Below are 71,211 nucleotides of genomic sequence, written 5' to 3' on the forward strand. Positions count from 1 at the left end.
TGTGTGTGTGTATACGCATGTGTATATATGCGTAAGGTTTTTGCCTGTACAAGCATCTGGAAAAAAGCACGTGAAGTCAGAAGCTGGTCTGTGTGTCTGTAGGAGGATATGTTAGCATGTGGAAAAGAGGAATGAGGGGAGGGATGTGTTTTGGAAACAGTACAAATATAAGAATTCATATGCTGCCTGTTGTGAGGCTTTATGTTTCTGTTACTGGCCTCTGATATGCTGAATGTCTCGCTAGACTTGCTTAAACCTTCAGTCTGGTAGCCTGGTGCGTTGAAGAAGGGAGGAAGCGGGCAGCAGTTAGTTGGTCACTAGAGGACAGTGGCTTGTGAGGCAGGGGGTCGTTTCGCATAGGAGCATCCCAGGCATTGATTTAGTTATATCGTTACAACAGGGTTCAAAATCTGGTGCAATGTCAGGAGACGGTTAACCTACTGGTGTGGCATCTAACCTATACAAGCCCCTCTGCCTGCTGTGTGGACCTCGTCTGGTGTCTGTGGATGGCTTGGCTCTAGCCTCCTGATGCCAGAAGGTGTGGGTGTTTTCCAGAGATTCATTCAGCTGTGAGAAGTTTACTAAGCAAAAACTGTGACCCTGCCTATTCTTGGAAAATAGCGCATGACTGACACTTGTCAACCCTCTTCAGTCCAGGTTAGCAGGCACTCTGACAGCCTGTGTAGACACGGCCGACTCGTCCATACTCCATGCCAGCAGTGCCCTACTTTGCTAGAGCTAGATAACGACTGCTCAGGAGACAAGTCAGGTGTGATATAGACTTTGTACACCAATTCTGTTTGAAACCACTCCTTAAATCTGTCTTTGATAGAGCGTGCTTACGCTGTTTATTAATTTACTAGTGGTATGAATAGAACTTGCCATGGCGGGGCCGGGGGGGGGAATCCCTTGCCTGCTGTCTGCACTGGGTATTAACACAAGTGTATTATTGGGGATACATACTAGTCTTCTTGGAAGTGTGTGCTTCCTCTGTCTTTCAGTTTTTGTGTCTCTTGTCCTTGCTTGTGCTTATTGCTTTTTCATTGAAGAAAAAAGGTAATTTTCCTAATTCTTAGTTATTTTTTTTGTATGTAGTCTTTTCCCTTCTTGTTTATCTAGCATGTATTTTCTTTCATGTTTTCCCCTTCTGCTTGATAACCTTGTTAGTCTCTGCTTTCTGTGTCCTTCCCAGGATAATTAACCCATGTGTCCTGCTAAATGTAGGGTCTACAAAACTAGATAACCTGGGATTTTTTCCACTTGAAGAAAATGCCTCCAGTATCGGTTCAGTTCTCGTACTTATTAGCTCCCATCTCCTTATTGCTTGATGATGGGTACAGATATTACCTGAATGTTTTCTTGCTCCTGATGCTTATTGCCAAAGGATTAATCATTGCAGTATAGTTATTTTTGTTTCCTCTGCTTTTTCCTGACTGTGCTTTGTTAAAGGCAAGGACTTGGTGTACAAAAGATGAGGAACTGGAAGGACATGGCTTACAGACACAATTCTCTTAAAAAGCAGGAGTATGGTCTCGCTTCTGAAAATATGTTCCTCCTTCTCAGCTTTTATTTGTTGGTGACTCTCCTGGCGTTTGACCTCTGAAGTCCTTATTGAGCCATGTCCTGCCTTTGTGCTTGTGCTGTGGTTTTCATTCGGGTTTGTGAGCTACCTGCAGCGAATCTGAAAGATCATTGAAAACAGCAAGTCAGTTGCCTGTAAGCTTGTATTTCCTACACAGAAGCCTGTGTTTCAGCAAGGTGCTAGGATAAATGGCCTGTTATAATAGCCTGTCCTTTTGCAGCGCTGCATGGGAGCATGTTGCTGATGCTTCTGAGCTAACAAACCACTTGCATGGTACCTAGGTGTTTGTAATTGCTGTGCAGAGGAAAGTGGGGGTGATAGCATGGAAGTCAGAGAGGGATATTGGTAGCAACGTGCCCAGTGCTGCCTTTTATAGCCAAACCTGTAAAGGGCAATTGGTCCTCTCTGCTTGTTGATATATTTAGCAATGGAGGGTTGAGCACACATTGTGCTATGTAGGTTTTCCATTTGTGGTTGCATTAGCTTCCCTGAAATTTTGTTGGAAGATATATTTTTCTTACAAAATGCACATTTAGCGTATCACAACTGTCACTTCAAGATAAATCCTTCAGCTCTTTTTGGGTGAAAGGAGGATATGGTTTTAGTATCATTGGTTAGAAAGAATCCACGTTAAAAGTGGATGTGTTTGTGTGTGTTGTCCAAGTGTACACTGATCTATATTGCATTATCTTTTGTTGCCCTTGGGAGGGAGGCTATGAACTTTTCGCATTCAGGCTTTCCTGCCCTTCTAATACTACCCACTACAAAGAAGCACTTGCTTCTTAGTAGTGCTTAGCCTTTGAACAGTCTCATTTCAGCTGGGATGGTACTGTGGCATTGGCTGGTTTCTTTGCCTGGCTCTGAATTGCAGGGACTGCCTGCAAATGCTTTGAGTGAGATCCATGTGGAAATTTCCAGTGTGAAGATGGGGGGGGAACCACCTCCTGTTGACAGAGTATATTTCCTTACCTGACAGGCAGCTTTCAAGTTTAAAAGTGCATTATACAATGTTAAAACCAACCCTAATGATTAAACTCTGGAGAGATTCAGGAATAACACATCTTACAGGTCTGGAGCATATGGATAGGTCTTGTAAGGATAACCACAGAATAATGACCTGGATAGGCTTGATTTTTATTTTTACAGCTAACCCATTAAGCCCAGATTTGTTGCAAACACTTGACTGGCCTTCTAACAACCGTACTTAAAGCATGTAACGTATCATACTCACTTCCTGGCTACAGTGGTTGTTCCTGATTTTTGATTACTGATTAACAGTTGTTGAACAAATATTCCAGTAACTGGGTTTACCCTGCGTTGGATAATAGTGTGCTTCTGAAATTCAGTTGTAGTAATCCATGCATCTCCTGTGCAATTGCAGCAAAATTGTGTACTTATCCAGAAATTTAGCAATAGCAGTCCATACTTCTCCTGCATGACTGATACAGCAGACATGTTTGAGACATGTTTGCGTTTCCCAAGAAGGTAACTGGATTCAATTGCATGTGATCTGCAGCAGGGCATAATGCCGTGTGTAGCGTTGACTCAAGATCACTTGTACCACTTCAGTGTATTAATGTTTATAGTTGTAGTGCATATGTGGGTGTTGACAGGTGATCTAAAAATGAATTGGTACCTGTGTACCTACCTAGGAGATAACTTAACTTAAATATGTGGCCTTAGACAAGTGCTTGGTACCTATTGCAGCCAGAACACTTTTTGTCTCCAAATAATTACAGAGAATGCTGTATGGGTAAGGTTGAACCTTAGTCAGCATCTTGTGCCAAATGCATGCCTCTATCTTCTGTGTCAGTAAAGGTGGGAGGATGTGCAATGGAGCCAGCCCTGGAACTGTGACCCTGACTATGCTTTAAAGATGTGGGAGATGAGTGAAATAAGCAGGCAAAAATCTCCCTTGCAAAATGGTTTTGGGACCCCGACCACTCTCGATTTTCTTTTACATGAACCACAGTGATGTAGGAAAGCTGGTGTCCTGAGCCTGAGCTTGGTTCTAGGCTGAGACAAAGTTGTTGGTGGAACAACAACTCCATGTTGAACACTCCATGAGTGTTCTCGGACACACTCTGTCCTGCATCGTACAGTGCCCAGTTTGTATTTGAAGACACTGAAATGGCACAGACTGTTAGGAATCTGAGATGGAGTGCCTCTTGAACAGGAAAGGGGACTGAGTAAAAAATTTAGCCCTGTAGTGCAGTACTTTGCAAATGCTGTGGTAGGTAGGTGTTCTGACAATACTTAAGGTTCCAATTAAAAGTGGCAGAGCGAGCTACAAGTTGAGGACTGGGCAGGCTACCCTTGGAAGGCAGACAAAGCTTACTCATTGGTGTGGGGGTGAATAAATTTGGCTATGTAAAATGAGCAGGCATAGCTCCAGGGCAGGAATGGGATGTGTCAGTTGTCAATGCACTTCATCCGTGTGATCAGGCACTAAGAATATGTTCCAGGGCCTGATAATAATTAAAGGTCAAATGCTAATGCTTTTAATCCTTTTTAAACATCTGGAAGGAATCAAGGCCATCTTTGCAGTGTTACTGACATTTACCTGTCTTTGCTTCCCCTGGTCAATGGTAACTTGAATATTTGTGTGGAGTCCTGGAATGCTGTCCTAACTCCTGAACAGTCATAAGGAGAGTTCTTGCTTTGCCTGGTAAAGTCAGTTAACTAGCTGTCATTCAAGCTGGCCTGTGTGCTATCTGAGCTGCAGACAAGTTCCCATGGTGGCTGGTTGCCAAAGCAGAAAGAGATTGTCTGGGATATGCCACTGGCTCTTAGGTGACTTGAAACTGCTTGCAAACTTGTTCCTTAACCTCTTGCCTCTCCCCCTCCCCCCTTCTTTCTTTTTCATCTTTCAGCACAGAAATCAGTCATGGCGGGTGATGCCATCATGGTCATGAAAGGCTTGACAAAGCTTAGTAAAGCAGTCCTAGAAACCCAAGCAGGACAGCTTCGGCAGGTGCTCCTTGGGAGCGATGCAGTTACCGTTGCAAGGACTCTCCAGGCCACTGCTGAAGAACGGTTCAGTTCTGTCTTGGGAAAAGTGCAGGTAAGCAAAGTTCTCTGTGCACAGTCTAGTCTGATGTTTTTTTTTTCCTCCAGGTACTTTTTGGTTTTGTTGTGAGAGTGGCTAGAACTCGCACTGTGAACTAGAACCTAGCTCTGAAGTGCTGGATTGATAATACAGATGTTGCAATGCTCTGGGAATTCTCCAGGATTTCTGTGGTGTGCAGTAGGTGCTTGGACAGGAATGGGAGGGGAACGTTACTGCAGAATGTTTCCGTTTCCATTACTGAGTGTTTAAGACATGCTGAAAATGAAAAGTGTTCTGTTCACCTCATCTTGTCAAAGATCAAGCTCTTCCTAAGATTGGCCAGCATCTTTGTTATTTAAAGTCTCCTTTAAACTTCAGTCATTGATTACCTCTCCTTTGACCAAGTGAATGAGCTCTTTTAGAGTGAATAAGATTTATCTGAGTGCTGCTTCCTTTCTTGACAGAATTGTTGCACGCGGTATTTTTCAGAATGGCTCAGGGTCAGGTGTTTGTATGTTCATCACTTACAGCCCAGGCTGGATCTTCAGAACTGATTTTCAAGTGAGGAACATATGGAAAGCCAGACTTTTTTTTAAGTAGTAGCTTCTGTCACTAGACGTGGGGATGGATTTGTAAGAGCTTCACATTTGCTGTGTTGCCATCTCTTGAAAACACGGGGCTTGTCTGAGGGAAAGAACTTCTCTTAATCAAAAATTATCATCCTTTATGATCCTCTAGAAAGACAGTGTAGCTCAGATAATCATTTTTGAAGCAGAAACTAATGAGTGAGATTTTGATTTTTTTATGCAATGAGTTTAGCCCATCATTGGCGGTCTGTAGCTTCAGTCCTAGAATCAGGGCTTGTTTCCTTGGTTCTATTTAAGCTTGCAGTAGAAATACCCTAAGTGTGTGTGTTTATGGGTATAGTGCTTTGTCTTGCCTTTGTCCTCCTCTTGCATCCAAGGAGGGAGGGAGAGGGAGATGTTCTCCTGTGTCTGTGCATGTTTCTCTGCATGAGAGGCCCCATAAGCACGCCTGCAGAATGCTTGCCCTGTGTTCTGTAAATGAGTTGTGTGAGAAGCTGCTACCAAAGCAGGGCTCAGTAAGAAATCTGTAGTCTGAAGCTACAACATTTTCTGTTTTGAAGAGAGGAAAGCTTATATGTTAAGTGACTATATTTCACTTCTTTTGATCTGTGGCAGGGTTTTGGCTGTCTGACATGCTTTTTAAAATTTCAGTATGGAAGTAGGCCTTCTTGCTTGAAATCATCAGTCAGTATTGTGGCCACAGTCCCCATCTGTAAACAGATTTCTCCTTTCCCCCCTGCTGTGATGCCGTGGTTCAGAATAGCATGAGACCTGCTGAATAACAGGAAAGACCGTGTTCTGTTTTTTTCTGTAAGGAAGGGAAGTGTAATTAGTGTTTAGGAAAGAGCCTAAAATATGCTACTTGCATGCCTGACCACAGCAGGATTTAAAATCCTGTTGATTGGCTATGATAGTTGTCAGTTCTTCCATGCTATTGCTGCTCCTGAGATGGGTAACTAGAATATGTCAAGTAATGAGTAAATAGGGGATAATGCTCTGCTGCTTTTTTTTTAATTTTTTTTTTTTCTACATTGAAAAGCAGTGGGAAATATCTGGACTTAGCGGGGCAGCTCTTGCACATCAGGACAGAACAGAAAAGACTGTCAGGAGAAGCTTGGCTTGACTGTTGCTATGTCTGATGCTGCTATCCTTGCTTCAAGCACAGAATTCTATTTATTTATTTTGGGATGATGACAAACCCTGCCATAGTTTAGTTGTTGAATAATGAAACGTGTTTTGCAGTTAGTAATGTCATGGCCATGGAAGGCTGAGCTTACTCTGCCTATAAGTAGGTATCTGGTATTGCTTAGGGTAGCTTTGGGCTTAAAAGTGCTGATATTGCATGATTAGGGACAGGATGGGAGAAGGGAGCTTGATGGGGTAAGAACTGAACGTTAGGAGGTTTAGCTTTTTGTTATCCTTCCTAAGTATATCTTATGCGATATTGCAGCTCCCATCACCTGTTGTTTCTGAGCAGTATATTGCTTCTAGTGAACATCTCAGTTAGTGACCCTTCCTGGCAGTGTATGTAGAACAAGGCGTCTCCAGTTAAGGGTATTTGAGAAGCTGTTAAGGAATTTGTCCCATCAGTGGTGTTGAAAGACTGCCAGTGATCCCAGGTGTCCTCAGTATCTCTTTCTTTTTCCTGTCTCTTACTGTGAATGACTGCAGTGCCAGAGTCTCTACAGATCAGTTATTGTGGAGACATGACAGCCTAGATGCGTGCCCATCTCTGAAGACCACGGATGGGTAGGGGACAGGTTTTAAGTTCTTTTCTTAAAGTATTTCTATTGTTGTTTGCAGGAACTAGGCAAACAGCAGGAGAACTTAACTGATCTCAGTGAGGATTTTGGGAAAGACTATGACTTCTCAGCCCGAGAGCCATCAGATGCTGCAACGGACTTCTCCACTGCCCCCGGCAAGCCTCATGAACACAGCGGTGAAGGCCCTGCTTCCTCTTACACTACAAATGGACCTTTTAGAAGTGTTGGTGAGACTGGAGATTCTGGCATGGGTCAGAAGCCTTTCCCTCCCAGAATGGATGCAAGGTTATTTGGAGGCTTTAGGGACCCTGGAAATCCTTTTGCTGCTGCCTTTGGACAAAGTAGGGCTTTTCACCAAGACCATTCCTCTGTTAGTGGATTAACAGCTGAAGATATTGATAAAGCCAGACAGGCCAAAGCAGGTTCAGAGCAGAAACCCTACAAACAGATGGTATGTTTGTTTGTTTAAAGGATTCTAAGTACTATGGTTTCTATACTGGATTGTCCTTACTCACCTTCTCCTGTGTTTCTCTCATTTCTTCCTCTTCTGCTATTCCCTTTTGTAGAGGCAAAAGAGGGAAGTGTCGGTGCTCATTAACTCTGATCTCTGGTATTTATTCTGTCAGTAGCTTTTCAGGCTCTTCTTTCATACCTGCCCCCTCTATGTCAGATATTCTGATGTGAGAGGATGTTTAAAAAAGCATATATAGGGTTAGACTTCAGTTTTATATTAACAGGAGCTCTCCTTCCATTCACTGGACTATGAGGACTCAATGTATTTATTGATGCATTTACAGTAATGAAGGGTCTGTATTTCATCCCAGTTTTGGGGGTGAAATGTTGACTAGGTGGGGACTGCTGTAGCCTTCAAAGGTTTGAAGACTGACCTAATGAATCTACATTCTCCTTGAAGGGCCCAGTTCCCTTTAGCTAGTTGCTTTGCTATGGCTGTGAAGAATGAGTTTGACCTAAGCTCCTCTCAGGAGAGGCTGTGGCTTCCTGTACTGTCTTGTAGTCCTTCTAGAGGTGGAGGGAATGTTGCCCTGAGTATTACTGGATTGGAGAGTAGCACAGCTCCCAATTCTTGCTTTAGTCCCTCATGCCCTTGTGTGAGACAGCGCAGAAAGCCCACAGCACAATTTACAGTGGCGATACTTGCCATCTGCTCTGACCTTCTGCTGCCTTCTCCAAACCCACTATCAGATGCTACTGTGGGTTCACTCAGGATATTGTTTTGATGAAACGGTATGCTTCTGCTGCTCCAGCTGTTGTGTGTGGGGGAATTATCTACACTACTGTGAACCCGATAACCTTCCATGAGTTTTAATTCCATGTCTGGAAGGGAGTTTGGGTTGGCATTGAGGTGCTTCTCCAAGTTCAAACTATAAGGGCTGCTGAGGTGAAAGTAAAAATGGGCTTTCTAAACATGGTTGTCAGCTCTTCTATCTTTCCCACACTCTTGTCCACTCCTTAGTGTATGTTTCAGTTAATGGTGTGTCTGTTCTGCAGGGTGTTCAATTGGAAATCTCTCAACATATATAAGGCTCAGTGTTCAAGAAGAGCTTTCTCTAGCACAGGGTTGTTCAAGTGCTTTCAAAGTTGCACTCTGAATTTGCAGGTATCTGACCATATGACCAGTTCATTTGTGGATTTCTTTTTGTTTTGTTTTCCTTTCCCCCTCTTTCCGCCGCAGCTCAGTGAGCGGGCCCGGGAGAGGAAGGTTCCTGTCACAAGGATCGGACGGCTCGCCAACTTTGGAGGTTAGTTTGCACACCCACATTTGCAAAGTCGCAATCCTTGCATGTACTGATTAATGGCTGGCTATGACAGTGCTCCTGCTGAAGCATTAGTTGGTTCTAATTTCTAGTTAAGCTTGCTAATAGGCAGGTGCTTTCCCACAAACAGCTGGTTAGCTCAGAGCTTTATTTGGGCTTTTTCATTACAATTATGGATCCTGGCCTTTAGTCAGAATGAAGTTATACTTTGAATCCTGTCTTCTGTCACTCTTTCATCATATCTAACTGTTGCTGTGCTATTATGGCAAAGATAAAAGCTCCCCACCTAAACAGACCTTTCAGATGCATTCACCAAGCTACCTGTAAACAAGAACTACAGAGTTGGCATGGGTTTTCATTTGTCTTAAGATGGCAGGCTGATACATTCCTGGAGCTTAGTTTTCATATACCTGTTCTGAAATGGGAAAAAAAAGTCACTCTCTCTTAAGAGTGTAGGGCAGATGATTTGGGATTGCAGAGTAGAACTGCACATCTTCATGGTAACACATTCTAGGCTGTGCTGTTTTAATGCGAGGGAGACAGTGAGGAGCAGGTTGTTCTCCAGTCTGTACAAATACCCTGGCCCTGCATACGTGATTTCACTTTATTGAAGAAACTCTTCTTCTAGTCCTTACAGTATGCTGTTACTGTCAAGCATAGACAGCTGGAACAGCTGTTATTTTAAATAACTTTTTCCCAACCTTATCCATGCTAATTCTCTGAATAGTGGTTAAATATAAAACATATCCTTTTGGTATTGATTTTTGAGGGTAGGGAGATGGTAATAGTCAAGGTTTGATTTACTTAGCCATTGCTTATAAACCATTTTCTCCCAGGAAGGATGTAAAGTCTGAGCTTGTAATATCAAGGTAGCTGAAACCTATGCGAATTTTATTGGCAAAATGGGGCTTACTGTGTTCAAAAGCAGCTAAATAGCTTCAGTAATATTAACAGATGGTGCTTATCTTATGTCTTATATCCAAAGCCATCAAAGGACTTAACATGTTCCTGAGAAAAAGTGAACTATCACAGTATTGCAGGTGGAAAAGATGATCACAGCTAGTCTTACTTAGCTAATCATTAGATGAGTGGTCTCTCTGTGTTTTGGTTTGGGGTTTTTTTATGACCATAGTGTTTTGAGATGATAGTAGCCTGTCTCGGTTGTGAACAGTCTCTCGGAAGTAGCATGTTAGGCCCTTGTAGCTCTTGTGATTCTCTTCCACAAAATTTGATAGAGAAGCACATGTGCAAAGTAGACATCCTTGTGTTACAGATCCTAGAAGAAAGAAAAATAGCCTGTCAGATGTAATTCAGATCAACTATTATATAAAAAAACAGTTATTCTTCCTCTGTGTATCTCTTTTGTCAGAGTAATATACACACTAGGAGGAGTTGGGGGCAGGGATTGATTCTATGCAGTGCAGGAATGAAGAGCAAGTGAGTTTTGTGATAACATAATGTTTTAATCCTGGTCAGGTCTCTTTAAACCCTGTAGTTCATTGCAGGTGCTCTGGCTTCTCAGGGTGCTTAGTACTCTGTAAAGGGAAGCAGGATTCATGATCTGCTTTTTGGAGTAACCAGGCATCACTTTAAAACTCACTTGACCTCTTTGTTTTTAAGCTGTAGTAGCATAGAAGTCTCCATTCTAATCCAGCCTTGATTTTTATGGAAAGTGTCACAGCACTTTTAGCTGTCATCTTCTGAATTTATCTGTGGCTGCCTGCTGACAGCTAGTGGATATGAAGTGGCAGATGACCAAATTTTCTGTGAGCTTTGAGTTCCAGTACTGTTGCTGTATGCTCCAGCTCTTGGCACCCAAGGCTGTTTGGTGAGGAAAGGCTGACTCATGCTTCAAGGGGAAATATAACTACCTGTCTTCCTAACCTCAGGTTAAAAAACAAAAACAAAAACCAAACCAAAACAACCCCACCAAACCAAAACCACAAAGGGAGAGTAAGAAAGAAATAATTGTTTATAAGCAGCATCCCCAGTCGTATCTGTGTGTGTCATCTATTTTTTGGTCTTGGCCTTCTCCAGTTGTCTGTTTTATGTGATTGAAATTGCTGGCAAGATAGAGCTCTTGCCTTCAGACTGCTTTTGGGGGGACATTGTGTTGTACAAATGGTGTTCAGATTCTCAGGCCTCTGCAATCTCTTGTTAGCATTCATTGCTTATCTTTCCCTCTGAATTTTTCCTTGGAACAGCAAGGAGAAATAGTACTGTCAGTACACTGGCTAACAAACAACAGATACGGCCTATAGGTAGGTTTTTTCCAGTTTAAGAAATCCCTTGGTAATATTTTGGTAGGCTGGGTAATACCTGAAGAAGGTTTCTGAGGGTGTGGTGAGTCTGAAGTAGTGTGGGCAGCCCTGCATGGAAAGGACTGCCTGTAAGGAGCACTTCTTAATGGTCAGATCTTGATCCAGACTGATAGAAGCTTTTAAACAGCCTCCAGAACTGCATGGAAAGAGGAGCTCCATTTATAGTGACAAGCAGCTTCTGCTTGCTATTTGCTCCAAGTTTAGAGTGTTTTTTCTGACCTGCATATGGCCTTGAGAGAGCCACTGCAACTGTGAAACCCCATCAGCTAATTCTAGTGTGGCTTTTCCTGACTGGCTCTTACCTGATGAGAAATGTTCTTTTCAAATTGCATCTTTATGAAGCATTTAAAATGCTTAAACCATGAAACATTAGCTGATGGCAAGAGCTGTGGCGTACCGTTCGCTTTTACCCATTTTTGATTCCTCTGAAGTTGTTGATGAGCTTTGGCTTATGGTTGACTGTTTTCCTCTTAGACTGTGAGCAGGGGAAGGTAGTACTTGCATGCCTTTCCTAGCTACTTACTGTCCTCACTGTCAGTCCTTTCTGGGTATTATTCTCAGGAATGATGCAAGATGTAACGGGTACTAGTTCTAAAAATACCTGCAAGCTGAAGAGTGAGGCTGGTTAAGGGAGTCTCATGAGGGCATAGGAGGCAGTTTCCAACCGAGATGAGAATTGATTTGTGCTTTCCTAAGATCCAACCCAACTTAATGTATTCATTTTTTTCTTTTAGAGAAGGCAAGATAAGTTTGAAGTAAACTAAGTGTTTCAAAGCTCAGTGGTAGGTGGGTTGGAAGTTTCCCTGTGCCTGCACAGTGTGTGTTTTCTCTCATGCATTTTCTCTTGTCTTGCCTTTTCAATGGAAGTCAGAAACAAGGTGTAGGATGATTTAATGAGTCTCCAATTATGTTATTGGTTTTCAGGAGCACCTGCTGCTGCGGAGGGATGATGGTTAACAGCAGGGAAGAGCTGCTTTGCAGGGGACATCACTGTTAACCTGTGGAATAGTAGTGACCCAGCTCTGTCCTTGCTTCCTAGGACATTCAAATGATCAGAATTAAATAGGAGATAGTGGGGAGGTGTGTGTGTGATTATTTCCTGCTCTAGCAGCTGCCTCTTTGCATTGTGTTGAAAATAATTAAGGGCAGGATGCTGCTCCATATCTCTGATGGAGTGCAGCTTAAAGCAAGTAAGTTTTTTTTATTTCTGCATGATTTGTTTCTTGTGTGCTTTGGGGTGCCATCTTCATTTGAAGATACCAGGAAATCATTCTGGGAAATAAAATGGTTGAGGTGGATTCTTCCCCTATCACCTCCACACCAAACTAGCATTAGACTCTCACTTTTCTTGGTGGGATAAACCCCACTTTTTTCTTTATTTCCATATTAGAAGAACATCATTTTAGACTTGGAGAAGATGGAAGGATTGAGTAGGTCAAAAGCAGAGTTCATGTAACTATTCCAGGGGTTCGGATAGCTGAATTCCCATGCTATTGGTGTGATCCCATTCACACTTGAATCATTCCTCCTGTGCATGTTTTTTGTTGTCCCCGTGATGTTGTAGGTAACGTTGATCTCTCAGCTGGGGTGTCAGGACACTCTGGTGGGCGATAGACAAATTAGCAACAGGAGGCAGAAATACTTGGACTGCAGAGTTTGCGTGGCTTCTCACCTCTTCTGGGAGCAAAGAATATTTTGCTGGAAAAATTGAAGATCATTTTCTCCAATGCTTGCCTGTAATACTGAGCTAATGTTTCTCTGTAATCAGCACAAGATCCTCTACTGAACTTCTTTGTCCTTTATATGTTTTTTGTATGCTTCTTGCAGCAGCTGGAGTGACTGCTGGTAGCTGTAGTTATAGTACTAAATATCATCCTTGATTTTTATTTGTTTATTTTTTCTTCCTGGGATTAGAATTGGTAAAACAGATTTTTCTGCAGTTTGTTGTTCATGATTGTTTTGTAGCCTGATGGGTCATCAGTTCCACCCACACAGTTCTTGATCTTTTCTTTATTTTCATTCTCCCTTCCTTGCATCATTTGACTCTTCTAAGCAGTTTCTGTCACCCTTAATCATATTCCTGGTTTGTAAGTTTATTATTTTAATGATATAATAAGATCCTTTTGCAATAAAGAAAATTCAGGAAGCTTGTAGTGAAGTCTAGATCTAATGTGATTGTAGCAATTTTGGGGGAAAAAAAAAGCTAGCTTCTTGAGGTATGTTATTAAAGTATATACAGGCCTGACAACTACAGGATTCAGATTGTCATGCAAGTGACAAGTAAGCGTGGCTTGCTTCTGGTGAGCATTTAGTGCTCAGAAAGCTAGTAGAAATTGATGCACAACTGTCTGCAGCTTGCAACGTGTTCTGTGGGGTGCTAGCAGTGTTTGACGTGACCAAAACCAGGGCACAGGCTGCTCCAGGGGAGAGTCTCACCCACCCCTGCGCTTGGCAGGCTGAGTGGAGTGATAACAGCCCATTCAGTCTCCTGTTTATTTTGTTGTGTCAGTTGCTGAGCAAGAGGATTCTTCCTGAACAAAAGTGATTCCAGATCATCTCTTGATGGGCTTGGTTTAAAGTGTAACGGGTGCTGGAGGTGCCTGGAAAATGTCTGAAGAGGCACTCTGCTGGTACAAAAACCAAGTGGCATTTTCCAGGCCTGAAATAATCTGTCCGCATAAAGCGCAAAATGCAGGAGTGTGACTTTCTAGAGGTGCTTGGGGATGTTATTTTCCAAAGTGCTGAACTGTGGCTGTTTAGTTATACTAAAAATTGTCCCAAAATGATTAGTCTTGGAGGAAATACTCACCTTCAGACAAGGAAAATGAAGGATTCAGGAGTGACTTGTGCAAGGACAGTAGATTAGTGGCCTGGAGGAGGAGAGTGCTTCTCCACAGCTGTGTGGGTTCTTTGGAGGGATGACTTGTTTCTGGTAGCAGGTGAAAGGCTGGCAGCGAGTGGTGGGTTCACCTTGGCTGGCAGCTAAGCCCCATGCGGCTGCTCACTCGTTTCCTCCCACAGCAGGATGGAATAGGAAGAGCAAAAGTGAGAAAACTTGGGTCTTGAGATAAAGACAGTTTAATAGGTGAAGCAAAGCTCTACGGGCAAGCAGAGCAGTAAGAGGAATTAATTCACTACTCCCTATTGGTAGGCAGATGTCCGGCTGCTTCCTGGGAAGCAGGGCCTCAGCATCTGTAGCAGTTACTTTGGGAAGGCAAACACCATTAACCCCAAAGGTTTCTCCCCCCCGCTTCATCCTTCTTTCTCCAAGCTTTTACTGCTGAGCATGATATATGGTACAGATATCCCTTTGATTTGGATCAGCTGTGTCCCCTTCCAGCCTCTTGCCCACACCCAGCCTACTCATTGCAGAGGCAGAGTAGGAAAAAGAAAAAGCCTTGGCACTGTGCAGACATTGTCCAGCAACAGCTAAAACATCAGTATGTTATCAACACTTCTAGTCACAAATCCAACACACAGCATGACACAGGCTGCTATGAAGAAAATTAACTCCTGTCTCAGCCAGACCCAGTATACAGCATTATTTGTGTTCAAATAATATGTGCCTAGACCACAGCCTTTCAGGTGGGTGGGTGTATAAAAGAGGCCTGGAAAACAAATCTGGTGGCGTTTCAGGAAATGAGTGTTGTGGCTCTGAACCCTCTGTCTAGTACTTGCTTTCTGAACCCTAGAGTGTTAGTCTGGTTTGTAAGATGAGGAAGGGTGAAGTTTTCCACGCTGTTTTTTGTTGTGTGAGCTGTGTGTGCTCCAAATGCCACAGCGAATGAAATTCAAGTTGGTAAAGGAGAAGGTAATATGTTCCTGAAGTTCATGGTCAGACTGACCACTAGTACTGATGTTAGTGGATGGAGTTACAGCCATGAGAAATTTAGGCCACTACTTAATTCCCTAATTTCATAGTTCTGATAATAACTTGGTAAGAACAAAGGAATAAAGTGAGCAACTGAGACTTCTGAAAAGTGGCAGCTTTTTCTAAGCCCTGGATGTTCATGGAAAAGTCCAAGTTTTGGCATTGCTTCGATGAGAAATACAACTTTGAATTATTACCTGTTTCCTAGTGATAGAAGGTTACATATACAGCTGACTTCATTTTTTGCAGGCTTGACTGCTAAGAAGCAGCAAACACCCAAGATGCACTTGACCCTGCATGGTCCCAAGAGTATTATCTACCCTCCTGCTACCACATTTAGAGCAGGGCTGCGTATGCCCTGAGATGTTTCCAGGTAGTTATTGAAGACTTGAAGTAGGAATGTTGCATTTTCATGTAATGCCCTGAGCTAAATATCCTGCTGTGCACTGTGATTATAGTTTGAAGATGCTTGAAGCCTTTGTTTAAACTGCAGATCTTTAAACCTCAGCAGTAAACTTGTTTATGCCTGGCTTTAGTTTATTTGAAACAGTTGTTGACTGATGATTGGAGTTCATTTTCTAGCAAATTGGACAGAGTGGACCAGTGAGCAAATTCTAAGAGCACCTATTGTAAGAGAAGCTCCTTTTCTAGTGTAGTCTACAATATGGTTTAGTTCAGATGCTCAGCTGTGTACGTCCATGAGAGGGGAGGTGTGACACACACTTGTTTGGAGTCTGATCTTGCCTACCCTGATGTAAACCACAAGCTGCTTTGGAGCATGCTAGAACTTCTCCAGCTTTATGCTGGAAGACAGAGTAGAATCTGGTTCCCAGTCTTTTGTTTGCCTTTGAAGTGGTTTGTGTCTTAATTATGAAGAGAGATTGGAAAACTCAGATATGTTTTATTTTAGGTGCAGGCAGTAAATCTCAACAGTGAACACAGAGCCCTTGGAAGGAGATGCAATGTATTTAATTCGGAACCAATTACTACCAGCCCAGTTCAGTCTAGCTCTGATAATGACCAAGCTGATTTCTGACGGGCAGCATTGCTTTGGAGGTGGTGAAAGTGGGATCAGGGCCAACAGACCATGAGTTGTATTCAGTCTATAAAATCACATTTTGTTGATGAGATCTATCTTCATTGGCTTCCTGTCTGACTCTCGGTACTTCCTGCTCCACGTTACTGTCTTGCATGTGGGATCTAATTGGAGATGACTGTCTATCAGAGTTTTAATAGATAGTGTTTATGCTGTGTTTGGAAAGTCTCTTTGCTTCTTTCCTGTGGAGTCTAGAGATATTTTTCTCACTTTGTTCAGCTAATATCATCACTGGGTTTGTGGTGCAAAAGCCTTGCTCAGTGGTCATGCATGGCTTGGCCCTATTGAAGGGTCTGCGCAAGTTAGCTTCCTTAGGCTTAAATTATAGGAAAACTTGCAAAAAATATGGAAAACTTAAAAAATAAAAAATAAAAAAAACCAAACCAAAACAAACACCACCCGCTCCCCCCTCCCCCCCCCAAAAAAAAAACCCAAACCAATTATCAGGGCTTTTTACTCTAAGTATTATAATGTTAAAATTATGGTATCCTGTAAAAGTTACATTTTTTTCTGAATGTAGATTTCTGTATTATGCCATATGCTCTTAAACATTCACATGCAATGGAGCATGAAAGGTTGCCTGCCAGTTAAATGGCATGGAAGCAGCCCCAGAAGCAGTCCTTGTGAAGGGCTTGTAATGTCACTGATGCCTCCTGTGCTTCACCTTATGCTGGATTCTTTGGCCCAGTGCACGTAGTCTGCAAGACTGCAGATAGAGCTGTTTCTGAAGCAGACGTACCGTGCAAGTTTGAAGTTTTACTGGCAGAGGCAGGGTTGTCATTAACTGGTGGGAGAGAGGAAAAGCTCAATGCAAGACGGGGTTTAACTTGTTTGTGCCCAGGCTTCCTCGCTTGAGAATACAAAACATGTGCATGCGTTTCCTTCCGTGCACATGCGCAAAATGCCATGGGCTGGTCAGCTATGCTGCCTGCATTGTACTGCCTGTGTCCCATGGTTGTTTTACCTGGGAAGCTGTCCAGTAATGCCTCACGGTGGGCTTGGGGTGCTTGGAAAAGATGCACGCTCAGTACTCCTAGTGGTGTGGGAGTAAGGCATGGGGGGGGGATGCACCATTGCTGAGGAGCTTTGAGGGAGCACCAGCTGTTCTGCTTGCCCATGTCGTTTATAATCCAGAAAATATTTCAAAATTGAGAAGGCAATGAGACCCTGGGTAATACGGATTACTGCATGATTAGATCTGTGTCTCATTTAATCTTCGGTGTCTTTGGTCAGGTTAGGGGAGGCAGATGACGCTTCTTTTGTAGTTGTAGCTTAATCTGTGGCTGTGAGACAACGCCCTAGAATTCACTGCTTGCAAGGGTGATAGTGCACGTGGGGTGCTGGTGTTTGGTCTTGTGGTCTTTCTGTTGTGAGGTTACTTCCCAGCACAGCTCCTTGGAATTGCAGGTTACAACACTGCTTGGATTAGGTGGGCCTCAGCAAAAATGTGCTTCTGTTCATCATAGTCAATGAGCATGTAGAAGTCAAAGACAGCTAATGAGCATAAATATACCTGAATGCTTAGACAGTAGGCTCACAGAGCACTAAACTCTACTGGCAGTGGCTTCATCTAAATGCAGTTTTGCTTCCCCCTGCTGTGGTAGCACGGTGGGGGGTGAGGAGGATTCTGTTCTTTACTGAGAATTGTACTTCGAGAACCACGTTTGTGAGCTTTCTTCCTCCTCTCTTCTAAACCCCATGATTTGAGTCTATGGCAGGACCTCAGCCAGAGCACAGAGCTCCGAGTAGCGCTTGTTGATGTGCCTTATTGAGCCAGACATCCCGGACTGGTCTAGCCTCTGAGACCTGGCTGGCATGCTGAGCTGAAGTACAGGAGAAAACAGTTCAGTGTCAAACTTGGAAGATGACTCCATTGCAAAAGCCAGGATGTTCTAATCAAGCTGTTTTGCTGCTGTGCATTTGACTGTGTGGCTTAAGGTAATTACAAAAATGCCTGTGTATGTGGCTCACAAGGTTTTTTAATTCTGACCTGGGTCTTTTTCTTCTTATTTTAAAGGACTAGCTGTTGGTCTTGGCATTGGGGCATTGGCAGAAGTTGCAAAGAAGAGCCTTAGACCTGAGGAACGCAATGGTAAACCCTTTCTACATTCTCATCCTTTTCTTCCCACCTGCCCTCCCCTGCCCCTTTTTTTTAATTTCCCAGACACAGTTTACCTGCATTTACAAGTTTTTATTCTTTTGAAAGTTGGGATGGTGAGGCAGTCTGAATAACAGGGGGATGTGGGCAGTTCTTTTATTTTTAACAAACCTTCTCCACCTCCAGGCTCTTCTTCTAAGTACACCGCAACCTCACTACATAGACAGAAGTCAGAGGTATATGTGAGACAATGAGCTTATGCCAGCACAATTCCTACAGCTTGCTTTCCCACAGCCACCCATGAGTCTGAATACTATACCTGTGCCTGCTGTTGGATTGTCTTGGCCTAACAATCTTTTTTAAACTGTTCAGTGAAACCATGTAGTTCTATCAGTACAGAAACTGTGGATGAACTGTTATGTCTGAAGACTTTGTTAATATTGCAGCAGTGGGGAGAGAAAAGACATCTACCAGCTTCCAGAGAACAGGACAGTATGTCATTCTCAACAGAGACAGGTCTTAATCCAAGCTTATGGTGCTGGCAGCCAGAAAACTTGGACACATTCCCTGTGGTGGAGGGACAGGGGCAAGGGAGGGGTCGTGTGGCACCCAGGGCAGTACTTGTTAATGCTTGCATCTTTGTATTCCCTGTACAACTAGGCAATGCAGAGCAGCTCAGCAGAGAAAAAGGATCCTTGGCAAAGAGTTGTTTCTCTCCATGACCTGAGGTGTTTGAGGCTGGGTGGGTTTCTTTGCTTTGATTTAAAAGCATGCATTCAGGCAAACATGGCCACTCCTGTAGAGAATCCTTGAAGGTGCTTGCTTTCAGTGCTTGTGATGTTTGACAGGTTGTTCATACCTGTTGGAAGTTGATGATTTGCTTTGCGTTTAACAGAGGAGGAATTGCACAACCATTGGTATTTCTCTGCTTGCCAGATTATTTTCTAATTGGGCACACCCCAAAGTAAAAACATGAGCTTGCAGACCTATGAAATTTGAGGGAATAACATGAGCTTTGTTTCTCTTCCTTACAGCTTGAGAAAGGATTCTTTAGAGGGCAACAGACACTTTTTCCTTGCAATAAAGCAATTGCACCTTCCGATTTTTTTCTTCTTGCTAGAAGAATTTTATTTTCCCCTGTAACTGTAACTTGGTGCCAGAAGCCTGCTCTGCAGCCTGAGTCATGCTTTGGGAAGAGTAATTTTCTTGAACAAACCTTGATTAAAGAATAAGGCAATGAGGGCTGCTGACTTCGATGCTAGGCAAGGGAGTTAGAAAATGGCCTGGCTTTTATTTTTGGCTGTCTTGCTTTTGTTCTTGCTTCCTCTCTTGCTGTCAAGTCTGCTTAGATAAGAGCTTGGAGCAGTGGTTACACTGTAAAGGAGAAGGGTAGTGGGACTGAGAAAGGGCTACGAGCAGCAAGTACTGAGGTGAAGCTGAAGTAAAAGACTATTTCAACTGTCAGACTCTCTTGGAGCTTCAAAGGCCAAGGACACAGGAAAGTCTCTGGGTGACTGAGCTACAGCATCTAGCTAGTGTCCTTGGATGTATTTTCCACAGGATTTTACAGTGGTGGGTAAGGCTCCATGATGAGAACTCACTCCATGGGCTCTGCTCCTGCAGAAATGCATGGCAGAGGATATGTACAGGGTTTTGAGTCCAAAATCCCATTTTCTTACTGTTCTGGCAGTAACAGCCTTAGTTGTTTTGGGGGGAAATCCCTTGACATAGGTACCTCTACATTTCTTTAAAAATACCTCTGCACCCCTTTCATGATTTCAGATTGAGGCATTTGTGTCCAAGTTTTCTGGCTGCCAGCACCATAAGCTTGGGTTAAGACCTGTCTCTGTTGAGAATGACATACTGTCCTGTTCTCTGGAAGTTGGTAGAGGATGTCTTTTCTCTCTCCCCATTGCTGCAATATTAATATTAACTTCTTGGCACTTCAAACTTAAACAAGTGGGATGTGTATATGCCCAAAGGCATGCCTGAGAATTTCACGCTCTCACTGGCATCCAGGAAGTGACAGGAAAGAGCCTTCTCTTGGTTACTGTCCTCTTGTCCAGTCAGTACAAATGAAAGTGTCTTCACAGCTTTAAAATGGAGTTAGAAGCACTGATCCTTCAGTCACAAAACTGCAAGACACAAACTCCTGAGATACAAGTGATCCTAGTAGCATGGCATGTACTTCTTTCCATTGCTGTTGTCAAACAGAAGGATGACAAATACTTACTCTCCTGCATGTTCTCTAGCAACTGCGCTAGTGCTGATCTGTCTTTTCCTGCTCAATTTCCCCATCCTTGTTTAGTAGCTGCAGGGCCCTTTTCTCTCTGCCTCGGGTTGTCTCTGTTTCCATAAACAATTCACTTCTTAAGGGATTTATCATAGAACAAAAAGGTCTGGTGCAAGAGTTTGTGAATTTTTCCCTTCTCCATCCAAGCCTGATGTCCTGGACTTAAATTTTTTCCACTGCCAAATTCCTGTGAGTAGGTGCAGGTGGGGTGCTTTTGGCTTTTTTTTTTTTTGTGGTTTTTGTTTTGTGGGTGTGGGGGTTTTTTTGGTTTTTTTTGTTTTTTGGGTTTTTTTTTGAGAGCCTAATGCTGCCCTCTAAGTTCTTTAATAAGTGGTTTGGCTCATCTTATTTTTTTCAAAGAGAGGATGGCTGCACTTGATTTCTAGTGGGAATTTTCTTGGTAGGCTGATGTAGCTAATTAAAAATAACCTTCTTGGTCACTGGTGACCTTGATGGCAGTCTCAATATTTAGAGTGTGTATCTAAAGTGCAAGGCTGACATGGGGTGGGAATGGGAGGGTAGAATAAATTTCCAGAAATAAAAATGAAGGAGTGTCCAGATAAACAGCCACCATTACTAATAAAGAGACTCTGGGTTCAAGGTCAACTTTGTAACTTATTAATGACCTGTACCTGGCCGTTCTACTAGGCACTGTGCAAATGCCAGGCTGGGCAGAGCCCCAATGGGCTGGCAGCTGGCCTAGGTTTGAATGTAGAGTTGTTTCCTAATGAAAAGCAGTAATGCAGTCTCCTGGAGTTGTCAGTCCTAAGTGCTTAGGCTAGGTTCTTGACTATTCCCTTGTCCTAAAGTTTGTGCGGCAGATGGTCCTAAAAACAAATATACACAAAGTCCAGTGGCTAGTTCTCTATTTGACAGTTGGAAAGGAGGTGGAAAAGCAGCGATACAGCTACGAGATGCACACAGATTTGGAAGGGTTCATGCTGATTCTGGATTTGGAAAGGAAAACGTGGGTCGAGCACTCCTGAGGGCATCTGCCTGCTGCATCTGCTGTGGAAGAGCTGACAGGCTCCAGGCGCTGTGGCTGCATGAGCCTTTGCTTCTGAGGTCTCCTTGTTGCCACAGCTTGTTTAGGTGTGACTTCTATTTGCCTTTTTTTGGTTCCTTGATGAAGTAGGTGAAACAACAAAAAAACCCAACACAAACCAAAATAACTTTGTGATCTTAAGATGGGGAGGAAATCGTTTGTAGCATCAAAAGTTGCCAGCCATCTTTGGGAACAATGTTAGCTTGCAGAAAATTGGCATATTTCTTCATGAACTTGTGCTGGGTTTTATCCTCACTTCCTTTCCACTAGCCTTGGAAGCCTATGTCTGTTTTCTCTCCGCTTGCCATTTACATAATCCCGCTTTTGACTCTTGCTTCCAGGTCACCTTCTTCATGTCCACTTTTAGCAAAGTACATAAAGCAACAGCTGACCAGGTGCTGTTGGGCTGCCTAGTGATCAGGTAGTGCCCCTGTGGGCTTGACTTCAATGAGAAGCACACCAGGAGAAGAGGATGGGGAGTGCCTGTGTTTGGCTCTTTCACTGATAAGACTGTTGTAAAATTGTCAGGGTTCATTGGCTTCTGGAGGTGACTTTAATCATTAACTAACTCCTTTATCCTGCTGTAGCCTCAAAGGAGGATGTTTTTATGTGCAGGTGGTGTGAAGGAAGGTAAGGCTTTGATGTTGTTTTTCTGATGGGACAGTTGAGATGGGATCAGTGAGAGCCAGAGCTCTGATAGATGGCTGCAAGCACTCCACTCTCCAGAGCCAGCTGTTCAAGTGTGCAAAGCCAGATCCTTCTGCACTGGGCATCTACCTATTCAGTCTCTCAGACTCCTTACATCCAGGATCCAGAGCAAAATGTGCTCTCAGGGTTGCTGTGTGGGATGCAAATGATGACTTCTCGGCCTCTCCTTTTCTGCATCCTGCTCTCAAGAGAAGGATAGTTGTCCTGTGTACTCCTTCCTGGTGTTTTTATTCCTCTCTCCTTTTTACGTACATTCGTTACTTAGGACGGGGATTTGTACGGATAGATGTCCCCCATGCAGTGCCATCTTGCTGCTCTCCCACAAAATGGGTAAAGGAGAGAGAGGGGGGCTGAAGGACAGGGGAGGGCAGGGCTTGGTGCCTCTGTGCACTGCCAGTGGAGAGTTCAGTGGTATCACTTCTCTAGGGAGAGCTTTGTAAGCAAGCCAGCTGCTTGCAGGGGCTGAAGGGTGTCTGTCAGACCAGTAGCATGCTTAGCACCTCAAGGAAGTGGTACCAAGTTGTGTGAGCCACCAGAGTTAGACAGTGGCTACTTCAGTCTGAATCTTGGTTCTTTTTCCTGTCCCCTGACCAGTCTAAGCTCCCTTTGTATACCTTCCTGAGAGCTAGCTGGAGATGGAGAGGATCTCTTGCTGTGGTAGGCACTACATGACACACCAGTAATTTCCATCTGCCTGAGATCTTTAGGACTGTTGCAGCTGCTGTGCCTTTTTGGGCCCTGCTTGTTGTATGTGGGGGCTTCAGCTGTTCTGTACTTAGTACCCTTTCCTCTGAAGTGTTGAAAAAAATAGTGTAGCTCCAAGATCAGCATACCAGCTGTGGGCCCTGCAGCCTGGCTGGAAGACCTGACCTTCCTCCTGCTTGGCTGTCCATCAGCAGGAGCTGATCTGTAGCCCCAAGAGAAGTAGTTGGCGGGTGCCTGCTTGCCCCCTCTGTCCCTGCTCTACTGCGCATCACCCTGGAGAAGGAGTTTTGGGTTGCTTCTCCCAAAGGGACCAGAAAATGGAATCAGGGTCTCCTTCCCTCTCCCTTAGTGCTTCTTATGCCACATAAAAAGCATGTTGCATACTTGAAACTGTGGTACTGGTGTGTTGATGGCTGCAATGACCACTTAGTGAGCCTGTCAGACATCAGGCTTTACCTGTTCTTGGGGACAGAAATGTGTTTGTATCAGTATGTATATTTTGGGCCTTGTTCTGTGCAAGCTGATGCTTGCATGGCTGCTGATGAGAGTAAGGACAGAAGGGTTTGGCTTCCTCCCTGCATGGCCTCTAATGCAGTCAGAACAAGTGACTAGCTACATTGAAATGTTCTTCTGTCTAAAGGCAGCATCTTTCTCAGTAGCAAGCTGCCCATAAGAACGTGGCAAGGAACACCATGCATGTGAGAGGATGTAAGAGGGGAAAAAGGTTGGCGATCTTGACAACGGGAATCAATTTCCCCTCCAGCACGATTGTCCAAGAGCATGGTGTCACAGATGAGAGCTCCTGCTGTGCTTCTCCTTTGAGGACTATCTCCAGCCTCCCTGGATTTGACTAGCTTGATTACCCTCATCACAGATTTGCAATCTGCTGCTTTTTCGAAATGCTATATGTAGCCATGGTGTTTTGGGGTTATGGTGTTAGGAGAGTTTGTTTTGCCTGTGCATCAGGACAGTAAATTTCAGCTTGATATAAAAAGTTATTGTGGACTTGGAGATGTGAAAGCTTTGTCTGGTCTCTATGGATTTCTAGTGCACGCTCTGGACATGCAATTGCACAGTAATATGTGTTTGTGTATGAACATAGGTGTTTCAGGCAAGAATTATTTGGTATGAGAAAAGAGGTTTGGTACTGGTGTGAATCCTTGCTTCTACCCTAAGAAGTGCTAAGCAGCACATTCTCAGTCTGCTATGCCAGTGTGTTGTCAAGGCTTTTGACAATTCCTTCTTGCTGTGGCTCACTCCTACTGTTCTTCTGAGGCTATGGCTATGCTGCAGCCTATGGTGTGGGACTTAGGAGACCTTTATGTAGTGTTTTAGGCTGAGCTAGCTGGTACAGTGAGTTCAAGCACCAACATCTGCCCAGGATCCTGGACAGTGCGTAGCAGCATAGACATTCATGGCAGCTGTGACTTGCTGCCGTTGGCCCTCCAGCCAGCAATGTCAAAGTGGTCACAAGATACGCGTACAACTTCAGTCCATGCCCCTGGGTTGCAGTGAAGGCTTTGAGTGTACTCCTAGTTTGATTTCTCTGGGGAAGGGCAGATCTCTTGTTGAATGTGGGCTAACATGATGAAGTGAGCTTGCTGAGATAAGGGTGGTGTTCATCCATACACTTTCTCTCCTTGCCCTCAGGAAAGAAAGCAGTGATGGATTCTAGCCCATTCCTGTCGGAGGCCAATGCAGAAAGAATCGTGAGAACCTTGTGCAAGGTCCGGGGAGCGGCACTGAAGCTGGGACAGATGTTAAGCATTCAAGGTAAGTGGTAACATAGGTCCTCAGCTATCCCCCTTAGTGCTGCCAGGGGCAGTTGACTTCTTGTGATACACGGTCAGTTGTCTGGAATCAGCATCAAATGAATATGGAGAGACTGCACAAATGGCTTTCTTATGTGAGAGCAGTGATGGAGATATGTTTGATTCAGTTCAGTCTAATCCCAGTGTCAAATAACTAGATGTGTGCACTATATACCACTACTTTCCCACTGTCCCTATTGTGTCAGGCACACAAATGAAACTGGTTGAAAATAAGGTGGCACTGTGTGAATTTTAATGCCTATGTTAAAAGCAATTGTTGAGAAGCAGAGCTACATCACACTCTACATGCAGTTGTCCTGCTAGAAAGGAGGACGATGGCAAGAACATGATCCTGTTCTTTGTTCACCAAAAGTGGTCAAGGTTATATCCACAGCCCTCTCCCATTATAGCAACCTGTTTGTGGTTTACATGCTTTGCTGGAAAGGCCAGTACAGCTGATAATCTTATCAGGTATAAAACACTTGTTTTCATCTTGAGGAGACTTCAAACTGGTACTTACTCCATCAGGCTCTGAAGTCAGTGAACACAGGTGAAGGCATGAGAGACATTAGTATCTGCACTGAACTGTTAGGTTACCCCTGGGAGATAGAAGGTGTGCTGAATTCAGACCTTATCTGGACCTATCCACTTCACCTTCCTGCCCAACGTGATAGGGAAGGAAGAACCAGCCAAAAATAGCTGTTACACTTGTCTGGAAATAGCTTTCAAGATGGCTCTGAAACTGAGTCAGTGTCTGAATGTTTGAAGTACTTGGCTTGCTTGGCTTGTGCTTCTACTTGAATTTTTGTAGGTGTTGACTGATGAGGCTGGATCTAGTATGGTATTAAATAACTTGGGCTAGCCAATAAAGCAAGACCAGCTCCCAGTTCCAGAGATCTCCGACTCTGGCATTTCACGTTGTTCATTTGCTAATCACTTGGTTTAGGTGCATGCCAGGCTGATAGCAATTTTAACAAACCTAGGTGGGAGGCAGCAGCTGCTGTGTCAAAAGCTGCCACCCATATGCTGTTCTCACTCTCAAAAGTGCCAGGTGCCAAAGACTGATGGCTCACAGTGCAGATCCAGCAGGAGCGCTTGTCCTCCTTGCTTGCTGTGGCCAGTGCCTCTGGTATGTGGGATGAGTGAGCCATGTCTGGAAATCAGCTCTGAAGTTAACTTGTCTACCATAGGTGGGGATTAATTTAAGATTCTTGGAACACTATTGAGTTGCACCTGGTGTGGATGTGAGTGAAGAAGGAATAGCTGTCGAAGACCAGCTCTGAGGAGCAGAAATGCTCTGGATTTTGTCACTTGCCTGCTGTCTCTTAATGTTACTGAGCTCTGGCAGGAGTGTCAAACACTTGCTGACTGACTTCACTTTGGTGTAAAGAACATACAGGCCTTCAGCAACCTCAGTGGTGCTGCCCAGCTCTCACTTAGCTCTTACGACGAGTCCCTGGAGTGCTGCAATGCCTGGCGAGAACATAGGCCCCTGGTAACCTTGCTGGGGGACAGTTGCGGTGAAATAAGTAAGACACTTCCAACAGTGCAGAGTTTTGAGCTCTTGGGCTGGCTGTTTGGACAGGAGGGTTTCACACAGTTCCTGCCACTTTGTGGGCTTTTCTGTGGCCTGGTGAATTTGAATTGGCTCCTTCTATTAACAGGGATGTGTGCTAATTGAGCACAGGGGCTCCGTGTTGCCTTGTCCAGGTGCAGTAGAGCACCTGTGAGCTAAACCACCCAGAAGTTACGAAGCACTGTCCTTAAAAACCCTGATGTCTGCTTCTGGGAGTCAGTGGATTTGTTAGGGACCCACATCCCTGAAGGTCATGCTGAGGGATTGAAAGGATGCCAAGGGCTCAAAATCATCCCGTGTTCTGACGCATGTGCTCTGGAAGATGTTGGAAAGGCAGTTGCGTTTGCCAGTTGAGAGTGCCCTGCCTTGACTCTTGCTTTGTGTTTTATTCCTGGTAAGGCCACCTCAGTTTACCACAAAGACGTATAACCTTATTCATCAGCATGTTGTAAGCCTCATTTTGTCAGTTGGCTCCACAGCATGACTGATTTTTAATGTTGCTGCTGAGTTTCTGTACAGTCGATCTGGACTTGCAGGTTTCTTGGCTATTTGGCATTGCGCTCATGAACAAAGCAGTGGTGGTCAAGCAGCCCCAGTTAAGAATGCCCTCTCAGACTAAAGGTTGAAATACCTTGTGAGTTTTTTGGATGTCAGCAATAAGCAAAATCACAGAAGTTGATCCTAAATGCCTGTGGCAGACCCTGATACCTTAACACAAATGGCTTCTGGGAGCAGGAGTCACTTTTAGTGAGGTCCATTCTCTTTCTGCACAGTCATCCTAGGAGGTGCAGGTTATCATGTTACAGCATGATGGTTAACACTTTCACATACCCCTGGGAATAGTTTTTATAATGTTCAGAGGCTTGGCAGCAATACGCCATCAATGACAGAGCAGAACTTTCTTTCAGTGTCTGGAATGCACACACAAATGCAACGCCTAGCCTTCTTGTAGGGCTATAACGTCACAACGGGAGTTTTACTTGCTGTTCCTGCAAAGCCTGTTAATCTCTGACTTGCAGTGACGGAATGGGAGCTTGTCTTAAAAACTGTTCATTCCACAGTGGGGTTTTGGTAGTCCTTTTAAATGCTGCTCATGGCTTCAGTGGGAATTTCTAAACAATGCTGAGTGTTAATGTCATGTCTCTGCATTATTTATCTTTCTCTCGCCATTCCTTTCCGCCCCTCTTCCCAGGACAGTGCTCTTAAGGTAGCTGTTTGTTTCCTGGGATAGACTTATGGCTGTACATGCATCTGTAAATGCAGAGGAATGAGAGATTTTTATTTGACTGTCACAAGTGCATTTGCAGGTTGAGTTCTCAAGATTAAGGCTGGTAGCCTGGACTTTTCCAGTGCTGGGAGAGCAGCAGATAAATCTAATTCATCTATAATCCTTTATGAAATGAAAAGTTTGCCAGAACTGGTGGCTTTTCTTTGAGCTGTTGTAAAGCCTTTGCTCAAAGGAGAGGACTAATCTTTCAAGACGCTCCTAGCCCTCCTCTTTCTTACGAGTGTAAATATTTACTTCCTAAATCCTTCTGACTCTTAAAATAACTTACTTTTGGCTCAGCTGTGTTTTCTTCTGCCCACTTGTAGTTGCTTTGCATTTGGGTAGTTGTTTACAGTAGCAGATGCTGAATCTTGATTTCTCTGAGTTCAGTGCTTGCGTAAGTGGTGTTTTACCATTGCACAGTTTTCTAGAGAAGCTGCTGCCCCTTAGAATGAACTGGAGTAAACCATGCTATGAACCTGGGAACGTTGGGATGACTCTCCAGAGGGTTCCTTCTGTGACCTGTGTTTCCATGACATAGTGTCCTCTCTTAGACCTGAATGCTGTACTGTTGTCAGCAAGAAGATGGGCTGGTGGATGACAGAGGCTTGTGCAGAGCACTCTGCTCTTGGGTTTGTGCAACGTGCCATCACACCGAAAGCCTCTGTGCTGTGCGGAGCTGCCCGCTGCTCTTGGCAATGCTGCTGGACAAAGCCAGGGAGCACGATGACAACTGATGCTTGATTCCAAAGTATAAAAAGCTTCTCAGCATGCCTTCTAGTGTATTCATACTTTGTCTTTCCCTTGGTAATTGGGAGGGGGTGCACAGAAACTTTCTGCTGCTGCAGCAGGAGGGTGGCTTAGGAGATGTTTGGGTAATACGCAGGTTTTTTGCCAGAGTGAAAAGGAAGGAGTAGCTTTTTTCCTTTTATTTTGCTACTTGTGCACAGGGTTTCTGTTTGTCTCATTTGTAAAGGTGTGATGCCTCAGGTGCTACTTCTGGATATGGAGTTTCTGAACTGGAGTTATTTCCAAAACCTTCACTGGGGTGTGCTTGGGGACAGTCCAACCTGGCTTGTCTGAATGCAGGTGCAAGTTTCTTTTTTTGCTGAAGAACAACTGGAGAATGCAGTGCCTGAGCTGATTGCCGTGTACTTTTCCCTTGGCAGATGATGCCTTCATCAATCCCCATCTCCAGAGGATTTTTGAGCGTGTACGTCAGAGTGCTGACTTCATGCCGATAAAGCAGATGATGGTGAGGAATATTCCCTTCTGCTTATCAGGGGAGGAGGGACAATAACAAAATAAATATCACCTGTGGCATACCCCAGTAAGGGAGGTGGATGTGGATTTTAAGAGTATTCTTTCAATAACTGTTGCTTATTTTCAATTGTGGGTAACATCTGATTCCTTATTTCAATCATGTGCTGCCATTTCTCTCCAAAACATTGAAGCTCTATGTTCTAGACACAGGGAAAAATGTGTTTGGGGTTTTTTTTTATGTCCTGAGACTATACTGATGGAACAGGATGCTGCATATGAATATGATTATTGGGTCTTGTTGAATGTAGCCACCTCTTCTGTTTCCTCTCTCTCATCTTTCTCAAGGATGTTAAGCCTGTTAAGTGTCTAGAAGTGTCAGGGATGTTAAGTGTCTAGAAGTGCCTATATCTCACTTTAGAAACAGACTTATAAGCCTTAGTCTGATGGAAAATTTAACAGCAACTTTGCCCTTTACTTTTTTGGTTAAATCTGACCCACCATCAAGAAGAGCCAGAATGAAGCAAACTAAGTTTGCTTTCCCCAGTGTACATGCTCTTTCTTTCTCTCTACTTTCCTCTGTAAATTAAGATGTGAAGGGTGATGCAAAAGGAACTGCCAGAACTACTTATCTTCTGGAGAACACTGAGCAGAGCCAGAACTTAAATATGGCAGTCTGGCATTGTAGCAAAAAAGCTGTTAAAGCAGGCTGTGGTGTTTAATTGTCAATATTGCCTTAAAGAGAGTCATTCTTGCATGTCTGGATTGCTTCTATTCAGCTTGGCAGCATGATGAAAGAGGAGAAATATCTAACTCCTTGCTTGTTTTCTAGAAGATAACAAGTGGCACCAAAAAGAGGACTTTTCTATTGCTAAGGCAGTGGTGTTTGTGCTAATTTAGGCCAGAGCAACAGAGCCTCACACAGATCTGGTCAGCATCTGTTTAGTGCTGGGGGAGCACTGCTGGCTGGACCACTCCTCGCAACGGTGTGCAATGATGAGGAAGGGAGGACAATCTAGTAAGCAGGGTGTAGGTACTCAGAACTACTATAGGCTGTGTGAGTCACATTAGAGGAATGTGATTTCCAATAGCGAAAATCTTAGATCTTTGCTTCCTGTACCCTGATGCTTTCTTTTTATTTGTAGAAAACTCTGAACAACGATCTTGGCCCCAACTGGAGGGATAAACTGGAGTCCTTTGAAGAACGCCCCTTTGCTGCTGCTTCAATTGGTCAGGTTCACCTGGCACGCTTGAAAAATGGGAAAGAAGTTGCCATGAAAATCCAGGTGGGCTTTAGAGACCAGCCTTGTCTCTTGTCTGTGCCCCACAGAAGGGCAGGGGAGCTGCATATGTGTGTTTACTGCTAGACAGATAAGGAACATTTTAATGCAAGTGAAAATTTGGGTCCAGCAATATTGTGCCTAGTGCAAGCAGAAGGGAGGGACAGAAAACTTGCAGCTCGAGCCAGTCTCTGACTCCAGATGGGCGGCAGTCATCTCATAGGTATAGCACTGCAGCGTGGGGATAATGGTGGTGAGGGACTGCTTGTGCTCTTAGGGCTGTGTGCGAAGGTCCTACCTGCTCCATAGGTCAGTCCCCTCTCTGGGATGTGCACATGCCACATGCCCCTTTCTGGCCACAGCCCAAAGGTTAAAGAAGTTTTAAGTGACAAGCAGGTGGCACTGACTGTTGAGCAATGGCAGTCTGATGGTGCAGGAGGCTATTCAACTCACACTAAAGCTGTCAGCAACTTCAAGTAGGTATTTCTAACCGAATTGAGTTCTGGAGCTGAAACCCCTTGCACAACATGGTTTAGAATCCAAAGGAGTGGGATCCCTTGCTGACTGAGCAGGGTCCCAGGCAAAGTTGGTCATCTGGTTGGTGTTTTTAATAAAGTGGGGAGACTTTAGAAACAGTATGGCTGGGTACTGGTGTCATCTTCTCAAGCCATTTGTGTCCAAAGTACTCTCTGAAGTTAGGCTAAGGTAAAAGCAATGGAAAGTTAATCCTGTAGCATCAGCATGCATTCTGCTCCACAGCAGTATAGGCTGGTTCCCTTCTTGACGGACAAGGTGAGAAAGAACAGGAGGAACCTTTGCCAGGACTGGGCTGGGGCCTCACTGCTTGCCCTGCCGCTGTGGATGTAATGCTCTGGGGCTGTCAGTGGCATGTGCTTTCAGCCGTGGTAGGGAAATGACTGCCACCTCTGTCGTGAGATTTGTGTGTCTGAGAACCTTTCATGTGTTGGAAGAGTCTCTGTCAGAGGACATGAACAGGCATTCCATTGCAAGGAGCTGCATCTTAGCCTGTCTCTCTGTCCCATTTTAGATGCACGGCTTTAAATAAGTTTTTAGAGGAGGGGTGTGTTGCTCAGGTATGCCCTGGTTCATGGCCAGGCTGTAGGTGCCTGTGTTGTGGGTGTCGGTGGATGTTGAGCTGGAAGGTGTTTTTATCGTACTCTCTACAACCTGGTCATCTAGTCTCAACACTGCCCTCTCCCATTCTGTTCTGCAGTACCCCGGAGTCGCCCAGAGCATCAACAGTGATGTTAACAACCTGATGACTGTCTTGAGCATGAGCAATATTCTCCCTGAAGGTAAAAAGATGGAGACCCTTGGCAGGCCCTGTGTTCCTGCTGGCACATGTTGAGCTCTGCCAACCCCTTTCAAGCAGTGCATTGCATACTTCTCTCCATAGACTGGAGGGAGGAAACAGCCTCAAGGAAGCAGTGAAAAGGACTTAGGAATTGCTAAGTCTGCCCAGGAGCAGATCTCCTGCAGAAAGCGGGAGAGGTAGTGGATGTGGCCAACCTGGGGAGCTGTGCTCTCCTTCCCTCTCCTGCTGCAGAGCTGCCACTGCTTTTGCTGGGCACGTGCCTGCTCCAGTATCCACTCAGTGGGGTGGGAAGTGCACCTGTGTGGGTTTTTCCTGGCCACGAGTAATGTGCGCTTGTCTCTGTGCACTCCTTATAGTAAAGGACCCATAGGGACTCTTGGCAAAGTATAAAGTGTCTGGGTATACTCACTTTTGATGGCTTTCTAGGCATGAAGTGTGGGCAGTGTTCAGGTTAGGTAGTCTTGCTTTGTCCCTGTTATTTTCTGGTACATTTGGCAGAACTCATTCTTCTCCATGTGTCCTGTACCCCTCCATGCTTGCCATTCTCTGCTCTTCCCAATCATTCTCTGGTCTTCCCACAGTTGTGGAGAGGTGGAGAACTGTCAGACTTGGAGCTTGCTCAGTGTCCCAGCACACAGATAAGTCCCTTTTCCCACAGGGAATGCAGGACTTACTGCTCCTTTTTTTTCCAAATATCTGCCTGTAGCAGCTGTAAATCTTAGTGGAACTGTACAAATACTGCTTTAAAATTAGGCTGGGTGCTGACAAAACCTGGGACTGTTGTCTGTGATGGCTGGGCAGGGCCCTGCAGGGGCTGCTGCAGTCCCAGCCATGTCTGGCCCAAGTAGAAGATTAGTTTTCCAGCTCCAAGATGGAGAAGACTGGACTTGGCAACTTGGGCTCTGGCTATGTGCTGCTGCAGTTCACTGTCTTAGTCATGCTGACTGTTTCTGCATGGCAGTGCCTGCTCCCAGTTGTAGGCAGATATGGTTTGGAGCCTTTTGTGCTGCTTTTGCCCAGGCTAGTGTTTGGGTGCTTCTACTCCTTGGTGTGTGTCCCTGCACAGCCATGCCAATATCAGGAACTGACAGCTTGGGCTGTGGGGTGGGAGCTGGGGGCAGACAGAGCCCTAATGTACAAGAACGATGTGAATGTACCTTGCTTTAGGAGCAGCTGCATAGAGTTGGCCTGGGATTACCTGCAGAACCTGTATCTAGTTGGAAATATGCTTTGGTTCTCTGGGGCCTTTTGTACTCTTCAGCTCAGAGCTGGCTGGATAGCAGGCTGCTCCTCAGCTGCAGCTCTGGAAAGCTAGGCCTGAGGGGCTCTTTTTTTTTTTTTTTTTTTTTTTTTTTTGCTAAGCCTACTCTCTTCTCTGCTGTTTGACTTTCAGGTTTGTTCCCTGAGCATTTGATTGAAGTCCTGAGCAGAGAACTGGCCCTGGAGTGTGACTACCAGAGAGAAGCTGCCTGTGCAAAGAAATTTCAGTATGTTCACACCATTGCCTTCAACCCTTCCCATCTGCGTGTGTGTGTGTGAAACACAGGAGAGGTTGCTTAACTTCAGGGACAGTGGGGAGATGAATGCCATGTCCTGGGGTGGGACATGGGTGCCTAGGTGTGTAGGGGAAGGGTGTGTGTTCATGTGATGCTGTTGTTGAAGCATGGGGATGAGGCAGGTGGTTGCTATCTTCTCTCCTTCAGTGCGAGCCTATCTGTTTTACCACATGTGAAGGTACTGCAATAACTCTTGAGGCCAGAGTTACCACATGGGAAGGTACCACAGTAACTCTTGAGGCCAGAGTTACCACATGGGAAGGTACCACAGTAACTCTTGAGGCCAGGTTGCAGTGCTGTTCTGTGTACTCTTATGTCAGCCTGTTGTAAACTTCTCCCATCCTTTGGTCTAGGAGGTTTTTCAGTTCAGCTCTCTTACAGCAATTAACACCACCAGCACTACCTGCTCCCTTGTCTTGCCTTAGCAGTGGGGACCAGATTGTTTTTACACGAAAGCTGGATGAGAGAGAGCTGCTGGTGGCTGGATGCTCCCTGTCCCTCTGCAGAACTGCCCCTATGACATTGCTCCCCTTGGAAAAGGCCTGTTTCTTCCATGTGTGTAGTCTGGCCCTGAAGCGAAGTGGGTGAGCAGAGAGGCCCAGTGCCCCTTGATGCATCAGCCTGGAGCCCTCCTTAATGTCACTGCTCTGGCAGGAGATGTGACCTCAGGAGCCAGCAGCAGCTGTAAGTCACTGGCATGGTTTCTGGTGACTTGGTCCCTACTGTAACTGCTGAGGAAAACTGGTCCTGGCAGCCACAGCCAGGGTGCAGGGAGAAGTTGTATGAAGGGGCTATGTGCTGAGCAAGGTGTTGCAGAGTGGCCAGGCTGCTCTGAGGGCTCCTAACCTTTTCCTCTCCTTTCTCCATCCCCTAGGGAGCTGCTGAAAGACCACCCCTTCTTTTATGTCCCGAGAGTAGTGGATGAACTGTGCAGCAAGCATGTCCTGACCACAGAGCTGGTGTCTGGCTTCCCCTTGGATCAAGCAGAAGGGCTGAGCCAGGAGATTCGAAATGAGGTACTGTGGGGTGGTCTTGCTTCTCCCCTTGCTCAGAGCAGTGTGCTTGGCCTGCCTGGTGACCGGGGGATGCTTTGTGGAAGGGCACACCCTGAGCGGTGCAAAGCAGGGCTGAAGTTGGGGACTGTCTGGAGCCTCTCAGAAGATTTCTGTGCAGGGAATTTGGCCATGACGTTGGAGACTCTCCAGGCTGGTCCAGGCCTTGCAGGCGCCAGCATTCAGCAGGGAGGGGCTGGAGGGGGTGAATGGCAAGGGTGACTGAAGGGGAGGTAGCCTAGCTGTAACTCCTAGATGCCCTGTTTCTGATGACCTTAAGTTTGGGAGGGATTGTAAGCTAGCGGAGAGGGGTTTTGTTTTGCAGCTGCTCTTTTGGGCAGGAGTGCAGAATCGTCTCAGTGCAAGCTCTTGGGTGTCATCCTGTCCTGTGGGACTGACCTGTGCTGTACAGGGCTGCTGGAAAAGTACCTCTCGGTAAACAGGAGGGGGGATGTAGGGATGGGTAGGCGTTGATGCTGAATATAGCAAGGGATTGGAGCGCTGTGGTGGGACAAGCAGCTGCTCTAGTAGCAGAAATAACTTTCCTGGTTTTTGGTTTTTTTTTTTTTTTTTTTTTGTCTTGGAGTGAGCTGTCAGCTGTTAGCAGGTCACTGGGGAAGAGGGCAGAGTATGTTCCTCTAGATAAACAGATCTCAGCGTCATATTGGACTTGGGCAGCCAGCTCTGGCATAGCTTCGTGTCCCCTGAGCTGTCTGTTTTTAGGGCTTGTCCACTCTGATGAGCTGCTGTATCATCAGGGCTGCTTTTAAAAGGCTGTGAGGTGGGATGTTGCTGCAGGAACAGTCCTTCTTTCCTGTAAGTGACTGGCCTTCATGACCCACAGCCTCCTGACCCAAATGGCAGTGTTCTCTGATAGAGTCTGGCTTGCATTTGGTCCTCTCCTCCCTCTTGGATTTGATGTTTCACTCAGCTCTGCAGAAGCTGAAGAGGGGCAGAATGAGGCTGGCAGTTCTTCTGCTGAACAGGCTCCAGCTTAAATATCCTCACAGAAAAGCTCTGCTGCAGTATGTAACTCAGCAGGGGGCTCTTCAGGGACTGCTACTCTTGCTTCCCCCCATGCCTGTCAGTCCCAAGGTGTGGGTCTGCTGCTCCTCCCTCAAGCTGGGTCAGTGCTGAGCCCAGCAGAAGACTTGGCTGAGGAGTACATGGTGGGTGGGTGTATCTGTCTAGTGAAGAGCGCTTTCAGTAATGGTTTGGTCTTAGTTCTGTAGGTTGTTCGGCAGCTTTACAGGAAGAGACTCTCTTCTTTAGCTTCTTTAGGCCTTTAACTTAAAATGCCCTTGAACTGCATCTCCTTTCCCCTGAGCTGCCTCAACTTAATTTTGGCCAGGGTCCCGCAGGACTTTCCACCAGGGTAGGCTGTAATGCTCTACTGGCCTCCCCCACCTCTGCTTCTGGATCCCTCTTTGCACTGTGATGATGTTCTGTTGCTCTCAAAGCAACAACAAAGTGCATAGTCAAAGCTGGTAAGGTAAAAGGCTGGACCAGGACACAGTAACACGTGCAGTTGAAGGACCCCTGGAGCCTCCTGTTCTCAGCTGCCAGATAGAGGGTAGCAGCCTCTCTGGAGGCACATCCAGGGGCTGATATAACTACAGCTCAGGCTGATGTAAACCTTGCACGGCACCTGTGCTGTCTGCTAAGGATGTCCCATGGCAGGTGTGGGCTGGGAGTTGCTGAGAGGTGCTCCCTTACCTCTTCAGCGGTTTTGCAGCATGGAGCAGATAGTTCCTGCCAGCGTGGTGATGTGTTCCCTGTTTGCTAATGCCTGCTGTAAATTACATGTGCGAGTAGGGCTTGCTGCCCTTCTGACTTGCTGCTTTCTCTTCTTGCTTTTCAAGATCTGTCACAACATCCTGGTCCTGTGTCTGCGGGAGCTGTTTGAGTTCAGGTACATGCAGACTGACCCAAACTGGTCAAACTTCTTCTACGACCCGCAGCTGCACAAGGTAAGCCCAAGCAGCTGCTGTTCTGCCTGTCTAAGAGCTGGTTTTCACCAGCTTTTGACTATTCCCCATTCCCAGAGTTTAAGGAGCCCTTACTGAGATTCTCTCAGATTCCTGTCTTTGATCCTTGGGCAGGTAGGACAGTGAAACCTGTCCCTTTGCCACTTGTGCTCACTTGGTCTGGGTAGGAGAGCAGGGCTCCTGTAACCCTGGCTGGCTGCCTGTCTTTGGCCTTAGATCCAGTCACAGCTACTTTGTACTTCTCAGGGTCTGTTTTTGAAGCTGGTCAGTGGGAAGTTGCAGCTGGCAGTGTTCTACCAGGGCACACCTGAGCCAAGGACTCTTTAGTTAAATGCTCTTGTCTTGTGCTGTGCTGAAGATAAGGGTAGCAATTACAGATGTCCTGCTGCTTGGCTTGGCTGTTTGCTTGTGCCCTGCAGGTTGGATGGTATTGCTTGTTTATCCCTGGGGTCTGTGTTGGAAAGTGCTGGGAAAAGGTTCTGTGCTGCTCTGTCTCCACACAGAAAGCCTGAGTGGAGTTACCAGCTGAGCAGGTGTGACTGTGAGCATAGACCATACCTCCTCTGCCATGTACTAGCGCAAACGTTTGTGCTGCTGTCAGGGAATAAAGGAGATAGGGGAAAGCTGAGCTGCAGTGGAAAGGCTCTCCAGCCAGCTCAGCTTCCTGAAGACATCAGGAGTCGTCTTAAGGTCAGGCTCTACTTGAGCAGTTGACACTAATACAGATGGGTTTGTCCATTTCCAGGTAGCCCTGCTGGACTTTGGAGCAACACGAGGGTTTGATGAGAAGTTCACAGATGTCTACATAGAGGTGAGGACTTGCACTGTGTCCTACAGTGCTGCACTGGGGGTCTTAGCATATTTGCAAAATTATGCCTATCTCTTAGCTGTATCACTTTTTACCCTTAATGCACTTCGGGTGTGGAGGGAAGCAGGGCTGGAAGCAAGAGGGAGACGGATCTCTGGTCCTGTTTCATCCCTCACCACAGCCTTCTGCATGTCTGCTGCAAGCCTCTGGCTATCTGAGTTTGGATGTTTAAACTGCATGACAAACATGGAGAACTGTAACGTTGCTTATTGGGAGACTTGAGCATATCAGAGCACTCAGAATTCAGTGATTTTTATATGAAGGTATGCAGGAATTGCTTGTCCTGTTCACTGTCTCTTCCTGTGATTTCTAGCTTGCTTACAGACTGAAAAATTTATGTGAAGTCGTACGTGCTTCCTTTGTGATCACCATGTTGATAAATTGAGCTGCAAGGGCCAGCAGATGTCACCTAAAGCTTCTCACAGTTGGCTCTACTATTTTGTCGGGGGAGGGACTGATTGATTTGTGAAGGTTTTTTGATGTCCCTTATGTTCTCTGCGTTATGTGTAGCCCTACTGGGAAGAGCTTTGGAGAGCCAGCAGCTCTGTCTTTTTACCAGTAGCTTTTAAACTGGCCAACATGACCCCTGAAGATGAGGGCAGAGGCAAGAAGTGAGCAGGCAGCATGTGTACCTGTAGCCTACATAGTAGTCCTGTACTCAAAACATTTTTCAGTTATCCCCTAGCCCTCCTGAAAGTGTTCCTCCTATTCAGGTAATCAAGGCAGCTGCTGACATGGACAGAGAGAGAGTACTGAAGAAGTCCATTGAAATGAAATTCCTCACTGGCTATGAAGTCAAGGTATGGAGCAGAAGGGTCTGCTTTTAGTGGTGGCCACTGATAAGTTTGTTGCGGGTCTGTGGACTTCCCCAGATTTACTGATGTGGTAAAAGCTGATGCCAGCCTGAAAGCCCTGTTGATAAGGAAGAGGGAGGAGGGCAAAAAAGGTTTTGGCTTTTGTTCTCTCACTTCCTTCTGGGAGCAGGAGCAGTAACGATGATACAGCTAGCCCCAAAACCACTGTCCTTCCTTCTCTCCCCCAGTGAGACCCTGCAGGTGGTGATGACTGCTGAAATTTCATGACTGGGCAGATGGTCTTCTGGAAGGTTTAGTTGCTCAAAACTGTATTAATCAAATGTCCATCAGTCTTGCTGGGGGCTGGAGGTCACCTTTGTTATGGGTATAGCTAGGTATTTCTCCTGAGCTGCTGCTCTTAGGGCTAGCACTTTTCCTTTTCCTCCCTGGTGGTTAAAATAGCTAGTGATGTTATTTATGCCTCTTTCCTTTTGGGCAGGAAATGGAAGATGCCCACTTAAATGCTGTCCTCATCCTGGGAGAGGCTTTTGCGTCTGAGGAACCTTTTGATTTCGGCAACCAAAGCACCACTGAAAAGATCCATGGTTTAATCCCAGTCATGCTGAAGCACCGTCTTGTACCTCCGCCAGAGGAGACCTACTCTCTTCATCGGAAGATGGGCGGTTCTTTCCTTATCTGCACCAAACTGAAGGCCAAAATTCCCTGCAAAAACATGTTCCAAGAGGCATATAGCAAATACTGGAGCAGTAGGGGCAAGAAGCCAGAGGATTAGTAAGAATGAACTAACATGTCTTGTTCTGAGGGCTCAGTTCATCTGAGCCTTGCAGAGAGCGTTCTAGCCTCCCATGCGTTGCACCCCAGCTCTCCATCCTCTTGAGATGCAGCAGCAGCCTGTGCCCCAGAAGCCAAGTGTGCGTTTCACAAGGACAAAGCTGTTCTTTCATGCTGTGTCTGTCCCACACTGACTGCCAGTACAGTCTGCAGCTTGCAGGAAACTATCTTCTTGAGTGCTTCTGTACTGTTTCAAGGCACCAGCCGACTACCTTGAACACATTTTTAATACTGTGATGGCGGCTGCATATTGATTGGGTTTTATAACTAGTAGGGGAAGGAGGACAAGAGCAGAATTTAATATTGAAACCTGTTTGTAATTCTTCAAAAATCATTTTTTTAAAAGCCTTCCCTTTTTCATGCTAAGGTGGAATTCAAGTAGTGCTCATACTGTGAATTATAGAATGAAATACTAAGGTGTACCCTACCACAGACACATTCAGCACCTCTCCCCCATTTTTGTAAGTCAAGTGGTGGCAGTCTAAGAACCTTCCTGGATTTTACTGACATTGATTTAATTCAAGGAGGCTGCGTGTGTGTACATAGGATGAAGTTTCATGCTTTCTGCCTCTTTTTGGCTTGCAAGCTAAACATAGGAAATATTTTAAAAAAATCTGAGAATTGAGTGCCAATCTCTTTTTAAACACACACATACACTCACACAACCCATCTCCGTTCTGGGAGTCAAATATGTAATCAACAACAGAGCTATATCTGAGCACAAATAGTGGGATTCTTCACTGTCTGGTAGGTATCGGCTTTCCTGAGGGTAAGTTAGATAAGCTCCAACTCTGACACCAATTGCTTGCTGGACTCCTAACCAAGAACCTCGTCTGTCTATCTCTGTTTTCCTGTAATGCAGAACTTATGGCAAGGCAGACAAACACGTAATGTCTCTCATGAGCATTTCAAGCTTTTGCTGAAATGTCACACATTTAAAACCAGATGCACAGTTTTAAACTATTGGAGTCAAGCTAGGAAATTTACTTCCTTAGATTTTTGTACAAAGCCTGTACCTGTATGACTTCCTGATTTCAATAAAAAAGTGCTTGTGCGGTGGGCCTTCTGCCTGCAGTTTTTTCATCTTCTGGTGCGGTAATGAATAGCCAAGTAAGTGAACCATGTCCTGTTCTGTGGGATAAACAGGAGTTGAGCAGAAGGAGCTTCCAAGTTTCCTCGTTTCAGTTGTAGTTTGCTCAAGGAATTGCTACTACCCTTGTGAAGCCATCTAACTGTGGCCTACTTATTCCTTCACCTTTCCATTGCAGCTCTGTCACTAGTGCTAGCAGTGATGGTGACCAGTTTACCAGAAGGACATCAGCCTGAGCATCTGCTGGGCCATGAAAATCCCTGGTAATTGACTTCTTTTCTTGTTTTCCTTTGTTTTAATCACTCTGTTACCAGCCTCCTGGACACAGGTCTTTTTGCCTTTCCTCCACTTTTGAAGAAAGAGTGGCTGCTGGATTTGATACTTAACCTGGTGCTAGTAAGGCAGATGTCCTCATCTGGCAAGTGCCAGATATTTAGCAGCAGGCTCAGCTGGTCCTACTCAGTTAACACAGCCCAGGAATGCAGAGGTTGTATGATCTTAAACTTCAGTACGTAAGAAATCCTGACTGCTGACACTTCCAGAGGTAAAGAACAGGTAAGTGAATAAATGGTCTGTCTCAGGAGGGACCTCTGAGAAACAGGAAAACAGATTACTGTATTACCTTTATTCTGAGATCACAAACATACAAACTTCTTCATTTAAGACTTGGTTGAGAAAGATCCAGTGCTGTTTAATTCAACTAAAAAGTACTGGTCAGGTTATTCCTAACCCTTTCAGAAGAGTGAACTCTGCTGTTCAGTGAAGTAATAGTTTTGCATTAAGCTGTTTAACTTTGTATACTGACACACAGTAACTTTCTTTCTTTGTTGTTTTGGGTTCTGATGATAGACATTGTTTAGTTTCTCCTTTGGATCTAGACCTTGCAGCTGGAAAAACAGTGGAATTGTTTGAGATGTTAAATGCTTATGTTAAAGGTTAAAAAGCAAATTATAACAAGCTGACAAAGGTATTGGATTAGGTGAGCTGCAGAGCAAGATTTCTGAAACTTAAGATTTAGAGGCAGTATGTTCAGAGAACTTGCAAAGAAGTCAAAATAACTCAGAGCATTACAGTTCACTTTTCCAGTAAGCATAACTAGGTGAGATTCGTGTGTGCTTGTTCATGTGACCACAGACCTTTTGTGTAGAATGCTGGGGCATGAATGTTTAACTCCCAGCAAACATTTCCCTTCCCTTGAGAGAGAGAGTGTTTCAAGAATAACATCAAGCTGAACAATGGAGTTGTTTTGGATTTGCCTAAAGGATAGCAACTAGCAGAAGGTAAGGAAGGTGTTTCTTTATTAGGAGAGCTAATTAGAGCTCTCAGTCCCTAATTCTCCTGGTCTTTTGTGTATGTTCTGAAAGTGTTAATTTCTATAGCTTTGTCCAGAGAGATTTGTGACATGAGGAATTGCATGTCAGTGCAACAGCTGTGGAGAAAAGTTCAGCCAGAAACATGATGCTCTGGTGCCCAAGTCGTGATGTTTTACAGTGAACAAGAACACTTGATCACTGCTGCTTGCTCTGTACCAGCTAGTGCATTTTGCTTGAACTATACATGTAGATTGAGGATATGAACATTTCTCTGCTGCAGCAAGCTTGTAAGTTCTAGAAAAATCCTTTTGCAGAAAACAGTTCTTTGTTCCACAGGGCAAGCTGGAGGTTAAATCTGCTTCTCTGAAGACAGGGATTTTCCATTCTAAAGAATCAAGATTCAGGCTACATGCGGTCACAGTGGTTTTTCTACCTTCTTTCTTTAGTCAACCTGTCTGGTGCATCAAAACAGAAAATGAATGCCAAGGAGCTGAACAGGAAGCCTAATGCACAGTTCACTTTCTGCTTTTCTAATGTCCCAATCCTTTGAGAACAGAAGACCCATTTCCCAAGACCTTCACAGCTGTGATGATGCAACTGGAGCCCTGGGAAATCAGAAATACAGCACTGATTGTAAAAGTCAGAGCACAGGAAACAGATGGTATTTCACAGAGCTGCAGCAGCTAGGAGAGACCTGCAGTGGCCTAAATGGGATGAGCCCAGGGGCTTAAATCCACATAAGCTAGAGTAGGGGGCTGAGAAAGTAGTAATTTTGACTGAAGGAGAGGGACAGGATCAGAAGTTTCTGTGCAGTAAGGTAGCCTGTGGCCATGTAAGAAGTGGGAAGCATGCTGACTGTTCCTGGAGGGGATTGGTGACAGGACAATGCCCAGGCTGGCACTGCTGGCAACACAGGATCAGTGACAGCACAGTCCTGTATTCCCATTCCCGCTGCAGGGGGTTGTGACTGAAGTATGTAATCAAAGCTAGGACTTTTACCAACAGGAGAATGAATGAAGAGGAAGATGTCCCAACAAACAGTCTCTGGTATGGAGAAAATCCCAGGCTGACTTGAGGAACTGGTGGACGATGTGCAAGGGGTCAGGGCACATGCAAAACTTAACAGGTATTTTGAGATGCACTTAAAGATGATGAAAGTCAATTTGATGGTAGTAGCACAGAAATAATAAGGGTCCAGCCTCTAACACTAAGACAGCTGAAACACTTGATGTGTAACTGAATTAAGGAGGAACATCAGAAAAAATGACTACAACTATTGACACAGAACAGATGACCTAAGAAAAAGGTCAGGAAAAGTGTAGTTGATGAAGTTCAATATATTAAAATATAAGGTGGCTTGACTTTGAATTTTCAAAAAGGTTCTGGTAATTTTTTCTGAAACCTGTTAGAGCTAAAGCTATTTCTTACATATTCCTTTTCTTCCCAGTGTGTACTGGTGCAGACATGTTACAACATGCTGGTTTTATCTTCAAGAACACCATTATTCGCCTTCCCCTTTCTTCCTCAAAGCTTAACATGGGGAGGTAGGAAAAAAAGACAGAACTTCTGCATTTCTAACAGTTCCCTGTTTTATTGCAGTACATCAAAGTAGGTTAATATTAAGTGTGTTACCAACATAAAATATTGGTGGTAAGTCATTTTTACATTGTTGACTTTTCCACCTTAAATATTTCTGTGCAAAAGAATCTACATCATTGTTCTGTAGCAGAGAATCTCTTACAATGTCCCCTACAACATTGAGGGCATTAAACAAAATAGTGAGAAGAGGCAAAAAGCAGAATCTTTCCCCCACACGCACACTTGTCAGCTTTTATACTCTAAAACAAAAAAGTGATTACATCTATGCCATGCAAAACTGTACAATAATATTACAATGAAAAACCTAAAAAACATATTTTAAAAATAAATGATATGAAACTGTCATACATAAAAAGGCAGGTATAATTGCTCTGAAATACCAACACTGGTCTGTTTGTGGATTTCTTCCCTGTGGATGAGACTTTCTTAAATGCAGAATGAAAATAGGTTGTACTGAGCTGTGGCTGAAATGAAAGACAAAGTGGAGTTGAAATTTAGACTGGAAAGCCTGCAGCGGAGCAGTTTCTAGGGGTGTTTATCAAATACAGTGTCAACACAAAGCACGTGGAAGGGTGCAGTTTGTGTTAGTGCAGAAAGTTGTCCCATTTCCTCCATGGAACTAACTCCTATTAAAAAAAACCCAAAACACAGCAGAAGCTACTATGTGCCACTTTGATTCTCAGACTAAGGCTCAGGAGGTGTGGGTACTTGCACTGCAATGAATTTTATCCTTAATGTATTCATTTAAAATTAAACAGTGTGCATAAAATGGAAAAAAACCCGAGCTTCTTCTACCTAAGAGCATGTTTGTCCTGACATTCAGGGTCTGGCCATGCAAGACAACACGGTGCCAGAATCTGTTTCTGTGTTAACTGTTTTATTCTGAAAAGCTGACACGCTCTGTGAACCAGTTAGGTATAGTTAAACTACATTTCTATAAATACACTATGCTTTTTGGACTTTTTTGGTATGCCAAGACCCTTAACTTCCCTCTGCCATATACCTGAGAATAACACACCTGGCTTGTAATTTTGTCAGAATCAAATCAAGGAGATATAACATTCCTGACTTAGTTTTGAAGTTCATTAAAATGGGCAAAATGCACATTCGTAACAAGCCACAGCAACTAACTGAGAGGAAAAGCAGCAACTACTTCACCACAGCCTCAGGAATGTTTTTCTGAAACCACCAGCTGTCTTTTCCAGGTCAAAGGCAACAGAGAAGAGAATACTATAACCCTGCTTTTGGGTTGATGAAAGGTGGAAGGAAGCCACATATCTGTGTGTGCATACGTGCAGGGGAAAACTATTTACCAAACCTTTTTCATTCTATAACCTGGAATCCTTAGTAGCTGCCTGAATCTGTTCAGATCCTTTGTTGCCATCAAAAGAGAAAAAAAATGCAAAACCCCAACAACCCATATGTTTAAGCAGTGTCAAAAACGCAAACACCTTCAGTCTCAGCCAAAAGGAAAAAATCAGCTAGATACATACTGTGTACAGAGAACATATGCTACAGTCAAAAATCCAATGGGAGATTTTAAGCTCCCTGAACAAAATACAGCCCTCTAACTGTGAACTTGAAGCAATGCTACAGTGCAAAGTAGCAAACATCAAACCTTAAGAGACAACTGTGAGATACCAGTCAAGAGTCTTACAGTTCAAATGACCAAGTTACTTTTCCTAGCCCAATGAGTATTTAAAAAGCCCAACTACCGTATGCATATGTTTTCAGTGTTCATAGCAACAAAAAAAGATGAGTGCGGTTTAAAATTGAGTGTTTAACCAAATGGTCCCCAAATATATAAAACTGTTCAAGTCCTAGGACAATTTTTCAAATAAGTGATGTGGTCATTTGCTTTTCAACTGAGAGAACAGTTGCTGTTTCTCTTTTGAACAGATGCATTAAAAATGCACAGTACCAAACTAATGATTAAATACAGTAATCCTAAAGGAGACTGCCAAGGCTTAGAAATTGTGGTGTACAAACAGTGTAGGCCTGTGGAGCTCTCATCCTCTGGAGCTTAGTTTTGTAACACAGGTGACCTGTGCTCTGCCTGAAAATGTCAGGTTTTGATATCAATAGATTGCAGGCACCATAACGGAGTAAACACAGGGGTTACTCGATTTAATTGTTTGCTGTGTCATGGCTCTTTGGGTTCCATTTTCAGATAGAGCATTAGCTCAACTGCAAAAAAAAAAAAATCCACAAAAAAGATCCTGTGATCCTCTGTCAGGGGACTGTCACGCAGGCTGCTCTGTCTTAAATGACTGCTGTTTAAATGCCTTCTCTCAACATCAAAATAAGATTAATGTTTAAATACAACATACAGTAAATACAAAACTAGTCTGCAAAGGCTTTGAAAAGTGTGTGGACATACTTCACCAAAAGCAGGGAATTGTGGGGAAAAAGCAGTGGCTATACTTGAAGCAATATGCAGCCTTTAAAAAGAAGCTGATGTGGAATTTTAATAATGCCAATAACGCCCTGCCTATCTGTCCCTCAGAGAGACTGAAAACTTCTGGGAGGAATTAATTTCAAGTGCTTAGCTATTTGCTAAAGCTTTTAATATTAAATGCCAGGCTTGCAAAAGTAGTAGCTTTGAAGTGAAAACAAACAACACAACCAGCTTGCTACTCTGAAAAACCCAAACAGGAGAGAGACAGGCTTTTGATGTGATGGTTTCTAAAAAAACTTCTTGAATTCCTGTCCCAAAATAACACTGAATGAGCTTAAAACTTGGACAGGCCTCTTGATTCAGAGTAAAAGAGAAATCTTACCTAGGAGACCCAGCATGATTAAATGGATTAGATGATCTGTGTCTCATTCCCTACTTCACATTTAGATCATACCTGGAAATCACTGTATATAGTTTGAACTTACCTATAACTTCTATTAGGGAAGACAGAAACTGGAAAACGCCAAACATCTCTATGTGGGTGAAACATTATATACCGCTGACTGCAAGAATATGGAATGGTTTAATAAAAGCCATAACAAGTTTCCGAAACCCACAAAACCCAGTATTCTAAATACAAAAAGCCCTTAGATGTTTGAGTATGGTCATAGTATAAAGCCAGCAACAATACTACTGAGAAGAGAGGCTCATTTGAACACAATCCCAAATGAAAAACACATCTGCCTTCCAAACTAAAGAGAAGAGACATCTTCCTCTTACCGTCCATTTATACATTAGTCTCTCACTTTATTCTGTTGACTGCATGACCAGCTTCAGCTTTTTATTTATTTTTGCAACTTCAGTGGGCTCTGTCTTCCACTGCAATACTTTCTGCCCTCCAACCTGACCTGCTATTGGAACCAAACAGCAGGTGAGCACATAGAAACAACTGCAAATTGCACAAACCCACAGCACAGGTAGGGAGGGAGGGAGAGGAAAACCAACCTTGCCAGCATGGCAGTTGTGGGTGACTAGGCATCTTCGACTACCACAGTGTTGAACAGTGTGAGGTCAGTCTTGAAGGTTCTTCGTTGCTACAGTGACAGCATAGCCAGCCGTGGCTAGCTTTGGGCTAAGGGCACTCATTTGGCTGATGTGTATTAGCAACTAGTATTTGGTAACAACAGTAACAGTTTCTGGTTAGGGATGGTTACAGTAGATGTGGAAAACTGCTCGCTTCCGAGTTAAACCTAGTCAAAGGCTGACCCAGGGAAACAGTTTTCCTGCTGAATCCTGCTGCACTGAACTCCCTTGCCGCCTTAAGGACCTCTACTGTAGCACGCCGTAAGGTTCCTCAGCTGCACAGCTAGCACACAAGAAACCAGGGCAGCCACCTGGCTGACTGGTGCCCTTGGTTGTCAGGGCAGGGGGTTGCTTTCCAATTGTCATTTCTGCAAAGGATGGGGATTAACACGGAAGTAGGAATTATAGCTTCAGTTATGCTACCGCCAGAAGTAAAGAAACGTGAAAGTACTGCAGGGACCTCTCCCGGCAGTGCGGCGAGTGCTACGCAAAAGGAATATCTGTCCTGCAAAAGGTTTTAGGCCAGGCCTCCAAGTCTGTATATTACCGAGCATGAAAACAGGGACAACACAAATCTTAAATTAAAGGCTCTCTTAAATAAGCATCCATCTTCTGCTGCATACACAATGCTTTTTTTCTTTGAATATATACATACGTATTTTACTCTAACATCTGCGTATTTATTTAAACTCTGTACTGTAGTAAAATATGCATCATTTTAATCAATAAGGATTTGCTGGCGACAATCAGATTGACATTCAAACGTGGTGGCTGAAAGCTTTTATGTGCCTCTGACATACTGATCATTCCCCATGCAGGGGAAGGGGTCTCTGTGCTACTTTTGTACAGTACAATGAGCTATTGTATGAAAACAAAATCCCTCTGAATTTTCTCTTGTCGATACTGGTCTGGTCTACTTAAGCTACATTTTGGGAAGTGGAAGGGGGGTGGGATAAATATGTCTTTAAAAATGAAGCAGCCGTAACCACAAAAATGAAACCAATACTAATACAAATCTACAGCATCTGATATTTACCAACACCCTAGCTTTGCTCATTTGCTGCTGTCAGATCTGGGGAAGGGAGGGTGAGGCAGTGCCGAATGGTGCTGAAGACGACCAGCTTTTACCTTCCTCTGTACCCCACTCCCAGATCACTTTCAGGCAGGGAATGGGGAGGGTTAGGATGATGAAGGTGAGAACTGGAACAAGTGAAGGGGACAGCCATGGGGACAGCAAGCTGCTGTGGTGTCAAATCTGAATGCTGAAGCAGTTCATGAGTCCCAACTCACGTGGTCAGAGCTCTCCAGGGAGAGACTCTTTGTCTTGTGAGGAGAAACCGGGCTGGGAGGGCTGCTGAGGTTGGAGCTGTTCGATGCAGTAGAGTGTCTCGGAGAGTCAGAGTCCTGCAGCCCAAAGACACATAAGAACACTGGTAAGTAACACAACAGCAAGTTTGAGAGTGACTGAGGATGTCTGAGCAACAGGTGACTGTATTCAAAGGCCTCCATGTATTTTGCTTGTGTCCAAAAATACAGAGGAATTTTTTTTTTGCTCAGTATTTCCTGGTCTGGGGAGACTTAAGAGTAAGTGGTGAGATCACTCTGCTTTCAGCAGGCATAACTGACGCTGACGTAAGGACACAGCACCTGTGGGATTCTTGCAGTCTGCACATTGCTGAGGGCCTCCTGGTCAGCAGAGCGTGCAACTTCAGGTTGCCTGTGAAGCTACACTGCCTCCTGCCTTTTCACAGATTATGAGCTGAGATACTCTTACGCTAAACTGAGGAATGTTTATGGTACGGGCTTCACCACAGCTACCTCTTCTATGTCAGTCCCAAGATATTAATTCAAAGCATCCTAATCAAGTTACGCCAGCTGGATCTTCCAGAGTACAGTAGAATGCAACCACGTCTGAGTTTTGAGTCTGGGTTGACAGTTGCCTTCCAGCTTCAACTGAAAGGATATATTCGGTACCATGAAAAGCCTTGTGATCTCTAATTTTCTCACTCCTTCGTAAGAAAACAGTCTGGGGAAGTTTTGCTGGCCAACTTCAGATTGAACCCTTCCCTGTAAAACATTCTTGGAGGGACTGAGTTTAGCACTGGGCAGGACTGCAGTTCTGTCATAATGATAGTCTTGTTCTGCACAGAATATAAATTATTAAATCCAGTTTCTGCTCCAAATGAAATTATATGATAATTCTTAAATTACCTTGTTAATTTTAGGCACTGTGAGAACAAAATGTCTCCTGTGAAATGGTTACTAAAATAGGTTATGAGTCTTTGCAAATAAAGGGCAGAAGGAATATCGCCACTTCAAGCTGTGATAGGTCACTATCAAGCATATATCTCCAGGTAAGGAGTGCAGAAAGTTTTCTGCATGTTAAATACCAGGACCAGACTTGACACAGTTTGACCAAAGTCTTTTGTCAGGATAGCTTGAAATCCAGGAAATCCAAATTTTCATTGTCAGTCACTCCGAAACTTGTAGCCAAACCCATGACAGAATTCAACTTCCTCATCTTCATCAACACACGTAAATTTTCTCCTCTTTCTCCTGTCACTCACCTCTCGCTCGTAGTCCCTTGTTGGTGCATCGCTGCCTTGGTCCAGGCCACCAGAGGATAAGGAACCATCTGAGGGCGATGCCATAGGCTGACGCTTTGCTCCATAGCTACCTCCTGAGAATTCCCTCCGCAAAGCACTGCCGTTTTGTGCAGATGATCCTAAGACGCGCAGAGGAATTAAACTGTGTTACAGACACCTGCTCAAGGTACTAGACATTTGTTAGCTGTTGCTCTGGTTAGTTCTGCTTTCCTCCAGCATGTCCCAAGATGCTCAGCTCATGGCTTGCAGGCTGTGTGGGCTTTTATCTTGTCTGCTGCAGTTCTTCCTAGGGATTCTGTGGTCCCTCCCTTGGCATGTCAGCATTAGCACACTTTACCCAGCACAGACACAGTCACTATGTTCCCAACAAAGATGGCCATTGTAGAAACTGCTGTGATGCAGCCTAGTTCCAGTGGCCTCTTTCCCAGGGAGTAGGTGGGTTGTACCAGCAGGTACAGGCTACAGCAGACACACGCGCTTCCTGCAAGCAGTTGGCAATGTGCAGCAAATGCGGCGTATGCCACAGGAAGGGAAAAAAACTAGAAAAGTTGGGACACTAGTCTTGCCTCTATTTTCACATGGTCCATTATTTAGTCACTTGCCTGGTCTAAGTACAGGTCACTGTGCTGACTCTGACACACAAAGGCAGTGCGGCAGCACTAGGAAAGGTGTTTCAAATTCAGTGCAGCTCTTCCATACCAGTAGCCAGTTTTCTATTGCTTTCTCTTTGCACTAGCAGCAAGAGAGGCATCAAGAGCTCTACACAGTTCAGCAATGAAGTTAATAACCATGGAGCTTGTGAAAAACTTGCCACTGTTTTAAAACACTTAAACAGCAGCAAGGTAGCCCCAAGGGTAAGAATGTAATTTTAACTCTAATGTCAGTTTTAAAAATTTGACAAATTACAACTCAAAAGGGACTCTCAAAAGTGCTAGCTGCTTATTCATGTGCTCCTTTGAAAGCAAGATTAGAACACTGTGCTTTCCCTCAATAGGAAGAGAGTCGGCCATCACTTCTGAAAATCCTGTCTAGTGACAGCATGATAGAAGCAAATGCAAGCAGCCCTTTCCCTAAAATACTTGTGCATAGACCCCAAGCAACACAGTTTTGTTTGCTTACGTGCTGCTAACCCGCTGCTTGCGCTCATCGATCGTCCTGGTTCTGTGCGGGATTTTGTGATCGATGGGATACTAACAGAGCCACTGAATACGGTCCGACTTTCCTGAGGCCGAAGATTCTGCAATGCAGACACACACAACGACATGTTTACTTATTGACTGCTGGCTCAACCTTGGATTTTATGAAGTAAGGCCCCAAAACACATTAAAACCCCAACCTTACCAGAGCTGAATTATCTGCAGCAAGTCAGCAAAATTTGCAAAATAATATTCTGCAGTTTAGTGCAGAGACTGGAAGCAACACAACGTGATAGTGAAGTGCTGAATTACATGGACATATGCAGACAACTGAAAGAGTATGTCTAATAATTCAAGAATTTCCTTGAAAGTATGGTTTGCAAGCCTAATTAAGCTGCTGTAAATATATTCAAGTAATATCACATAATGCATTCTTTCTGAACACAAGCTTCCAAGGTTCTTAATAGAATTTCTCTCTTTGATGCCATCATTTGTGCCATGCATGTGTAACTTTATACAATAACCATGTTAATCCCTAATGCCTGCAGAGTTATGAACACATAGTGGATCAATCCGTATTTCAATTACGTATGTAATTCCAAAGGCATTAACAGCATTACTCCAGACCTACACCAGTTGAGTCAAAATGAGAATCAGCCTCCTGTTTTCAGCCTACTCAAAGAGGATGACCAGAGCACATGCCACTGTTTTTCTACATATTTTGATTATCGCTGCTGTTTTGCACCCCGAGAGTTCCAGTGTGATTTTCTACATTGGTAAGTTACTGGGCTGAAGTGGTTCTTTACTGAGAGAACAGATAAAACAGTTTCTCTGCTTGGATAGGGTAGTTCCCTGAACATAAATTGTCTTTAAAAGAAGGGATAAGAGTACTTTGAAGTGAGTTCTGGGAGATTTTATTTCTGCTTCTGTTATCTTACAGCTGACCTTAGGGGAAAAGGCTTCTCAGCTTATTTAGCCCCTCTCTGTATATGAGTTGGCTTCTTCGCTCAGAGGGACTTTCTAATGCCCTTATGTATCACTCAATCTCTGGCTAAATATGAGACTTCATCCTGCTCCTAATATGATTTGCACTATGAAGTCATTAGCATTAATTAGAATTAGGTTTAGGGAACCTTTACAGATGCAGAATGTGAAAAGAACTGCAGGTAGCTCTGAGCATTACTTTATTTCCACTTTACCAAACACCCCCTGCAATAACTGTTAATTTCTTCCTATTTATATTTAATTATTTCCCCATCCTCACTCTGAGGTAAAGTAGCTACACATAAAACAACAGTTGCAATTGCAATGCCTTCTTAAGCTAGGATGTTATGGAACCTTCAGACCAGAACAAAGATTCCACCCCCTACAAGGGTATTCTCAGAAACCCTCAGATACTACCCATTTCTCTATCTGTAAATGGAGCCTTTGTAATGAACAGATTTTATACAGTTCAGAGTTTATAATTGTTACCAACCTGCTGTCAAATCCAGTCTTACAATGATCCTTTGAGTCATTGCTATAACAGACCCCTTTGCTCTTACAGTCAACCCTTTGCTTCTCATTCTCCCAGTGGGCTGAAATGGCTGATTTTTAACATGTAACAAACAAGAAAGAATTAAAATCTCTCCTCCTGTTTCCAGATCTCTCTCAAACACCAGCAAAAGAGAATCAGAAACCTTACCAATGAAAAAGTCCTGCTTAATTCTCCCCTCATCCATTGCTGCACTCTTCTCAATGAGGATTTATACCTAAAGGCTTAAAAAAGTCTCTTAAATCATTTTTGGGGTCATACTGCTGTCTCTTGCTTACCTTCCTCCCCACCCCACCCCCTTTTTTTTAAATGTGAACAACCAGCCTACTTTGTAGCACAAAATACTAAATTTCTGCTCCTGTGTCCTTCACCATGCAATAAACAATCCGAGTTACAGATAAGAGTGTGAGCATCCTGGCTGTATGAAGGCTCCCCTGACAATACACAAAAGAACTAATGGGCTAAGGAGTAAGTTACTGCTGTGTTCTGTGAAACAAAGGAAAGCTAAGCGCAGCACCATGCAAACGTGTGCACTGTGGTTAGTACACCGCAGTTGCAAGGAATGTCTTTTGTACTTGTATAAACCTACAATGGTTCATTTTGCAAAGAGAATAATTATGTTTAATGATAAGGTGATTAACCTCCTTAACAGTGACTGAGCAGACAACATACAGGCATCAGGGGAAGGAGGGAACAGGTGGGTGTATGAAAAAGACTCATTTATTTTAATAGTGTATTCTAATGATGATTATTTTTCATTATCTCAGTTTGCAAAGTCCATGTAATTCCTAGTAGAAAGTTTCTCCACAAAGCAAATCTTTCATTGCTCTTCGTTCTAAAAATAAAATAAGCACATGCCAGAGACCCTGGCATTTTGGACCAAAACCCCTGGAAGTTATATGCACATGATGCAGAAAGGGGATTCAAAGAAAAATAAATGGCGGTTATTAGCAGTAGTTATAAAGCAGTAAAACACAGCAAGTTAAAAACAAAAGAAAAAAAAAAAAAGAAACTTGAGCTTGCTTTAAGTAAAGAGAGAGACAAAAACCCCTCATTTAGAGCAACAATTCAAATCCTAGCAGGAAAATTCATCCCCACTGCTGAACCAAGTGGAGAAAGGTGAGAGGGGAAAAAAAAAAAATCAGCAGCAGAGAAGCTGCTTGCTGAACGAAGTTAATCACTGTGAAATAGGGTGAAAGACCCAAATTAGTTCAGTGCATCCCATTCCCAGTCAGAGAATGGAGCTGCTGTGGAGTTGTGGGTTATGTACGTGCAATCGCTGCTGTGCTCGCAGCTCTGCAGTGTTACAGAGCCTCAGCTCTCACACTCACACTAACTGCTCCCACGCTGCCTTCTCAGGCTGTGGGGCGAGAACATACATATAGGGTCTAACTAAACAGTTATGACACCTATAGGAAATTGTTTGCCTATGTTTCTCTGTCCGTCATGCTGCTTGTTGTTGTTTTGGGTTTTTTGTTTTAGTGTTCTGTTCATTACATTATAAACCTGAGCTTTTAATTCTTCCATTAAATAATATGACAGAATCTAAAAGCCTACTTTAATGGGCCATTGCCATTTTTCAACTTCCCTATGGATTCCATGCTGTTTTGGTTCCCATATCCCATCTGTACTTGGGACCACAGTCCCCTTGGAGGGAACGCTACCCTTCTTAAACTAAAATCTCCAAACACAAAGGGAGGATGGACAGACATGAAACCAAAACTCACAGCCTTGCTCTCCATATAGCTTGCAGCATCTCTACCCTCAAGCCACAAAGGAAACAAATGCTTTTCTTCATACAAGACTAAACCTCTAGTGCTCCAAGGACCCAACGGGTACAAGACCTTGACGCTCCAGGTTGCCCACTTCACTTTTTTTCTCCAATTTATGCTAGTAGGCTGCAACATTAGGATGAAGGATGCTCCTTAAGCAAAAATTAAGAGTTATTGTCTGAAACACCAGGGTTCATTCCTTACTGATCCCAGGGAGACTACTCACATGGAGAGTGGGTCACAGTCCGGTGATACATCACTGCATATTGAACACAGAACACTTTATAGCACAGTTGGATTAAAAAAAATAATTGTTAAAACCAGAACTGAAATACAGCTTCAATGACCCTATAGTGACCCTCTAAGAGAAGAACAACTTTCAATTCAGCTTTTTTGCATTTCAATAGAGCATTCCTCTTGTGCATTTGCATCTCTCCTCCTACCAGAAAAGCCAGGGTGGATGCAGAGCTGTCATCACAGGGCACGTTTTACAAAATGCTGCAACTTCATTTTTGAATATTAATGGTTGTGACAATTGGGACTTCACAACAGTGACACATGACCAGACACATGACGTGACCAGTCAAAGCTTAGGTGTGCAGATTTGTTTTGGAGCCATATAGAAGAGATTAATTTTCCTCCTGCATTTTTAAATTCTCTCTAGGGTTGTATGGAGGTACGTATCCAAGAACCTTCCTGGTGATAGGGATCTAGAGCAGCAACCAAAAGGCACTCAAAGCAGTCTGGCAGTGAAGGTTTGCCATGCATGTCTGAAGGGTGTCCAAAGACCACGGAAACCAACAGCAGTGTTTCCATTACAGCAACAGACATGGGTCAGACCCATACAAACCCTGAGCAACCAACCACCGACACATACATCTGCCTCACAGATTATTCCTCATTTATCTGCGAATCTGGCCCAAGCAGAACTGCAGGCCACAGCACAGTACACAATTACAATGCACAGCATGTACTTGTGTGCCTGTTTTCATATGGCTTGTATTTCTATAGGACCTAGCAACCCCCACATAGTCAGACCAGGATGCACAATACAAGAAAAAAGAAAAGACCACTTCCATTCCCCCAACTTACACTCCAACTGGAAGGGTATCTACAGAACACTATCCTACCTCAGCCTCTGCTTAAAGCTATCAGGATTAAGAGGATCTACATCAGCAAGTTGCCATCATCTTTAGTTTTTGATTTTGCTTGTACATGTTCTAACTTCACTTATTTACTTTAAGTAGAAACTGTCTGAGGTACAACCTGTCTCTCTCTCAATTTGTGTACAGTACTGTGTAAAAATTCTTGCATTCTACATGATTTCATCGTAAACAAAGAGTTTGAAAGTTTCGTGCAACACAGACAGATCCAGAACCTTTTCCTAAGGCAACCTGATACACAGCATCCCACTACTGACTGCTGGAGGATGAACACTGTGGAACAGAGAACTCATCATTCAAAATTCCCACATCCTTCCTGGTGATTAAAAATGCTATTCTCGTAGCAAAACGTTCTAAAAATGCTATTCTCATAGCAAAAGGTTCAGCCCAGTTGTTATACATTTCTTACAGCCATGACATATCTGTTTCTTGGCATGTCAGAGCTGTGGAAAGACCACAGCTGATAGCAGAAAATAAATCAATTGGGACAGAAGAAAGTTAAGGGGTGAAGGAAACCGCTTACAAGGGTTTTTCTCCCATGTTAATAGCCAGGCAAAAGGAAAACCACACAATGTTAGTAGAGTGAACACCTGACTCAGCCGTTCATACCCTCAGAGTCATAAAGTCTGGAGTACCGAGGACAGAGCGTGGAGGTGGGGAAAATGCAGGGTTTATGGAATCGTAAGAGAGGAATTTTTCAGCTGAATTAACAGTCATGTGGTAGATGTGCTCAAAGTTGCTCGGAGAGGAGATCAGACGGGAGTGATGATGAGGGAATTGATAAGGGGAACGCTGCTATCAAAGACAACAGAGAGAGAAAGCAATGAAGGATGGTTGTACAGGTTACATCGGCAACAGCAGTCCACAAGAGCAGTCAAACACAAAAGGACAGCCAGACAGCAACCCTGCTTGCCCATCAACACACAGGTTCTTACATTGTCACCCCCAGTCCTCTGAGCACCTTCCTTACATGGTGTCATATGGGCCTGCCGCCCTTGCTGTTGCTAAAACATTAAAAACAAATAAAACTTTTAACTCATTAGGAATCGATTCTAATATTTATTATTATTTGATATTTCAAAGAGCACCACAGTTGTAAAAGGTGCTTTACAGACAGTTGAGAAGCATCAGTTCCCTGCCTTGAGGAGCTTACAATCTAAAATAGACATAACACAAACAAAGGAAGGTGAACACAGGTGAGATGGTGTGGGGAGAAGAAAAGATGAGAATACACAACAGTTAAAGATTGTAAGAGATTTCCTTCTGTTATTCATGCATTTTAGTGATTCCATTAAAATTAAGTATCACCCGTACAACAAACACAGAGTATTTCTAAAGGGAGGGAACAGTGTTTGGACAGGATAGGGACACGTGGGAAAGTGAACTGGTTAGTGTCAGACAACTGGGACAATCTACTCTGCTGTAGACAGATGAGACAAGGCCTATGTCCTTCTGCACACTCACTTAATCCTCACAGTGCTTTAGCAATGAAGGGACTTTGCACTGCCGTCTCTGCGTTGCAGAAGACTAGGCCCTTAGCAGATAAGGTGCAAAAGTATTGGGAAATTCAAATGTTTTTAACAGGTCAACTCAGCAATGTGCTCCCAAAGTGTGACGTAAAGAAAGAGAGGGGAGAAATAATCCTGCAAATCAAACAGAAGTCACTTCTAATTTATCTCTACAAAATGTGCTGACATGAGTGCTCTTATAAAGTAATCTAAATCAAGATTTAATGGAAGAGTGTTTCAAGGCTCAGTCTCCCTCCCTGTGTCATCTGTACGTGTTCACCAGGTCAGCCTGCAAGGGGATGGTTTGCCCAACGCCCACCAGCAAATCAGAACACCTTTTCTAACTTCTAACTTTCTCTTCCCCTTGTCCAACTGATTTCATCACCTTAAAACTAACAGAGCTGAGTAACATTAGAAATGTTACGACTTAAAAAAATAAAATATGGTAAAAATACAGCTTACCCCTCTGCTAAACCTAAGGCACTACTTTTTGTATGTGGAACGTATTAAGTCTGGAAGAACATTAAGTCACATCCCAATACATATTACCAAACATTATTGTTATGGTTCTCTTAATTTCAGCTGGTAAAATCCAACTTTTTTTTTCCAAACACACAGTTATTATGAGGCTTTGCATGTTAACCAAAACATCAATTACCACATTATGGCATATAAGACATAATATATATTAAATTGTTATTAGTAAGTTTAGCAGCATCTAAATATCAGTACAAGAAGCCACCATTCCAAGAATGGTCCAGGAAAGCAGACTTTGCTAGTTATCTGCTCAGCAAAGCCAGCTACGTTCCTAAAAGCCAATAAGGGAGAAAAGGGAGTCTCTAAAATCACAAGCTAAAAAGCAGAGGGTAGGCCAGCTGCAGACCATGAAAATATTTAGCCAGCATTCATGAATGTGAAAAAGCCACAATATGGCAACATTTTTCAAATGATCCTCCATGGAACTTTCCCCATGGACTCCACCATTAGATGCATGCATGCATGGGGTTCCCACTTTCTTTAAAGAATACCAAATATGGATAAGTATTCATTTACTATAAAAGTTTCTCATTTGAAACAAGCAAAGCTTCACACATCATCTAGAATGGAAGTATAATGGCTCATGTATAATGAGGTCAAACTGAAGCATAATGTTCAAATATAATGGCAGTCAAGACTAGCTTTTGTATGTAAAATACGTAGGCATGCAGAATATGAAAGCAAAATCAATCCTGTACATCTGATGTACACAGAGAGGTGGTCTGTGCTGCAGTAAGTGCAGTTCCAGATTTCAGATCTTCACTACAAAGGAGCATCCACGATAAAGTGGCTTCAAGGGACAAGAGGGCAGAAGGGAGGCCAGACTGTACGGCCAGTTAATTGGTGACAGGCTGCTAGGGAAGAAAAACATGTAAATAAGTTTGGGGATATACTAACAGGAATGATTCTAAATTGTACAAAGCAAGACAATGACCCAGATCTAGCACCCACATCAATAAAATACAAGTATGTACTGATCATGGCTCTGTTAATAGCAAACAAGAACTTCTGGTTTCTGTTATGTTGTAGCCCACAAACTTGCTTGTCAAAGCCAGACCCCTAAGTAGCTGCTCACCACGAAGACAGATGAAAGTTTACAATTGCCTGATAACCTCTAGTATTTTCTCTCTTAACTCTGATCTCACTCTGAGCCTTGGGCATGTTCATTTATGCCCAAACATAGGGCTATACTGAAGTCAAGGGTGTCCATTCACAGAGAAAACAACGTGGGACTAGGCTGAGAGACTGCAATTTGCCATAAACATATCTCATTCATGTCACGTGCCTCTTGCATACCAAGACCTTGGAAACAATGCACAGAGGAAGCATCTTTCCCCCTTGTGTGGCTGCATCAGCAAGGGCGATCATGCAGACAGATACATTACACATACGTAGGCATCTGATACAACACATCAAATAGCCTGAAAGAGTTTAAAACATTCCATTTATCCAATTTTCATTTTGTACATTTACAATACAAAATACAATACTCTCTAAAGCTGGTCTTACAAAAGACATCATTAAGAACAGTAGTGGGGAGAGAGCAAGGAAGCTCCCATTGGCCCTGCATCCACCAGGCAGTTATGCCACGGGTTAAGGCAGCACAAGTGTATGTCCCCTCCTGCCCACTGACGTATCGCAGCCCAGCCACGCAAGGGCCATTGCTACCAGTTCTAATTCTGTGCTTCATTCAGTTTTTGGCACTTCCCTTGAAAAAGACAGCACAGGCCAGTTAGTGGGACTGCAGAGATCAAGTGAATATGTATATATTCATAAATAAATATAAATACATACATACATATATAAATACATACATACATATATAAATTGCCATTTGCTTTATAAAGTTCATCCATGGATGCTAGATAAAAGCTAGGCTGAGCTGGCTATTTAGTTTGTGACTATCTCATCCAACACAGATTAAAATACCTACTCTCTATTAAAACCTATTTATTACTAAGGACCCTTCTGCCTATGTAGCCATTTACTGACTTCAGTGAAAGCTCATGCTGGATAAACAAATTTATCAGTATCAGTAGGTCCAGCCAAATTTGAAATTGCTCAAATAAGTCTGAAGAAATTGCAAATAAAGAGGCCCACTCCATTCTTTCATACACTTTCTGCATTCCAGTATCTCATAAAAAAAGAAGCTCTATCACCTAAAATAGTTGGATGAAGAGAATTTGAGAAAACTATTAGTCTTGCGCTACTTGTTCCCCCTAGTGGTAGCCCTCTTTAAATGCAAAAATATATTTTATCATCTGCTTTCATAAACAGAAATCGGCATTTGCAAAGTAAAATGCTGTAATCTTTCTCATTTAAAAATAAAATACTTTTTCTTCTGAAACATACTAATCTATTTAAAAATACAAAGAAGATGTTCCAACTGCAAAATCATCACACCTGCTAAGAAGCACAAAAAAAAAAAGCTATCCACCTTTTTGGAACAAGGTATGAATCTAGTGAAATAATTCTATGTCCTTGTAAACCACCATATAGATGAACTGTACACAGGGTTGGATGAGTATTCTTTACCTTGTGTACTGATTCTTCAGGAAATGTCCTCTATTTCCATCCTCTCTTTTAATGATAAATTTATCTTTAAAACAAAACATTAGACTCAATACATAACATCACATGCACGCAGTAACTCCTTCTCTTCTATTTTTGTGCCTGAGAAACAAAGTAGGTAGTTTGGAACAGACTAAATGAAAACTCAGTCCAGCCAAATACCTTACAGGAAGCTGTTGGAAAAGAAAAAGCTACCTAGACCAAAGTAGCTCTTGACAGAACATTTATTTCCTAATCTCAAGTTACACTTTCGAATTCACGCATTTTCAAGTCCTATGATTGACACAATTCTGTACCCATTAAGTTAGGAATACAACTACAATATGATATTGCAAGGAGCTGTTGGAAAAATACACGTCAAATTTGCTTTATCTGCAGTGACATCTCCCAGCATTAAGACTGATACCTACTTGCAAAAAGCAGTTTTTAATACTAACTTTAAAAAGAAGCTGCAGCAGTGGAACAAGTGCAGAAATCAATTCTATATTGTACACATTTTCTAATGTCTTCTCATCACTTTTAAGTGTGGAAAGTGACTCATACAAAATGTCGTATCGATTGGTGAGAAGCAAAGTACCAGTCCTAACTTCAAATATGACCTTTGAGCTAATACAAGGCTTGCGTAATTAGAATGAATTCAAAGCTAAAAGCCATTTAGAGATGACATAGCTGAAGAAATATTAATCCATGTAAGTCTAGAAAATCCCCTTCAATAGACAAAATCATTCCTCATTTTACACTTGCCAGATTTGGGGCTTGATTAAGAGTCCTTGCAGCTTTTGATTCCCATGAACTTTCAACTACTGATGGTGTGAAATGGGATGTCTTTTGCCCTGCCTTTAGCAGTAGCAGATTATTTTCTCTGCTTGAGAAGAGCCAGAAATATTTTAAGTTACCCCCCAGAAATGGAAAAAGTAAATAAAGATTCTGATCTACATCCTGCCCTGAAACCAATTATCATTCCTTCTTTAACATTAGATGTACGTATACTCACATCCAGGTAAGATAAACACTACCTGCCAACTTCCCTTGGATGTGTCATGTATTTTCTAGAAGCAGCTCCTTCATTATTTATTCATTTATAAACACACACACACACACACAGAGTTGTTTTTTGCTCAATTGCACTGAATGTATTTGTTATTGAGAGGTTTCTCTGAGTGTCTCTAGTATGAGATTTAAAGAAAATCATTTCCTTTCCTTCCATATTCTCATCTAAGGAAAACACAGTGCCAGAAGGGCTCATGTACAATGCGTAGCCTTTACGATAAAGTGTAACATAAAAGTACTATTTGCTGCAAAAGTGAGGTAAAATGAGTATCCGAAGACCAGAGATTATGCTCCTAAGCTCCTAAACTAGTGCAACTGCATGGCACACTTTATTTTCCAGTCTTACTGTTGTTTCCTCTGGGCTTTTCAGCATCTGAAAATACCAATTTCAGCATCAACTTCCTGCTTTCTGCACAAACTCCAAGTAATAACAATTACCATTTTAGACAGCACTTCTGTACTAATCCCTATGTCTTACGGTGGTACTCATATCATCTGTTTGATATCATATAATCTGATCTTTCTTACAGAGGTAATTAGCATCTTTTGAATCACATCTGTGTCATCGTAGACGAGTTGAGAAAACAATACAGAACACACAAACAAGATGCTCAAGGTAGCTTGAAGCAAGCAGTATGATACTCTCCTGTGAACAAAATAATTTATTGGTCTTTAGCTCATCAAAAATTTCAGTAACTTCCAGGTGAGCATTTCCTACATAAGGTTTTGTGGAAACGAACATGTGTGTGTGCTATTACATGGCTTCTTTTTCCATTTTTCAACTTAAAAGGTTAATTTTTATGTAAGAAGTTCTGTTTCATTGAGACTAGTTAAATTGGAGAGAAAATGAAAATAGCATCTTTGGAATGGAAAGAAATTTGGGCACTATACACTATTAAACTGCTACAGTTCCACTGTCTGAGGAAAAGAGGCTGTAAAGAGATAGGCTAAGATGGAGTTAAAGATGGGAAGAGAAGAAAGGAATTGAACTACAGTTCACGGAGAAAGGAATTTCTCTTTCCATTCCACAAAGAATACAGGCCCAAATCCTCTTAATTTTGTCCTTTCATATAGGTCATAAAAATGATCATCAACACCGAGAGGCCAACCTGCCTTAAAACCCAGGAGGCATTAGCCACTCCTCCTCCTCCCCTCGATGCTTAAGTGTCATCCTCTTTGTTTAAATTTTATCACATACAGCAGAGCATGTTCAGCTCCATTTCCCTAGTAACACTGCTCCTGATACGAAATACATCAACACTCTGAATATACATTTAAAATTGTACTTCTCTTTCTCTCACTTATTTGCAGCCTATGTTGCAGTCAGTCACTCTCACATGTACTTTTGTACTTACCATTGGAAGGTCTTTGAGAATCTGTATACCATCTCCTGGACCCATATGTGCTATGTGGTTAAAATTAGTTGGGTTAGAAATTAATTTATTTCTCATTTCTGGATCACGTAGCATCTCCCTGGAAGAGAAAATACTTTGTTTAGATGTTTCATTCGATGTAAGGACGGACATTTATAAAACATGTACAGCTTTGATTATCAGCTACTTTTAAATGGAAATTAACTATTTAACCATCTTAACAGTGATAAACCCTTGCTATCAGCACTGGCATGGACAAGCCTCCGGCTTGAAGAGGAGGCAAGGGGCCAGAAGAAAAGAATGCTGTTTACAGGCTAACAGCCCGCACCCAGTAGTTACTAACGTTTAAAGAATATACAACCACTATGAGCTGATAAAAAGCTCTGTAAGATGAGTAAAAGCAGAACTCATTTGTGATGTATTACGAAGTGGAGATGAAAATGAAGTACCAAATATGAAAATAGAATTAAAATAATACTGCAGTACCTTTCTCAGTCTGTGGTCAGAATTAAAAGCTCTTCAAAATGGCAAGGATGCATTTCAGAACTCAGAATAAATAACATTTTAAAAGACCAAACCGCAATCAGCTCAGAAAAGGCAAGGACAAGAACTGGAATTTTATCTCCACTGTACACAGCTGTTACTTTTCTTAGAGCCAAAAAGAAAGGAAAGCTGGGAGCCAACCACCGGTGGAAGACGTTGGAAGTTAGAAAACTGAAATACTCAGTTCTTGGAGTGTAGCTTAGCACAGTAGCAGGTCATCTTTAGTGAGTGATAGCAAATGGTCAGTAACATCCTCTGTGAACTCTGTGAGTAGTGCAGACCTATTTTTATTGCCATTTAGGAAAGTAATTGTGGCCTGTTAAAGACTTCTATTAGAAACACATCCTGAAGTCCTATGTTCTCTGAAGAGGTGAGTTTTCTGAGATTTACAGAATGTTTATGTAGTTAAATCTATAAATCAAAAAAGCAGATGCCTTGGAATACTGCTGAGAGTAGAATTGCCTTCAGAAAGAAAAGCAGAACCAGAGTCTGAAAGTAATTAATCCATATGTATAGTTAGCAATGTAATCCCCTTTTACAAAGTGTTTATTACAGATCTTTATATATACAGTATATATGCACACCTATGTACCTATATACAGTATGTGGAAACATGCATTCCAAATTACAGCTGTTTCACATAATTAATTTGAACTAATGAATACTTGTGTATCCAGTGCATATCCATATCCAAACTGGTATTAATACAAATTAAACATTGAGGATTAACACGGTAGTGACGAGACAGGAACATCTGAATGGGCATTCCAGAAAGCAACAAATGAAGTACTACATTGGCATCAGTCACTGTCCTTCAGGGCCTACAGGCATGTACAGAAGACAAGTACATGTTGAATACCGACCTCCTCTGCTGCATCCTCTCCTCCTCTGGTACTCTAAATGAGTAACGGCGCTTGTTGTTGATGTTTCGAACCATTTGCTTCCGGCTGTTATCTGATGTCTCAGGAACTACCAGTTCATCACCCTCTGAAATCAACATAAATATGATGATCCAGTGGGACAATTACTAGGTATTCATGGAATTTGAATTCAAAGACATTTTCTTCCTCTGCTCTTGCTAGTGCTGGACACCACCCATTTCCCATCAAACCTGAACAAATACTCCTTGCTTTATGGGTTTTCTTGGCCACTATCTACTCTGTTATATAGCAATAGACTTAACCCTTCTCACACACAAGCTGCCACAACTGTGTTCTCAAAATACCACTGATTAGTTCTTTCAAACAAAACTTTTAGGTGGGCAGGAAAGAATCTTGGTCCTCTATCTCAAACTTTCTTTGGCAGCTCTCACTGAAAATCACTACAATAGTCTTCTGCCAATTGTCTGGAAACTCGATGCAAGATTCTTTTTCATTGATTCCCTGCTCCAAAGAGGCTATTCCTTTTGAAATGTTTGAACACCGATGTATTTTGGTGCAACTGTGGGAAAAGGGAAGATTTTTTCCACATGTGTACGTCTGGCCAAGGTGTTTTTAATAAAGACATGAAATGTACAGCAGTGATAATCACACAATAGGAGCATTACTTTGAATGAGTGCTGCAACCGCTCTGTCTTGTTTTATATATATGGAGACTGAAGTTACACTTAATAAGCTTGAACATACCCAACACCCACTGTTCACTGCCAAAACAGTTTTTGTATGGAACTGAAATCTCTTCTTTCCTTAACATCAACTGGAGATTTCATGAAGTGTGGAAACTACAAGTAGCTTCAGGAAAACACCTTGCAGACTTTTAAAGACATACACTTGGAGGATACTTTACTGTTTGGCAACCTCTTCTGAAAGACAGTGAAAAGCGTACAGGAGTAAAGCATCAGCCTTACTCACTTCTGATCCTATGCTCTCCATTTTTTTTTCTCTTCTGCTCTACTTTTAATACTCAATCTTTATTAGACTTGAAAATTATTTATACATACTTCCACCATATTGCTCCTCTCCACTGCTGTCATTCCTTTTGTACTAAATTTGCTAGCAACTTAAATAAACACTGAAACACTGCCAACAGCAGTGTATGTTTCTAGAGTGTTTATTTCCACTATTTTCAGAATAGTTTAAAAAAATTATAGCTTTTGATTGTTAAAACAAAGCACATCCCCCCTCCATCTAAGAGGTTAAATGAAAGGTTAAGGAAATTACTCAGGAGCATGCTTATGAAAATGGGCTCTAAAAAGAAAAAAAACAATCAAAAAGACTCACAACAAAAATAGAATTCTGAAGCTAGAACTTTGGCACACAATCACATGTGACCCTAATAACAAGTTATGAATCTGTAATATTATATTACTTTCTGATCCTTGGGAAAGGTTTGTTTAGGTTAAGTATAATATTAATTTTAATGTAGTACTGCCAAGATCACTATTAAAGTTTTTAATTGTGCAGACAGTATTCTGGCAGGTGATCCCAGATTTGGAGGGAGCACCTAGTCATTCTATTTTCTATTTCCAGTCTTCATTCAAGTCTTCACTGAATAGTCAAAAGGGAAAAAAAAGTTCAGAGTAGCTGCCTAGCAGATATCATTGCAATCATTGTGGAACCTGTAAGCTTTGGCTTTCTCCGAAATTAACAAGCACAGATATATCTGAGAGGTCACTTTCTACAATGCACAGATCCAGGCCAAAGAAAAATGCTCTTTCTAAACAAAAATTTGCATGATGAAAACTGCCTTCTCTTTACTTACCTGCCATTTTGTTTTTGAAATATATTAATCTAACCGTCTCCAGGCCTAAAAGGTTTAGTGATCCTTCTGTATTCAAGGGTCGTACCTGAAACAAGGAAAATCAGTCTCTGTAAGAGTAATAACTCACATTTACATAGTGCATCTTATTCTGAAAGCTCCAAGGTGCATTATACACTCTATAAAAGGAGCACTGTTATAAAGCCAACCAGGGCGCAGAACAGCATAATTGGCCAGACCAAAGCCTGCTCCACAGAACTGCAGGCTGCAGGGAGCAGTGTCTCCTACCTCTAGTAACACACACCTGCTCTCAAGAATAACAACTGTGAGTCACTAAAGCTGCAAAGCAGAGTTAAAAACAATTTTAAAATTCTGTTTGGAGAACGAATACAGAGAGAGTTGCTTAAAATTCCACTTAAAGACATAGGCTTAACACCATTCCTCCGAGCATTTAAATAAACAGTTCTGTTAGAAGTCTACTTCATGTAACAATTCAATTTTGTCCATTAGATCCACAAAGCAATAAGCAGTGCTTTATTTTCTGTTAGTATCATGTCACAAGTACGCTTTGCAACTTGGTAAGACTATATACAGGTTGCTAAAACCTACTGGTATTTGTGATTTCCAACTTGAAAATGAAAGAAGCACTCCACTCTGAGTCTGCAAATTGTGTTAGAAACAAACTCTTCACAATAAATTGCCATTTTTGAGTCTACTAGATATAGCAGTTCTTGTTTGTTGAAAGTAGCTTCACTTATTACATGGGCAGTCTTGAGCCAGATATTAATCAAAGTACTAAATCACATCCTGCTGCGTAGGAAAAAAATGCTCCAACTGCTTCATAACTCAAAGTTTGGACATCAGAAAGAGTAGAGGAAATCTCCTCTAAAAGGCCAGATTCTTCTTCTCTCCTTAAGATGCTTAATAGCTGAGCACCTTGATCTTTGCATTATTTATCCTCACAGCGTCGCCATAATATCCTGGTCTGCATCTAACGTGGGAAATTGATAGGCAGAGAGACTGAATGACTAACACAAGACCTTAAGGGCAATTTCTGGTAGTTCTAAGTTATTGGGATGCCAGTAAAGGAATTATGTTGACACTAATACAAGGTTGAAGTCAGTCTAAGCTATGGGAAGAAAAACACTTCTCTTTTTTCTTTCCAAATACAGCTGAGCAAACACCTCCTAAACACCAAGGAAGTGTCAGTTTTCAAAAACTTCGTCCTTTTGATAAGTGATCTAAACCTGACATCTCCCTGGTTTTAATATTTGTACTGGTTGAACCAAAATGTTCTAATGCTACCTGTCTACAATGTTCTCAAGCAGCAGAAGATAGATTTTTGAAGGCCGCTTTAGTTATCTTAACATGCACCATCTTCTGGCAATAACATAGATGCAGTCAGTCCCAATGAAGCCATCTGCAATTAATACCAAGAAACTGCTCTCTACAATAATATCAGTAAGTCCAATATACTCATATGCTCCAGATTGACCATTCATCTAAAACAGTGAAACCACATGCAAAACACATTTCGTATCTTATATTTCAAACAAAAAGCACTAGTTTCTTTGCAGTAGCTCTTCTTTCAGTTCAATTACGTTTAAACAAACAGTTTTAAGGATGGCTTCTAATGTGCTTAAAAAACCTGGTATGACTGTAGCAAAGCAATATTGAGTCTAGACATATTCTTTAACTTATACTGAAAGAGCAAGTTACCTTTTTGAGAGGAATAGTCTGAATCCACTCCATGGAGTTCACGTCAAAGATATCAATTGCATTTTCACTGTACACAGAGAGGTATGGTGCATTGTAACCTGAGAGGGAATGATTAGGTATAGTGTCACGTGCTTTTAGACAGGGCTCAAAATATACAATTTCTTATGGTTTAATCATATTTATTTAAACCAGCAACACCAAAAAAACCTTAAAACCTCCACAACTTTTCTTTTAACTTTGCAGAACCAAACTGCTTTTTGAACTACAAGGGATTACAGTTTACTCTGCCAAACACTGATGTGGTTCAAAGTTTTTTTTCTTTTAAAAGCCCTATTTTTAAGAGCTCGTATTTTGTAAATGATGTGGTAGGAAAATATATTGTTGTTATTTAATAACTATCATTTGTATGAATTGAGTCTTTGGACTATGCACTAAATGAACATCAGTTGGAACTAAGCACCATGACACAGTCATAAAAATCTTCATGTTTCCTTCTAGCTTTAATTCTCTCTTCTTATTTTCTGGACTGTAAAGAGAATTCTTGTGCTACTTATCTGGCACATTTCCCCAGGATGAAATTTGTTCCACTGGGACCACTTCTAAAGGAGAATTCATTATTTCCATGTCGGCAACAAGACTGCCATGGTCTGCCAAGACTAACAAGAGCATCCAATTTGTGTTTAAATGTAACAGTTTTTGCTATAAAATATACCTCCATTCTGAATTGGAATAACATCAAGTCACTTCATTTAAGGCAATCAAAAAACTTTCCCAAATATCAATGACCAGTATAGATGAACTACATGTAAAAATACCTGGTTTTCAGTCTATCACAAAATCTTCTATTTTGATTCACTCATTCTTTGAGTGCACTGTAAGAATCACACTCTTGCTGGAAAACCAGAAGTGACATATAGCCTGTTAAAGTTGCTCCTTCCACATTCAGAAGGGGCTTCACTCAAACAAGGTGAAACATTCCTCTCCTCTGCAGTGTGGCTGTACTGCTGTCACAGTGAGGTAAGAAGGCAGCCTATTTTAAAAATCAACATAAGACTGGGCTCATTCACAGATACTCTGAGGACAAATTTGGCTAATCCTTATCTGCATTCAGAAAGACATTAAAAAGAAGACGACAGGCATTGCAAGTTGGTTTTTTTTTTCTCCAACCGTCACAAAGATAAAGCCCCAGCTTTGAAAAAATGTGCAATAAATGTTTTAACAGTTCTTGCTGGAAATGGAAATCTTGAAAAATTACAGTATTTTTCCCTTAAGGTTATGAAATGTATTTTCTATACTGCCTGCCATACATTGTATTTTGGAAGGGAAGAGGGAGACAGAGGGGGAGAAACTTAAAAACCGATTTTTTAAAAAAGCAAAGAGAGGAGATGAATGAGAATAGTGTCAACAAAAACTGCTGAGGAAGAGAGAAAGAAGGAGCAAGGAAAGAAAAGAAAAAACCTCAGTAAGTAGGAATAAACACCATTAGAGAAAAGCAAGTCAAACTACCAGATCCTGATGACTCTGAACACCAAGAAAGCTTGAACCACAATGGTGAGCCAAAGTACAATCAAATTTTAAGACTTTAAGTAACAACAGTCCAGTATCAGTGGTAGCGAATGCATAAAGATCCCATTAGCCTCTGGAGGACCTGAGGTTTTTGGCCATTTATAGAGATCAGGCCATGTGCTTAGAAATTGGGACACTGGAGTTACAAATCCTGACCTTTGATTCCTCTTTGTATTACAGCAGTATAGGTCAGTTACAGAGTTGTCGAAACTAGCATAAATGAGATCAGGATTAAACCCTCTGACTAGATTAAAAATGCTGACAGAAGCTGAGAGCATTCATTTACCTGTCAGGTAATTATCCTTGAACTTCACTTTCTGTGGATATTAATACAAGCAGTGATCACTTCAATGTATAATAGCAAGTACACGGACACACATGGCAACTTACAGCAAGAAGATGGAGTTGCGGGCCACATCAGTTCTTGTTGTCTAGATCTTCGGCCCTGGCAGTCAACGTAAACCCCTACGCTGCTAAAACACAGCAGGTATTCTTTATTTGAGATTTCGACCGCACAGATGGCATCAGTTGGCTGCTGTGAGATAAATGATAGTGTGTGGTCATCTGGATGGAGCAGACTGTATGGGCTGCCTTCTCCGTGAAGGGGATATTTTAAGAAACCTGACTGGTAGCCCACACAAAGACGGTCACTGAAGATTGACATCCACTGGACGTTTCCCTGGACTTGGATCTCCTTGATCTTTTTGTGACGTGTCTTACTCTGATTCAGTTCGTAACAGAGGACCTGCCTTTTCATAGCTACACAGAGGCAGGTAAGAGCTCCGTGGCGCACATGTCCAGAAACTATTGACTGACAGCCTTTTGTCTCTGCCAGCTTATAAAACTCAGTCTCCCTTCCATCCAGGGCAGCCATAGGGAAAAGCCGTACATGACGGTTTCTTCCTGAGATTACTGCAATGAGCTGTTCATTTGGGATAAGCTCAATCTGATGAACCTTCTTATTGTCACCAACACGGATAATCTCTAAAAAAAGCCAAAACAAAACCCCCCAAATCCAAGTAAATAATGTTGAAGTGTGAATTGATTGTAACATAGGTATTTGTAAAGATAAACTATGAAGGAAACCCAAGAAATCCCCTTTATTGCTTTCCTGCTATATTAAAAAGTACAGAATCAAAAGCTATATTTTAGTAATACCAGATGTGGCAATGCTGGGTAGACCTTTGGCTTTTCCTCATCAGAGGAAGGGAAGAGCAGATCCGATGCAGTAACAACCACAGTATTATTTCAGTATTCATTTCAAAAACAGTTTATAGCCACAAAACTACCGAATAAAGGAAATCCCTCAGAGAACTGAAATATACAATTAAACATGTTGCTTGTTGAATTGTCTTGGGCATCTGTCGTTACATCTCTTTACAATACTGAACACAAGTTTTCATTTCCAATACCAAGGAGGAGGTTACAGAAAAGATCAGGCCAGGCTCCTTACTGAGGGGCACAGCAGGAGAAGAGGAGACAACAGTCACGAATTGAAATGAGGGAGGTTCCTACTGGATATACAAAGAAAATGTTTCATTGTGAGAATAATTTGCAACAGGCAGCCCAGACTGATCGTGGAATCTCTGTCCTTGGGGATTTTCAAGACCCGACTGGACAAAGTCCTGAGTAACCTGGTCTGAATTCAGTATTGAGCCTGCTTCAAACAAGGGAAGAAAACCTTCAACTGCATTCCAGATACTGGAAAGAATACTCAAACCAGAAAGCACACAAAACACCTTCTTGATTATCAGCTCTCACATGGGCTTGTCCAGTTGATAATATAATAAATTGAGAAAAATGAAACCAGAAATTATTGTAAGAGAAAAAAAGGTTACAAAGTCACTTTCTGATTATTTACTATTAGGGAAATTATTACCAGTTTCTAATCTCTTACCATCTTTGGTGACATGCACTACAAATAGCCCTTCTTCATTCCCGAGAGCTATTCTTTCATGGTCTATGATATTAAGGGAAAAGAAAAAAAGAAGGTTATTTTTATTTGGAAATTCTTCTTCAACAATAGTGATAATTCTGATTAACAGAGACAGTTTTTTAACATCTTGAAATAAACAAATACAAAGCCAAACCCAACACATTCATGTAACAAAAAAACTATTGGTAACCTCCCAATTATTCAAATTTCTGAATAAGTCTTTTCCCATTTCTCCTGTTACTAGAAGTAACAGCAAGAAATGTCATTTTTAACAAACCATTCAGAGCACTTAAGAGTACTACCAACTTTGCAATAACTGTAGTATCATATTTAAATAATTTCAATAATGAGAGTTTAACAAATTGTACGCAGTAGCATTTAAAATGACTAATTCATTCTCTGCTTTTACATTTTCTCTCTGGTCCCACAAGCAGATTTAGTAAAGTCAGTGACTTACGTCTATTCTATAGTGCTAATTTTGCCCAGTTAAGGAATTATGTTTAAAAAATAACAAAAGAGTAATGTCCAATTCTCAGTCAAAATTATTCATAACGAGTATGTGAGAATAGGGGGAATATTCCTAAGATCTGACAAAATACCGGGTAGTGAATTGCACTTCTCTCAACCCCCTACACACTCCCATATAGGATAAAAACACTACATATTACTTTCTATTCAGTAGATAATGCCATTTAACTTGGTTTTTTTGCAAAAAAAGCGTGCTTTTAGCATACTTATTTTTCTTAGAGCTTATTTCTTATTCATTTCATACCTATGATTGCTGCTGACTGTGTTGTTTTGATGAGGGGTAAGGTGCTGTCATAAGCTTCTTTGGGAACATAGACTGAGCGGTCTTTGAGTTTGTTCTTCTTCAAGATCCTATGCAATTCATTCAGTACTCCTACCCACTTGCTTTTTTCATTCTCACCGTCTGCTAGAATCAGGATTGAACACTTATTACTGGATGCAGAGAGCTGGGAAGCTGTAACCTGGAAAATTTAAAAAATTATATTTTAAGTCATAAGTGATAAAAAATGTCATCATGATCATTTTTACAAGGGTATCAGATGCCTCTAAGTGCTTTTTTAACTAGGTGTCTGAACTAAGAATGCAAAAATTTAGCATTGGTTAATAGAAAACACCCTATCTCAATCAAGAACCCACAGCAGAAAACCTGTAGGTATGAATAACTCAGCAAAGAACAGAGAAAACTTTTTCTTTATTCTAAATGCATTTGTATTTATTCTGTAATTCAGAAATGTCTGCCCTAAATAAGGTAGTCAATTGTTTCTCACAGCATTTTTATAATGAAAAGCACTTCTTACAAAGTATTCTGTATTTTTTTTTAAACCAATAGTGTTCATTAATGATTTAATGCGATAGGAATAGTCTTTATGGAAGAACTATCTATGATCCTTTTCATATATTTGGTACAGCTACTATAGATAAATATGAAAGCCCCTTTTGTAGGTTTATCTTCTCTC

At 42.6% G+C, this 71,211-nt stretch overlaps 2 protein-coding genes across 2 annotated transcripts in view; one reads left to right on the forward strand and one right to left on the reverse strand.

The window, feature by feature from the left end:
- The first annotated feature begins 4,458 nt into the window (after window positions 1–4,458).
- ADCK3 (aarF domain containing kinase 3) lies at window positions 4,459–38,857 on the forward strand. Its single transcript, XM_010577745.1, has 14 exons — window positions 4,459–4,646; window positions 7,022–7,432; window positions 8,675–8,741; window positions 18,062–18,136; window positions 24,544–24,666; window positions 28,717–28,802; window positions 29,953–30,093; window positions 31,322–31,403; window positions 32,817–32,910; window positions 33,854–33,995; window positions 35,894–36,001; window positions 36,765–36,830; window positions 37,601–37,687; window positions 38,181–38,857. The coding sequence occupies exons 1-14, from the start codon at window positions 4,470–4,472 to the stop codon at window positions 38,472–38,474; spliced, it is 1,953 nt and encodes a 650-aa protein (XP_010576047.1). The 5' UTR covers window positions 4,459–4,469; the 3' UTR covers window positions 38,475–38,857.
- Window positions 38,858–46,674: 7,817 nt separating this feature from the next.
- The window catches only part of CDC42BPA (CDC42 binding protein kinase alpha (DMPK-like)), a 186,253-nt gene continuing 161,716 nt past the window's right edge, over window positions 46,675–71,211 (reverse strand). Inside the window, exons 29-38 of the mRNA XM_010577747.1 lie at window positions 70,500–70,716; window positions 69,689–69,751; window positions 68,182–68,775; window positions 66,226–66,323; window positions 64,510–64,594; window positions 62,673–62,796; window positions 61,249–61,366; window positions 49,742–49,859; window positions 48,584–48,741; window positions 46,675–47,420 (exon numbers count right to left, since the gene is read on the reverse strand). Coding sequence (XP_010576049.1) covers window positions 47,289–47,420; window positions 48,584–48,741; window positions 49,742–49,859; window positions 61,249–61,366; window positions 62,673–62,796; window positions 64,510–64,594; window positions 66,226–66,323; window positions 68,182–68,775; window positions 69,689–69,751; window positions 70,500–70,716 — 1,707 coding nt within the window. The 3' untranslated portion in view covers window positions 46,675–47,288. The remainder of the gene's footprint in view (window positions 47,421–48,583; window positions 48,742–49,741; window positions 49,860–61,248; window positions 61,367–62,672; window positions 62,797–64,509; window positions 64,595–66,225; window positions 66,324–68,181; window positions 68,776–69,688; window positions 69,752–70,499; window positions 70,717–71,211) is intronic.

Source organism: Haliaeetus leucocephalus, unplaced genomic scaffold (assembly GCF_000737465.1).
Source record: "Haliaeetus leucocephalus isolate CR32 unplaced genomic scaffold, Haliaeetus_leucocephalus-4.0 Scaffold577, whole genome shotgun sequence".
Taxonomy (NCBI): domain Eukaryota; kingdom Metazoa; phylum Chordata; class Aves; order Accipitriformes; family Accipitridae; genus Haliaeetus; species Haliaeetus leucocephalus.

Excerpts from the sequence above, each read along its gene's own strand:
- ADCK3 (XM_010577745.1), top strand. The coding sequence starts at position 4,470 with ATGGCGGGTGATGCCATCATGGTCATGAAAGGCTTGACAAAGCTTAGT. Across the intron at positions 28,803-29,952 it reads TGCCGATAAAGCAGATGATG|AAAACTCTGAACAACGATCT; the intron begins GTGAGGAATATT and ends TTTTATTTGTAG. Across the intron at positions 32,911-33,853 it reads GCCTGTGCAAAGAAATTTCA|GGAGCTGCTGAAAGACCACC; the intron begins GTATGTTCACAC and ends TCCATCCCCTAG.